The 60,948-nt window shown below is 45.0% G+C and overlaps 1 protein-coding gene across 1 annotated transcript; it reads left to right on the top strand.

The window, feature by feature from the left end:
- Positions 1 to 1,064: 1,064 nt before the first annotated feature.
- Positions 1,065 to 24,215, top strand: LOC146179267 (uncharacterized). The gene is made up of 5 exons (XM_084578937.1): positions 1,065 to 1,291; positions 10,501 to 10,661; positions 19,820 to 19,905; positions 21,864 to 21,944; positions 23,994 to 24,215. The coding sequence occupies exons 1-5, from the start codon at positions 1,151 to 1,153 to the stop codon at positions 24,167 to 24,169; spliced, it is 645 nt and encodes a 214-aa protein (XP_084435063.1). The 5' UTR covers positions 1,065 to 1,150; the 3' UTR covers positions 24,170 to 24,215.
- The last annotated feature ends 36,733 nt before the right edge of the window (positions 24,216 to 60,948 follow it).

The raw sequence follows: 60,948 nt of genomic DNA, 5'->3' as shown, positions 1-60,948 counted from the left end.
TTTACCTCAACAAAACAAGGTCGCATATCGCGAACAACAATGACAAATGCAAGGCTAGGCTAACACTGTTGAAGACAGCGCGGAATACTGTTTGAGTATAGAGCATATGTGCGTTATCCACTTGCATACATGTCCCCATATATAAACATGCATCGTCAAGACAATGTACGGTCGTCTGTTCTTGACCCCAGCAGTTGACCGCCTACAAGAGCTGCACGTGCTTAAAGTAGGGCGAGAGGTTTTCTCCGGGATCGAGGCTTATTTCAAATCTTTGGCGCACCCTGTATCCAGTAGCATTCATAGCCAGCAGTACGCGGTATTCGACGCAAATCTCGCAATGAGTAGACAATCACCCTCTGCCTATATATTCTTGGAGGTAAATAAAAGGCGTATTTTTCTTCCTCCGGAGCGGTACTATGCATGCCCCCGTATGCTTAGGATCTAACGAGATAGTCGCATAACATCTTACTGTTATGAACTGGTTACTGACATTTCGTTTTAGAATGCGAGCTCTACTACTCGAGAGGCAACTTTGAGTTTAGATTTCGCCTTGTTGTGTCCGAATAACCTTGAGTGAAGACAGATACTGCGCCTTCCTTTACCAACCAGGCCAACAAACAAACAAACAAACAAACAAACAAACAAACAAACAAACAAACAAACAAACAAACAAACAAACAAACAAACAAACAAACATAAACGAAAAATGTAAGAAATCGCGGAATGAAAAGGCTGTATTAAAGGTGCTACCGTGTCTTAAGGCGAAGCTTTGGTGTCCCCCTGTTTCAAACCGTCAAACTGCGTACAACCTTACTAAGCCATACAAAACCATGCCTAATAGGGCTTTCGATCGTACGATGCGGTTCAGGCAATGCTAAAACACCTATAATTATTAAAGGGGCTACTGCATACCTTCTACAGCCGACATTTTATAACAACAGGTGTGTGCATTCGACGATTATTAGCGTCAGGTCTAGAAAGAGATTTCCTCGGTCGTTTGCAACACATGGATCGCATTTCGGAGAAAAAATGTCACTGCAAGGCCTTTATAGAGCCTGCATGCACGGCAAAGCGTATGTGCGGTTTCTGAGAGAAGATAGGTCGCGCATGCCCTTGTTTGGAGAGCTGGATACAGAAGTCAGTTCGCGACATGACTACTACGACGTGTGCGTTCGGCTTCGCTGTGGTCATATTCTTCCGAGCTGTTCCCGTCATCAGTACGGATACCTGCGATGCAGGAGGAGGAGCAAGTATCGTGAGCCATTTTCTACACGGACCGGATGCTGGGAAGGTACAATGACCTAATCCCTTTCCAGCATTTCCCGTCTCTTTCTAGCTTCAGTGCAGTCCAGCATAATCTGCTTTACCAGTCGATATGTGTCGTTCGATACTGTGGCGCATGTCCACTATCATGATCGGCATTTCATATACGAATTTCATTTGCGGTGGGTATTATTAGTCCCACAGGAGTTTAAGCTCCAACTGTGTTGATTAATATTTATAGTTTTCGCAGGCTTATATGTTTTCGTAAAAGTTCAAATCTTGTGCCCTGCACTTGCTTTGAGCAAACTGTAGTATTGCTCTCTTGGATTTTTGATTGTTAAGTATTGTCATTTAAAAGTGCCAATTGTTGATTGTTGTGTACTGTTGATTAACAGTCTCGCCAATAACTCGCCAATGACCAAGTGTCTTACGGACTGAGTACTGAACGGGAAGCAATTGCTTTTTTTTTAAAGATTTAAAACACGCTGTCAGCCTTACGTGGTACCATGAATGCGTTGAATTTGGCCGCGGGCGTTGTCACAATAACAGTTGAGAAGCTCTCAGTAACCATATATCTATATCCAGAACTCCGATTGATTCAAAATTGGTAAGCGATTGTCACGCCACTTGCGGCGTTTTTGTAAGCTGACAAAGACACTTTAAACATGGGGCGCATATTTCCAGGACGCCGCCGGCAGATGTCTTCTCTGTTCACGGAAGGCGTCTCTTTCATTTGATCCCCCCCATACTTACGCCGACCAAGTGGCGGCCGCACTTCCATGAATATCTTCTCCACATCGCTATATCTAGCCTTTGTGACAGCCATTGTGGTAAAGTTTCCTGATAACCTGCCGCTCTAGTGCGAAAGGAGGTCACAGCGTTCTTATCTCACAATTTCAGTTTCTTCTGGTCGCTTGATATTCTTCTAATCGACGTCTCGCTGGCGCTATTTTCATAGAAGTGAACACGACAGACTGAAGTTTACATTGTCATGTATATCAGGTATTTATAAGCAATATTGTCAGGCATGCGAACAGAAGAGAACAAGGAAGTGCAAAAAGAGGCTCTCCGGAATAGAAGTGGAAGAAGAGGAAGCTCACTATATCTTGGTTACTACATCAGGCTAAGGGGCAGAACCACTTTGTAAATAAACCTTAACAGTGTGGTGGAGGTGCTGGAAAGATCACCACGGATTCCTCTCTACCTCGTTCGAGCCGACGACTCGCTGGGCTCCCCCCTTTGACACCCACAATGATCCAAGACGGCGATGCACGGCAGCCAGGTCCAGCGGCACCCGCATGGCAGCATTACCGTGAGCCGCGGAGCTTTTCTGGCAAGGCTGGCGAAGACGTGGACGACTGGCTCACCAATTACCAGCGGGTGAGCAAGCACAATCGCTGGGATGCCACTGTAATGCTGGCAAATGTAATGTTGTAATGTTGGCAAATGTTGTAAATAAACCTTAACAATATATTCGAATGCTTTCGAAAGCAGTGAGTCGTTTTCTGCAAGGTTTCTTGACGGCAGCAATGCTGAATCGCGGAAGAACAGCACACCTATCTGAATAAAAACCACGGGTGTTTATTCAACGCCAGCGCTTCGAATAAACACCTTTACTAGCAATTTTTTCTGTATAGAGAACTGGGGACCATGCATTGTATTAGACTAGCCGGGCGGCATGTGTTGGCGGGCGTTTTCATCATGCTTTTCCGTCATGAATATTTCAAAGTCTATCAGGTACCCAGAGGGCCAGCATCCCAAACAACGGTTGCATATATCCTTAAAACCAAATAAATCTAACAAAAGATGCAATCTTTCACCAGGGGAGCTCCAGAATGGTTCATTCTTAGGGCAAGTTTTTTCTTGAGGCCGCTTCCACAGTGGCCTTTTTTTTTCCTGGGTCACTGTTCACAGGAAGTTTTAACCCGTAACTCTCTTATTAATATACTGCCTTAACATACTCCGACATGTAGTGTGTTTAAGGGAAGCATGCTTGTAGTTTAAAAAAAATATTGGAGGCTTATCAAGGTTAAGCCCAGTGGATGCGAAGCATGTTAAGCAGCTGCCTCAGTGTGGATGGGGCTAAGTAACGGAGACGTGGTTTTAGGTTAATCGTCGTAGGAATCTTGACCGCATACACGCCCGGCGCAAAGACGCTGGCGCGGGCACAGAGACTGACGCGACGGCGGGCGCGCGCCGCTCATGGCTCTCGGAATCTCCAATACCGTGAGCGAACTGATCGAGGCAACCCTCACCGCCCAGTATGAGCGGCTCTCACTCACACACGCTGGCCGAGCAGTACTGCAGCAAGTTGGGATCTCCCCGCCGAGATCGGCCCCAAGTTACGCTGAACTTTCACCGGAATATCGCCTAAATCTCCGCATTCCTCCCATTCCCAAACGGATGCCCCCGGAACACCACGCCGAGAGACGGGCCGATCGGGCTCGTCAATTCGAGAAACGCTTCAGTGGACGTCCGGACGTCACGTATACGGATGCCTCTTACCATCCATCGAGGCCAGCGATGGTGGCGGTAGCTCTCGCCCCTCACCGCAGCTGGTACACAGCCTGCAGCATTCGCAATGCAGAAACAGTCACCGCAGCTGAGGAGGTTGCCATTGCGCTAGCGCTAGCCGACCCTAATACCAAAGCCGTCATCAGTGACTCTCAACAGGCTATTCGCAATTACGATGCTGGCCGTATCTCTTGCCAGGCGTTACACATTCTACGTTCTACAGCACCCTCTTCCACATCTCGCTTACTTCTTTGGGCTACAGCCCACGAGTCGCTCAGCGGAAACGCCCAGGCAAACACTCTCGCTCGAGATCTCAGCTGCCGAGCCGAGAGTATGATCAGCCACCCTGCTTCCGCTGACACTTATATATCAAGCGCTTCTCTACTCTCCACTTACACGGACATACTCCAGCACTACCGACTCCAAAGGTGCACATATCCTCCCGCACACCGCGATCTAACAAGACGCGAGGCCGTCCAATGGCGCAAATTACAAACTGGCAGCTTTCCACACCCCCTCTTATACAGCAGACTCTTTCCGGATCAGATAGCCCCCATGTGTAAACACTGCTCAACTCCGGCCACACTCATACACATGGTGTGGACTTGTACACATTACAACACAGACAACACAAACACCCCAGAGACGTGGGAGTCTCTCCTGTGTACTTCCGAGCCAGCAGACCAACGCTGGCTTATCCAACGTGCGGTGGAGGCCGCGGCATCCCAAAGGATCCCCGCCGACCTCCTCTAAGTCAGCGCAACCGGCCCTTTGACTGGTCCCCTGTTTTTGGGCGCAATAAAAGAGTTCACCACCACCGCTTCATACCTGGCGTGACGTCACATATCACGTGATGCAGCGATGGTGGCGCCGCCGCCGCGTCGCGCGCGACGGCGCGAACCGAAGCGTGGAGGCCTCCACCGGGCGACGTCCGACGGCGCGATATGAGGCCCCATCTGCAGCCGATGTGATGTCATCACGTGACGTCACATCATGGGATCTCACTTCAAGGTCAATGGTGGCCACCGCCGGGAGGCGACCGACGGCGTGATATGAGGCCCCATCTGCAGCCGGTGTGACGTCATCACGTGACGTCATGTCGCGTGACCCCACTTCAGGGTCAATGGTGGCCACCGCCGGGTGTCGCGCGAAGGCCCGAAACCTACATTAATATGCTTCGCATAATACCACACAATGCGTTCGAAAGAAGACCACGTTACACGCGCATCACCAAGTGATGCTTACTGGCGGGTGTGATTTTTTAATTGTAAGATAAGAAACAACATGGTCTTTCATGTTTCAATGCAGAGCTGTTGATGTAAAAGTGTAGCATTATGTCCAAGAAAAACAGCATGCCGAATATTCGGCTCGCAGTACCCTGCGAATTTCTACTCCAGCTAAAGATCAAGGCGTCGGCTGGTACATTGCGTCTCGGTACCATCGCCGCCTCCGCCAATCTCTCACATATGTAATTGTAATTGTGTCTCCGGTGGTTTGATAACGGTTCTTTAGCGCATGCAATGGTAAATTAAGAGCTAGCATGACGTGCAGAACCACCGAAATCACGTAACACCCGTCGGTAGTGAAGGCGCCGGTACCAGAGGTGTAGGAAGTAAAGTCACGTGGTGCATCAGGAAGATCTGCACATGCGAAGAAGCAGCCTCTATCTGTGAAGTCGGCTGAGCCGTATCAAAGTGGGAAGTTTGACGAGCGGTACGGGGAAACGAGTCGCGAACACCACAGGAAGTTTGAGGGACTTTAGACGAAGTGCGGGAATGGGGGCCGCTGCGCGAACAAGCTTACAAGTTCATACGTGTAGGGGGTCCAAACTCTCGAACTTTATGGCATCTTTTTCGATACACCCACATAAAACCAGATTGTTGTGGGTCCTTAAACGGGCAGAGACCATCAAATCGCATGCTATGCGAAGCCTGTTGTACGCTTCCTCTGTACATAAGGATAAATACAAGCAAGTATTGAACTCAGCGGAGGTATAAAACATATAATAAACCTAAAGTTTACGAAAATGCTATCTTTAAAAAAAGGAGTAGTCGATACCGCATATGACCCTGATGTCGGGAGCTGGCAATAATATTAAGTAATTGTGACGTCATTGCGTAGCTTACTGACGTAGAAAGCGAACATAGCACTATATATATGCAGCTTTTTTCTAACCACTCAACTTGAGCGCTATACCGGCCTTGCCTTCTTGAATTAGGTGCGCTCAGCATGGCTGGAAGCCTAAAAGGCCTTCACTAGTAGCCCGACATAATGGAAATTGCTACTAGCGTAGCGCTGTCTTATTGCACGGTTTTTGTAAGTTAAGACCCGTCCACTACCGAAGGTGCAGAGTTAGCAGTCATATACATTAGATGTTTCAAATTTAGATGATAAATATGTCAGCTCTCAAGGGGTGGACGACTGCGCCCCGGCGGTTGTCTAAAATTTCGAGGTGTTTATACGCCCTATTTTACAAGTCTGGCGACTGGAACAAATGACATTTAGTCATATTCGTTCTGGTTTATAATCTGAAAAGCAGCAATGAGTTTGAAAATATTTTACCTAAGAGCAGATGCATACATTTTTGCAGTAACTGTCACAAGGGGGGGGGGGGAAGGGCTGATTTATGTTTGTATTGTTGGCGCGCTAGTTCCAAAAGCCAGCTCGGAGGTCAGCGACTGTTCATTCCCCTTAGAGTTGCTTTAAATATGTGACGCATTCTTTTCTTTCCGTGGCAAAGTTGTTCTTTTTCTCGTCTCATTGGGCATTAATCCCTTACAATTGTATCAGAGCGGTAACTACACTCCCTAGAGTTAGGTCTTTAGCAATGAAATATCTCCCTTTTCTTTTTCGGCTACATATACATCAGTTCAGTTCAGTCGTTCAGTCGTGTCCGACTCTTCGTAATGGACCATATTACGCCACGCTTTCCGGTCTCTCACTATCCTCCTAACATCACATAACTTCATCTGCAGCGCCTCGAGGATGCCATCTAACCATCGCGTTCGCTGTTTCCCCCTTCTCCGGTAACCCTCAACCTTTCCCAACATCGAAGCTTTCTCCAGCGACTCCTCTCTTCTCATCAGATGACCAAAGTAGCTGAGCTTTAACTTTAGAATTTGACCCTTCAATGAGCAGTCAGGGTTTATGGTCGACAATATCGACTGATTTGATCTTCTGGCAGTCCAAGGAACTCTCAAGAGTTCGCCAGCACCACAATTCAAACGCGTCAATTCTTCGGCGGTCAGCCTTTTTCACAGTCCAACTCTCGCATCCATACATCACAACTGGAAAGACCATAGCACGAGGGATCTTGGTTGGCAGTCTGATCTCTCTGCTCTTTACTAGGCGGACCCTTCACTAGGCGGACTACATATACATACGATGGGCCTTTTCCTTGCGTGACCATTGCCTCACTAATAGGCCACCGCTGCACATCAGCGAATGTCAGTCATGCGTGTGTCCTTTACTGGATCGACTTGTGTTACAATGTAGACGTTATTTCTCTTTCTTTCTCTTTATTGCGCCTGGAATTAAAGAAGTGTTACCGCCGTATAAGATTACATGTCACGGTATTAAAGAAGTGTTACCGCCGTCTAAGATTGCATTGCATGGTGTCATATATGTTCAGTTCAGGCGTTCAGTCGTGTCCGACTCTTCGTGACCCTATGGACCATGTCACGCCACGCTTTCCGGTCTCTCACTATCTTCTTAACATCACACAGCTTCATCTGCAATGCCTCGAGAATGCCATCTAACCATCGCGTTCGCTGCCTACCCCTTCTCCGGCGACCCTCAACCTTTCCCAACATCAAATCTTTCTCCAGCGACTCCTCTCTTCTCATCAGATGACCAAAGTAGCTGAGCTTTATCTTTAGAATTTGACCCTCCAATGAGCAGTCAGGGTTTATGGTCGACAATATCGACTGATTTGATCTTCTGGCAGTCCAAGGAACTCTTAAGAGTCTTCGCCAGCACCACAATTCAAACGCGTCAATTCTTCGGCGGTCAGCCTTTTTCACAGTCCAACTCTCGCATCCATACATCACAACTGGAAAGACCATAGCACGGGTTATACGGATCTTGGTTGGCAGACTAATGTCTCTGCTCTTTACTAGGCGGTCAAGGCTAACCATTGCTCTCTTTCCCAGAAGCAGGCGTCTCCTAATTTCATGGCTGCAGTCTCCTTCCGAGGTAATCTTGGCGCCCAAGAACAGAAAATCTGTCACAGCTTCCACTTCTTGTCCATTGATGCTCCAGGACTTGATAGGGCAAGACGCCATGATCTTCGTCTTTTTAATGTTCAGTTTAAGCCCAAACTTCTCACTCTCTTCTTGTACGCGCATCAGAAGTCTCTTGAGTTCCACTTCACTTTCTGCCATTAGAGTGGTATCATCCGCATATCTAAGGTTGTTGATACGTTTTCCAGCAATCTTCACTCCAGCTGAAGACTCGTCCAGACCGGCCTTTCTCATGATGCACTCTGCATATAGGTTAAATAGGCAGGGCGACAGTATGCAGCCTTGCCTCACCCCTTTCTCAATCGGAAACCAATCAGTAAGACCATGCCCAGTTCTGACTGTGGCCTCTTGCCCTTCATAAAGGTTCCTGAGGAGACAGATGAGGTGAATTGGAACTCCCATCTCTTGGAGAGCTTGCCACAATCTGCTGTGATCTACGCAGTCAAACGCTTTCGCATAATCAATAAAGCAGAAGTAAATGGGTTTCTGGAACTCTCTTGCTTTTTCCATGATCCAGCGAAGGTTGGCAATTTGGTCTCTAGTTCCTCTGCCCTTGCGAAACCCAGCTTGCACGTCCGGAAGCTCCCGATCCACATACTGCTGCAGCCTACCTTGCAGGATTTTTAACATCACCTTGCTAGCATGCGAAATAAGCGCGATCGTGCGGTAGTTGGAACAATCTTTGGCACTGCCTTTCTTTGGAATGGGGATGTAAACTGACCTCCTCCAATCCTGTGGCCACTGCAGGGTTGTCCAAATCTTTTGACATAATGTATGCAGTGTGTTAACAGCATCGTGGTTGAGGTTTTGAAGCAACTCAGCTGGAATACCATCAATTCCGCTAGCTTTGTTCTTAGCAAGGCTGGCTAAGGCCCATTCAACTTCACTCTTCAGGATGCCCGGCTCGAGATCAGTAATCACAACCGTCCTATGTTGGGTTTGCACATCCGGGTCCCTCTTGTACAGTTCTTCTGTGTATTCCTGCCACCTCTTCTTTATCTCTGAGGCTTCAGTGAGGTCCTTGCCTTGTTTGTCCTTTATCACGCCCAGCTTAGCACAGAAGCTTCCTTTGATATCTTTGATTGTCTTATACAGAGCTCTTGTGTTCCTTAATTGGCTGTTGTCCTCAACTGCTTGACACTGTATGTTCAGGAAGGCATTCTTATCTCTCCTTGCTATTTTCTGAAAATCCGCATTGAGAACCTTGTATCTTTCTCTTTCCCCCATACCTTTTGCCATCCTCCTTTCCTGAGCTATTTGTAAAGCCTCTTCAGATAACCAGTTTGCTTTTTTGCATTTCTTTTGCTTTGGAACTACCTTAGTAGCAACTTCTTGTATTATATCACGAACATCAGTCCACATCTCTTCGGGCTCTTTGTCTTCTAGATCTAATTCTTGAAATCGATTCCTCACTTCCACAGCATATTCTAATGGAATCTGATCCAGATCATACCTGAGAGGCCTTCTAGTTTTCTGCGTTTTCCTCAATCGAAGCTTAATTTTGGCAACAAGAAGCTGATGATCGGTGCCACAATCGGCCCCAGGCCTTGTTTTTACTGCTTGTATAGCGCTTCTCCATCTCTGCCGGCAAATAATATAATCGATCTGATTCCTGTACAGACCGTCCGGTGAAATCCATGTGTACAGGCGCCTCTTGTGCTGTTGAAAATGAGTATTCGCTATGGTCAGGTTGTTTTCTTGACAGAACTCTACTAGCCTCTGCCCAGCTTCATTTGGCTCACCAAGACCGAACTTGCCTGTAATTCCGGATATTTCTTCACTCCCGACCTTAGCATTCCAGTCTCCTATGAGAAAAACGACGTCTGATGATGGGGTGCGGTCTAAAAGGCATTGTAGGTCCGCATAAAATCTCTCAACGTCACCTTCTTCAGCAGCAGTGGTCGGTGCATAGACTTGGATAACTGTTATGTTGAAAGGGTGACCTTGGATCCGAAGTGAAATCATTCGGTCGTTTTTGGGGTTGTACCCTAGCACTGCTTTGTCCATTCTTCTGTTTACTATGAGAGCGACCCCATTCTTTCTCTTGGATTCGTGCCCACAATAAAAGACATAATGGTCGCCGGAGTTAAATTCTCCCATTCCGGTCCACTTGAGCTCGCTGATACCCAAGATATCAATGCTCAATCTGTCCATTTCTCGCTTGACGATATCCAGTTTACCTTGCGTCATAGATCTTACATTCCATGTTGCTATGTGATATATCTCCTTGCAACATCGGACTTTCCGGTCGCTTCCCGACACATCCACAACTGAGCGTCCTTTTGGCTTTAGCCCAGCCGCTTCATTCGTCCTGGAGCTACTAGGAATCGCCCTTTGTTCATCCCCAGTAACATGTGGGACGCCTTCCAACCTGGGGGGCTCATCTTCCGGCGCCATATCGATAATGGTATTGTGACTGGCCGTCATATATGTATGTGACGCAAAATAAGGTATGCCTTGTTGTCGCATTTCTTGTTTGCAGCTGATGAACCATACAAGGGGCTTCTATTGCTTGGTGTACCACTCGAAGCCCGCGACATTCATTACCAGAATGCCGTGTCTTTGCGCACGAGTGTCGCTCATTGAGATCCCTGGAGAGCACGCTAAATACCTATACCAATTCTCTCCCAATAAAACGCACCTGTGAGTATTTCCGGCTACCCTACTTCAGCCAAAATAAAAACAAATCAATTAACTAAGATTGCTACAGGTAACTGTTCCTTTACTTGCAAAGTTCTGTGAGCGACGCAGAATGAGGATTTGAACTTTGTCATAATCAAAGCATGAGTTGTGAAACTACACAGCTGGACCTAGGAATATAATGTTTGTGACTGAATTATTGTTAAATAACTAGTGTGATATTTTGCGGACCGGATCCGGGAATATGTTTACCAGTCTGATATCTTGGGGACGTCTATTTGTGTTGTAAGAATGGCACATAGCTCTGCTCATAGATGTACGCAAACACAATCAACCTATAAGCAACGAATGACTTTGATGGCAGCAGTCGCATATCAAAACGCCGCACTCCTAAATAAAGATCGTTATTAGCATGAAATTCCAACCTGTCGGATAGAAAAGAGTCGCTTGCTTACAGTGAAAACGTTTAGTAGTCCTCTTTACAATTCATGTACCTGCAAATTTCGTTAACTTTGACGTACGGAGCCACACGATTACCAACATGGGGCGACATCAGCCTCCCGTGTTCTCGGCTTTGCCCGAAAAAAAAAATTAGGACAGCATCGGCTGTACAACATTGCTCTTCCATTTATACGAGAGTAACTCCTGCTTTAGGAGCGAACAGAGGAGAAAATCCTCGGCCACAGAAGGCGTCTAACGGCAAAGCCTTCAAAGCACTTATGTGTTCTATGAGAGACACAAACTTGATTGAGAAACTGTGACTGTGCTCCTCGCCGCCTTACCTTTCCTATCATTCTCTTCTTTCTCCTTTAAACTCCTCATTCCCCTTCCCCAGTCCAGGGTAGCAAACCGGAAGCTTTCCTGGTTAACCTCTCTGCCTTCTCTCTCTCTCTCTCTCCGGAGCGTCTTCTGTGCCTCCGTGACCACCAAACAATTTCGTCCACACTCCGGCTGACATTATCTGGGAGCCGGACATACCGGAGCCATGTGACCCCTCTGACTTGCTGACGTATATTGAATTTCCATCAGCCAACATGGCAGTTTAAGTGATAGCATCAAAGGCCCCGTTCTGCAGAACATCCGGCGTTGTTGGCGTCGAGTTTGTGAGCCGAAAACTATGGGCATGGCTCCGGCAGGTGGTAGTTGGCAGCTGATGTGGCTGAAAACCCATTGGTCGGCGGGTTATGTGACGTCACGAGGCCGCATGCTGTCAGAAACTTGGGAGGAGCTGTTAACTTTGTTTTCTCATATGAGGCAGGAGGATGAGATGGAATCGACGTTCCAAGGCTCTTGTTGCCGAGACAGGCACGTTTGCTCCTAGGCCACGCAGACACACTGGTATACGGTTTGGTTACAGCAGGGCTTTAAATTTTGTCGGGTGGTCGTTTACGGCTCGTAGCTGGATACCGTGATAGCTTTGGACTGTATGGTAATAAAAACTGGTGAGATATGATTTACACAAATTAAGGGATGGGGTCATTAAGCTAGCAGATATTACATGTACGCAAACGAGGAACTGCAAGGGAAGCCGCAGGTGGGACACATTTGAAGTTTGAAGTTGAAAGTTTATTTTCAAATCAGAAAACAACAAACAGGAATATACAGCGAGAGGTCCCATGGTGCAAGATCGCAGGTGGGACCTTCCATGGTAATACATTTCGAAGACAGCTTAAAGAATAATATTATTGTAAGGAAAATTATGTTATGAAGCAACAATGAAAATAAATAACGAAATACATAGTAAAAAGTGCATTGCCGACTGATTTATATACAAAAATAGAATACAGAAAAAGGTACAAAAACACTTCCGAATCCCGGGACACAAAAGATAACACAGAAATCACAAATTAAGAAGAAAATTTTTTAATTTTGAACTAGAACAAAGAAAGTGTATTAGTTTGCTTAATGTCGAAATGCAAAGAATTCCAAAAGATATGGAAGAAAGATATGGACGAAAATTGAAGGCATTGTTTCCGGTAGTTAATGCTGACCTTAGGTAGTAGAAAGTTATTACGTAGAGCGAATCGTGTAACGCTGTTTTTGATCGTGCTGGGTGAAAAAATGCTTAGTAGGAGCTGATGGTGAAGAATCTTATGGAATAGAATACCTATATTATAAAGATAAAGAGCCGGGAGGGGTACAACATTTAAATTCATGAATAAAATGTTCGACGATGACATTCGAGGGAAGGAAATATGATGCGTATGGCTTGTTTTTGCAGTTTTCTTAATGGCCAAAGAAGAACATATTAGGCGTTACCCCAGGATGAAATGCCGTAGTTTAAGTGACAGTGGACGAAAGCGTAGTAAAGTGATAGTAACGTGTGGATTGGGAAATAGGATCGGACTCTGATTAGTGCGCGTAACCCATATGAAATTTTCTTGCAAGTTTCCGCTAATGATAATGGAATTTTAGGCGAGGGTCAATAACAACACCTATAAACGAAATTCGGTCTTGCGATGCGATGGCAGTGGAATTGAAGTATAGTAGTCTTGAGACGGGCAATGGCTTCTGAGGGGGATGGAAAATTTGAAAGCATCTCGTAGTAACATTCACAGCCGGGCGGTTAATGTGGCACCAATGCTCAAGAGAATTAATGCCATTTTGAAGGTTAGATATGAGCTGGTAAATTTCATGGTGCGATGTTATCATGGTAAAGTCATCTGCGTATAAAATATTATTACAATGCCTAGAATAGGATGGCAAATCGTTAAAATAGAGTAGAAACAATACAGGGCCTAGAATAGGACCCTGTGGAAACCCTTTGTTATTGAGAGCTTTGTTAGATGCATGGTTATTAATACAACTATGTGCTCTGGGTCACGAAGAAAGCTCTTCAAAAGCATTAGTGGAGGTCCTCATATGCCGTGCGACTCAAGTTCCTGAAACAAGATGGAGTGATCGATGCAATCAAATGCGTCTCTAAAATAAATGAAAACTGCGCCTGAGAACTTTCCTTTGTCGATGTAATCTGCTGATGTAATCTATGAGAGAAGCTATAACAATATCTGTAGATAGACCGCGCCGAAAACCGTGCTGAGCATCTGTCAATATGTTGTATTTTTCAATATATCCGGACAGCCTTATTTCAATTAATTTTTCTAAAATTTTGTAAAAGAAAAAGGAAGAATGGCAATCGGTCGACAATTATTTGGCAGAGCGGGATCGCCTTTTTTGAACACTGTTATTATTTTCGCTATATTGAGCTGCTCAGGATAACTCCCACATATAAAAACAAGATTGAAGATGTGGCTTAGAACTGGTGCGATCATTGATCGGATAATGTTCACGGGCTTTCCATGAATGATATCAACGCCGGGACCGGTAATCTTTAAGTTATTAATTACGGGTATAATTTCTTCTGGGCAAGTGGGGTAAGAAAGAAGGAATGCGGGCAGCGCTCAAGAGAAGGTGTGCACGACAAAGAGAAAGGATAATTAGATGAGTTGAAAAAATAATTGCAAAATGTGTTCGCTATTATTTCAGGATTAGTTAAAAGAACACAATCGTGGTAAATAGATTTAACTACATTGGGTGACTTGCCAATGTTCAAAGATTCATTATGGAGCTGCCATTTTCGTTTAGAATTATTAGATTGCTTAGATAATAGGTTTTCATAATAGCTTCGTTTAGCTTTTTTTTTAGAAGAGATGATAATATACTAGAATACCTGATGTATCGCGATTTAAGACGAAGATTTACTCCTTTTATGCCCTTAAAGCCAGAACTTAAGAAAATCACAATTTTCTTTTGTCGCGAAACGAAGCTGTTTATCCTAAAGGAAGGGCTTCATATGGTTACGCTGTGGAAACTACCATAAGTTTTACCTTCTCTTCGGATTAAGAACTCAGAAGGATATGCTTTAGAGGTCAGCACATTTTTACCTTTCGAAGTTTATTCGTTACCTATAGTTCTCTTTAAGGTGCACTGCAGATAATTGAGCTAAAAAAAAGGGCTCGAAATTGAAAGAGAGGTTTCGCAGCTAGCGACCATTTCCACAAGCAAGAAAGCGGTTACGTCAATGCTATGTTACTTCAATGCAAGTCTCTGCAGGCTAGGCTGCAGGGTAGTTCACATCTAGTAAGTAATCACGAACTTCGTACACTCTGGACGCCATCGTTCATGTCATGACTTTGAATTCAACGACGGAAAATTAATCGGCAATGAATGCTTCTCTTGCTGTTGAACAAAAGTTAATAGCAGTAAAAGGTTCAATTTAATCGGCTTTGACAAGAATAAAAACTCGATAGAGTTTTCGTCAATGTTATAAGCTCCGTTTACTCTGGGCTAAATAACACGTGTATTGGCGAGCAGAACAACCGACAAAGGGCTTCAATTACGGTTTTCATGGCTTGACTCCGACAGCAGTCCCAGCACAGATAGCACTGCCCGGAATCTCGTTCGGTCACTGTCACGAAGCATACTATTACGCCAGATGTTCTAGTTCTAGGAAAATCGGCAATAACAACTTTAATAGTTACCGCATAAAAGTAGGACGCATTCAATGACAAATGCAAGTCTTAAATAGCCAACCCAGCAGCTTGGGCATGTTGGTTATTTGTTTGTGACAGAACAGCTTAGAGCTGTGGGCTAGAACAAGAGACAAGTGCTGACTTACAACTCAGTTTATTTGGAAGAAACGCGGCTTATACCATCTGCGCACCTACACTCCCACCCATATCGCTATATAACCAGCAACACAAGTGCTCATCCATATCACTCATGCAAAATAGAACGACAGAAGGTTTGTAATCAATAGATGTGAATCAATGCTTACCATGCCACATTATCTACTTGTTAACTGTGGTGAGAATGTCCGAGTAGTCTCTCTATTGAAGCTCTCGATTATTTGGCGTGCTATCTTCTCTTGGTGTTCAACAAGCGCTTTGCATCTTCTGAGTTCAGGCGCATATGGTTTTGAAGGGCAATATCTCTAATGAATCCCTAGATTTCTGCATGCTTGCCCAAAATTAATTCTATTTTCTTAATAGGCTTTCGTTCATGCGTCTGCTAGTCTGCCCTATGTTATGTACTGTTTTTCACATGTCGCTTGCAACGAATATACAGGCTTTCGGCACATTTCACAAAAGCTTTATCTTGGTTCCCTGTCTCTTTCTCGTTGGGTTAATATTCACGTGTCTCCAAAGACTTTTCAGTTTTTTTAGAGGCAGTGAACATCGCATTCACGTCACTTTTCCAAAACATCCTTTTTTGCCCTAGTGAAAAAACCGTATGCGTCAGAATAACCTCATACAGATTTCTCATACTGAACTCATACAGATGTCATACAATCTCATTTTTCTCATACATTGAAGGATATTTGTATGAGATGATAAGAGATTTGTACGAGTTTAGTATGAGCTTAGTGTGAGAGATCTGTATGAGGTTATTGTGACTCATAGGGTTCTTTCACTGGGGTGGTGATGGCAAACGTTACGAATATAAGGGATTTCCACTGGCTCCCTCCAGTCTTTCCTTTTCCCTGACTCGTTTCGCTGCTCAGACCTAGCCTCAGGTGCCTAGCCTCAGACCTCAGGGGCTCAATCGCTGTGCGATATCAGTGCACGTTAAAGATCCCCAGGTGGTCGAAATCATGCAGCACCCTTCCACTATTGCACGCGCACATTGAAGAGTGGCAAGAGATAAAATAGTAAAAGGCTGACTAGTTAGTCAAACCGCGTACTGCCGTTCCCCGAAACCTCCAGCAACGGAAGTGCCAGGTATGTCACTAAAATAAAAAAAATCAAAAAGCAAGTCAATAAAGCCTGACACTTTGTTCGAGCATACAGCGCAATACACAAATTGAAATGCACTATTAGTAAAATGGACTTTCTGGATTCAAATCAATTGCACTAGAGAGCTTTATACATCGGTTGCGTTCATCGCGCCATCTCTGCTAGGTTGAATAAGTTAACTTAGATATCGGCGCGGCGTAATTCCATTTTCTCAATGGTAGGGTCCCGCAAATTCTTTCACTGGTTTATCAGAGAGTTAAACGGCGATTGTGGCTGAAAAGCGTCTCTAAGCGCAACCTAAAGGTAACATACACTCACTGAAGGCAGGAATTTATTACGGTGCGGGTAATTGCATAGAGCAATCGTTGCCGTATAGCGTCACTTCCTGGCTCTTTTCACAACTGGTTTTTCGGCTATTAAGAATAAAAAACAACATATAAGGGGAGCACATACATCCCCTAGAGTGGAAAACATCACAGGAAAGATGTTAGTAATTTATTTGAAAGTTGTGACTCAAATTCCGCTCAGAGGATTCGAATTGATGTTTTTGAGGGCTTAAATAAGCTGTATTAATCCATTGCACAACAGAAGTGACTGGAATGGCGGGCTTTAAATGCTCTCTTATTCGTTGCGACAATATTTCCGCTATTTGTCGCCAGGTAATACTGCTCAGAGAACCGTTGAGAGAACGGAATCGCGCCTCTGAGCACTATGCGTAGCACTATATGCATTTATGTTAAAGCAGACAATAAATAGAAAAAAAACCGCTGATAGCACCCACCGATAAAAATGGGTACAAGCGTCCCCCGGCCTGGCGCCCGGCTCTCACAGGGGTGTGCGCTTGGAAGAGGCTCCGCAAACCCCGCTGCGCTCCTTCTGGGGCAAAATAGTTTCGAACATTCAGCCTGCAAAGGTGGTTCGAGTTACCGTGTTTCACGGGGTTCAAAACTGAAAACGAGTCGTGTCCTGCACACGCGAAAACTCAGAAAAACCTTGAAGTGTCAAGTGCGAAACGCTCTAAGCCAGCGTGTCAAAAGACGTAAAGGTTCACTGTCACTGTTGAAGTTCACTTCTCAGAGATCACTGCAGTCCCCATGGCAAGTCCCGATTTTCCGGCTGTCTGACTTTGCGAGAAAGCTGATCCATGGAAGCTGATCTGTTCGTTCCGGAGCGGACTCGAAATCTAGCCGCGCCAATGTTTTTTCACTATCGCCTTACAACCAAGTTGACGTGGTACGCCATGCTGCCATGCGATGGATTCGCGCCGTTGCCATGGTGACCGCCATTGCTCACGCAATGTGGAAAAACGCGACCTTGAATAACTTGAACAGTAGAGCTAATGCTCTAAAATGCCCATAATATAACAAGTCTCTATACATAACACTCACTGATTACGAGAGAGCATTCGACTCAATCGTAACCTCAGCAGCAATGTAGACATTTGTGAAATCAGAGTGTAAGTGAGCTAAATGTGAAAGCATCGGAAGATATCTGCAGTGGTTGCACAGCAACCATAGTTCGCCATAAAGAAAGTAGTGAAATTTCCTTAAAGGAATGGGTTAGGCAAGGAGACACGATCTCCCCAGTACTATTCACAGCTTGCTTAAGTGAAATGTTCAGGGACCAGAAATCGGAGCAGTAAGGGTAAGGGTTGGTGAAAAATACTTCACTAATCTGCGATTCGTTGCTAATATTTTGCTTGGTATAATTTAACTCAGGGGACGCATTGCAAACATTGATAGATGACCTATACAGGAAAAGCAGGAAGATAGACCTAAAATTACTATGCAAAAGACTAAGGCAACATTCAGCAGTCTCCGAAAAGAACAGGAGTTTGCAATAGGTAGCGAAGCATTGGAAGTGGAAAGCGAGTATGTTTACTTAGGACAGATAGTATCACAGTTCCAGACCGTGAAAGGGAAGTACCTAGAACGATAAGATTGGGGTGGGAAAATTCTGGCAAGTACTCGCAGATTATCACTAACAGCTTAGCGGCATCGCCCAAGAGGAAAGTATACAAAAGTTGCATCTTATCGGTACTCATCTATGGGGCTGAAACGTGGAGGCTAACGAACATGGTCCTACTCATGCTGAGAAGGACGCGGAGAGCTATGGAACGGAAAATGGTAGGTGTAACGTCAAGAGGTAGGAAGCTGCAGAATTTAGGCCAGAGAAATAACTCGAGTTAATGACATTCTAGTGGAAATCAAAAAGAAATGGGCGTGTAGTGCGGAGAGAAGACAACCGATGGTCGCTATGAGTAACAAATTGAATTCTAAGGGACGGAAATTGTACCAGTAGGCGGCGCAAGGTTAGGTGGGCGGATGAGGTTAAGAAGTTTGCCAGTGGTTGCAGCGAGCACAGGGCAGGGTTAAGTGGAAAAGCATGGAAGAGGCCTTCACTCTGCAGTGGATATATAGTCCGACTGCTGCTGACGTTGATTATACAGCCTGAAGGGTTGCTTTAAAAAAAAGCAGCAAGAAAGGCGGGCTATAGCTAATGTAGAAGCTTGAGCGAGTTAATGCCGGATCCGTCATGATAGAGCGCAACAGACACAGACGTGAGAAAAGACATGCGTATAGGGGCAGTGTATTTGTGTGTCCCAGTGCGCGCGCGTGCGCGTGTTTCACTTTGTCTGTATTTTGCAGTTTTCAGAAATGCGTATTTATAAAGCTGCATGACGAGTATTAGATAGTTTTACAAGCTGTTATATTGGTGTTAAACTATCTTAATTAGATTTGTGGCACACTTAGATTCCCTTTGCCGCTGGATGCCCTACGGAGATACAATACGCACAACTTTTTCTCCGACATTGTGCTCTGTTCTTCTTAGGTGAAGTGCTTTGAAAAATGTACTGTGAGATTTGCAGCACACAACACATTTCAGTCTCTCGCGGAGAGACTTTCAGTAGAGGGAAGGGTGATTGAGCCGGCGCCCCATTACAAGCACCATGGCTGGGCCCGGGGAAATCTTGTACCCATTGCAAAACTGGTGAGCCCCTTCGGCAGTGGGAGTACAACTCGATATTTCCCGAATATGAGACAGATGGTTTACTAATACAAAGCCATAGATTCGTTTTTCTTAATTGCAGTTATTTCCCAAGAGACAATACAGACTGACCAAATTGGAAGCGAAGGTCCTAAGGTCACCACTTGCTGTTTTTAGTCGATGCCGCCTTCCGCGCACCTGATCAATTTGGCCGCCGTTTTCCTGTAATATCCACGAGGGGTTTCTAGGCATCCGTATAAAATATATAATTGAGGCCTTTGTTTCTTGCTTGTATCTGGCATCTTGATATCCTGCGATTCTGTAATAACAAATGGTAGTCAAAACCATGCTTATATAACTGGTTTTAGTCCGGCAGTCTACAATGCAAGAATAACGATCGAGTTGGCCACTGTCATAAAAAAAACTCTTTCCTTTCAGGCTCACAGGAACAATGCCCGTGTATACAAATAAAACAGACCAAGCGTTTAGGCACAAGAATGAAATTGTTGTTAAATACGTTCGCAGTACGTACTTTTTCTTGCATGCAAAATCGCTATGTCCGGCCGTAGGAGATTTAATTTTGAATTTGAGTTAAATTTTACTCTCGAAATACGCAGGGAAGGCATATAAATACAGATGCGCTGGTCAATTTTCGATGAGGTTAACGGGCTTGTGGGATTTCTTTTATAATGTTGTTATACATATTTTGGGCTTATATTACAAGCGCCTTTCGATCTTAAGACTCTCCGTGTATAATTTGCGTGATGAGAGCCTTTGAAATCTCAGAAGAAAAAGGTGCTGCACAGAGAATATAATAATAATAATAATAATAATAATAATAATAATAATAATAATAATAATAATAATAATAATAATAATAATAATAATAATAATAATAATAATAATAATAATAATAATAATAATAATAATAATAATAATAATAATAATAATAATGGGTTTACTGGAAAGGAAAGGCGCAGTATCTGTCCCACATTTTCGGCGGTCGAAATTACTCCGGACCCCTAACTACGGCACCCCTTTCTCTTCGCTTTCACTTGAAAAGTTTAAGCTCGCCTCGTGCGTTTTAGCCAACGTTCTTAGGTCTATATCCAAGAACGTTGGTTTTAGCTGAGGAGAAGGCAGGGAGCCCACAGATGAGCCAGCGAGTGAGCGGGGCATGTCACAGTTGGGAAAGCCACGTCCATCATTGGACATTGTTGTAAGTCAGAGCGATTTGAAGGTTATCGCGCGATCGTCGGACATGGACAGCGCCGTGGTCCAGAATCATCTGCTTGTGGTAAAAGAGGTATCAAGCTAGCTTCCCTCACTTTCTTTGCTGTTCCTTTGGCAGCCGCCACTTCTTTCTGGACGAGTAGCTTTTTAATTTCTCTTTTTGCTTTAGCGAACAGACAGTGATCGTATTGCCCGTTACGTATTTCCACCAGTTCTTGTTATCGTCTTCGAAGACAAGAGATAACCAACGCCACTATTTATTGCAACGAATGGAAAGCTTAAAATAGAAGAAGAGGGGGTTTACGGCTGGAGCACGGTGTTAGAATAATATAGTGGGCTTGAGTGATGGTTTTAGCATGGAACAGCGAACGAGGGAAAGCAGAATGCGAAATTTGTTCCCAAACTATCTACTAGGCGCCGAAACGCTAAGCTGGTCGACGTTTGTGCGATAACCTTCAAATCGAGCTAGACTGTTCATGCGCGTGACGCATCACTGCTAAGCCTCCAGCTTCTCTAAGTTCACGCAGAGAGAGAGAGAGAGAGAGAGAGAGAGAGAGAGAGAGATTGAGCGGCTTCTGACAGACGTTGGCGAAATACGTATTCGGGGCTAGTATTGCTATGCATTAAAAGAAAGATGACGTAGAGTCGGAAGAGGAGATGTACGTAAATACTACCTGCTGGAGTGGGCTTTCTGCGGAGTGGACGCGGAAGTGCGCGGAGAATATTGGTGATGAAAATCCGGCCACTACCTTGTATTTCATAACTAAAGATAAGGCTTAATTTAGTTACTCAGACGGAGAAGCAACAAATGGAAGTAGAGTGCCAATTTCAGTGTCCGTTTGATGAGTGTGCCTTCGCGGAGAAGCACATCTTAATCACTGCTCACATAGTTATAACCTAAATATGTCATTAGTGAATCCACATTAGATTTCTCAGGCGGTGATCATGTGAACGATTCTGAGTACTCATTTGCGAGTAGAAATCTATTTTACCTCAAAATTGTCTATAAGTAGAACGGAAAATTCCACAATAAACTGTGTTTAAGTGGCTCCACCGAACTCGCAAGTATATTTTGCTCACTTGTGTTTGGCGCTCTTTGGCCCTTGCGCCATCTAAACTCATCATAATCATCATCGTATTTTGCTCACTATGGCGTTTTATTCTTTGCACGCGCTGTCTGCAGAAAATGTTTATGAGAGTACAGGTACAATTGCCTGACAAGTGTGCCGTGTTTCCTTTCAACTTCCAGGCGAGAACTTAATAAAAGAAAGCTATAGAATCTTATATGCGGATTATAGATCCTGTGTCGTTCTAAGCTCGGTCACTCTGGGTGAGTTATTTTGTTATCTTTCAAAAAGAGAATATCGTCGTGGTATGTGGAATCATGACATTTAATTTATTTTAATTCAGCTACCATAGATCAGCTTATGATATGGTGCATTGGCAAGGGATCGGAAGGAACCATTTCACGCTTTCGTATCGATATCTTGTGCGACGGATATTAAATGTGTGCCCAGTATCTTTCCGTGTTGAGGCCCGCGGAGCTGTTCACACACAAAAAAAATGTAAAATGCTCGTGTGCATGGCCTGAAACGGAAAATGTCGAAAACCGCTTGTTACCTCATTGGTCATTCGCTCACGATAAATTCAGAGAGAGGCTGGATAAAACGATAATTTCATAAAGAAATGCACTGCACCCACATCTTGCTGCTTGAGTGCAGTTGACAATCAAACCTGACATATTAGAAGGCAACAAAGAAAGGGAGCAAACCAGCGCCTTTTGCAAAGGGACAGGCTCAGCTTGCTACACATTTTTTCAAAATTCATAATGTAATGTGGAACAAGTAGGGCTCGCATATATTCTTGATTTATTATATCAACCAAACAAATACAATGATAAAGCATACGACAAACCAAGCACTGATATGCACATATGTGACCAATGCGCATACGTAAAGCAGACTCCACATGCAGACGGGAAGTCATGTGAGAAAGTCCCGCGGGAAACAATGTAGTGTGACACTGACGGTAGAATCCTCAATGTTGCACGGTGCGTCAGTCTTTTGCATGCCGCGAGCTGAGTTTTAGGGCCGCCAAGCGCTTTGAAAGAAACGAAAGTGTCTGACATCGAACAAGTCTGTTTTGTTTTTGGTAAATGCGATGTGTCAAAACCAGGCTATAAGGACAAAAAAAAGAAAAAGACAGCGCTGTCCGCAAGTAGAACGAGAAGACGATGGACTTACCGAACTGGGAAGAATACTACAAAACAGCAATTATTGAGGAGTAATTTGCATGCAAGGCAAAAACATCGCAACGGGCGCATTTTGAGACGAGCGAGATAGCTTCGTACATTAATCCCAGGAACACCAGCGCAGACTGTGAGACGGCAGCGATATGAAACTGCTTCGTTACCTGCTTCGCAAGCACCGCACCAATGCGTGCAAAGTCTCACCTGTGCCGGTGCAACACGCAGTCATCGAGAGGGGGCGCAACAAGAGTGTTGAAGAATAAAAAAAAAATATGTATATATATACCAGTGGTTTAGTAAAACGGCCTCTTTCACAAAACTAGGTACCAATATGAAGAATATATATATGAAGAATGAAGAATATATATATATATAGTTGTGTCGGCACGGTGTAACAGGAAAAACAAGGTAAAAATGGTGCTCAGGCACAGAATCATTGCCGGAATGGTAAGGAATTTATTGACACCCAGTTGCAGAATTCGCAATCTGCATTTGTCTGTACACAGCAGCCGCTTCACTGCGATTTGGCGACACCCTGCATTGAGTGCGCCTCACCGTGTTACTTTGGAGCGTAAAGGTCAAAGTTCAAAGGTCAATCGATCAATTAATTAATTAATTAATCTGGGAAACGAGAGCTACTGTTTACTTGCAGACAAAGGTGAAAAGATCACTTTATCACTATCACCAATCATGTGTCACTATTTCGGAGCAAAGTTCTCATAAAAAGCCATCTTAAAATACCAATCAATCAATCAGTCAATCAATCAATCAATCAACCAACCAACCAACCAATCAATCAATCAATCAATCAATCAATCAATCAATCAATCAATCAATCAATCAATCAATCAATCAATCAATCAATCAATCAATCAATCAATCAATCAATCAAACGACAGCTACTGCGCACTTGCAAAGAAAGTTGAGATGGTCGCTTTATCACTTTCACAAATCATGTGGGACAATTTCGGCGCAGAGTTTTTTTAGATAGCGCTCTTAAAATACTAAGAGGGAGGAATTACCTTTTCACGTGGCTAAAAGTTGACAATCAGCAACAAACGAAGGTTTCTTATTGTTTTATTAAATGTTTATTCTTCGTCCGATCATATAATTTTTTTTGTGTTGTTATAGGTGTACAGCTATGGGTGAAGCTCAAATACTTGCTAGAGGAAAAAGAGATGCCGTACTTGTGCTCCCTTACTTATGAACTCGCAACAAAAGAGTCTGGATTGCGCCACATGGTCTACGACTGGAAGGAGTGTCCACAGCGGAGGAGCTACAAGGAGAACCTGGGTCTTAGCTCTTAATGTCTCTTGCTCAATAAAATTCGTGACAGCCTTGTCTGGAGCACAACTCGAGATCTACACTGAAGTTACCCTAAAGTAGAGTCTAGTAATTTGGCTGTTGTGAATCTCATCATGTTCGGGAGCCACATAGATTCCTCGATATCTAAGGCTGTACAGTGACTGCTGTGGAAGTATCTGTGGCTAAAATGGTTGACAGGATTATAACCACCGTCAGAGAGGGCATATCCAAAGTTCTGGCAGCACAGATTACGCAGGCAGGGCAAACAGCAACGGCCTCTTCTGGGGCATCTATTGATCATTTCTGTCAGTTTCAATAGATTTACTTTAGCTTTCTCCAAAACATAATCCAGGCATAATTATTTTGCAAGAAACTCGGCTTATAACTGAAAAACATTTCAGTTTGCAAAATTATCGGTCATTTCGACAACATCGCCAGTCAGGATGTGGAAGTTTGCTAATACTCGTTTCTTCAAAATTTTGTCACAGAGCTAAGATTGTTTTTTCAGTTGTCTGCTTTAGATTCTGGGGTATTAGCTTTAGACTTTGGAATTCCAGGGTTCTGTCCGTTTTCATTAGCAAATGTTTATTTCCCTGGTGGAGTTCAGAATACCACACCGCTTGATCTCTTACTAGTTAATTGTCAGAACTCGGTTCGTTTGGCTGGAGACTTCAATACTCACCATGTGTCGTGGGGTTATAGGACAGATCTCTGCGGCAAGCGTCTTTGGGATTGAGTTGGAGCTAATCACATTTCGTGTATGAAGTCTAATTCACCTCATTACGTCCGCACCCACAGTCGACACCTGTGATAGTTTTAATTTTCTCCGGCCCTGGTGTTCCTGTACTCAATTGCTCGACAGCTGAATATGTTGCCTCTAGTGACCACATGCCTATTGTTTGTATGTTAATTGTCATTTAACTTCGACGACTGGTCTGTTGAAGTCATATGGTAATTATAACCAACTTCAGTCATCTTTGAGCTCCACTCTTGTGTCAGTGGATAGCACTACTGAAGGACTAAAATCAAAACGCATATGCCTGACCATTGAAGGCTGCCGTGAGAAGCCTGAACTTATGTTGCGTACATCAAAATCGAATACATCTACTGGATGGTGGAATGCAGACTGTTCGCGTGATTACAGAATAAAAATGGCTGCATGAAAGAATCTCCTCCACAACCAGTGCCCAAAAAATTTGCTTGGTTATAAATTTTTTGCAGCTAGTTTTAAACCCACAGTCGCACAAGCAAAAGATGATTATTGTTGTGAGCATTTTGATTACCTCTCAAAATCGAATAACTGACGCGCACTTTTCAGCTTTTTAAGATAGCGAAAGAATATACTGGGCGCATAAAATTTACCCTCATGCGTTTTGACTCCGCAAGAGCCTATCAAACAATAGAAAGAATTGCTGAATGATTGGAGAAGCGATTTCTGCCTGCACTTTCTTTGACCTCTATGTTTGTAGCGCCAGCAATTCGGTTAATTATGACCCCCAAATTAAATCTTCGGAGATATCTCCAATAGTGATGAGGTCGTCACCTGCTGCTGGCCCTGATGGAGTAACATCGAAAACGATAAAGATCCTCTTTGAGATGTCTCTAATTCTTTATTAGAGCTGCTAAATTACTCAATTAAGCTTTTTAGTATACCTCCTGAATGCACGCTAGCCAAAGTAATCCCTTACTGGAACATAACAGTGACGGCTACGCTTTGGGGAATATTAGACCAATATTATTAACATCTAACTTGGTAAATTTAACGGAAGGGTCATACTCCTATGTGTTCTAAAGTTTGTGGACTGAGAAAATATCCTTAGTCCCTGTGAAATCGGTTTCCGCCCAAAATGTTCCATACGGAATGCTCATACCGACATTGGGAGTCGATTCCTCCTTGCGCGGCGCCAAAAATGCATGCTGCTTTGGTGACAGTAGATATAGCCAAGACTTATGATAGTGTAGAGCCCAGCACCGTATTGAGAATATGATAGACTCTATGCGGTTTCCACATTATTATTTAGTCACGTAGATATCTACATTCTTTAAAAACAGACAATTTTATTGTGCATTATATGGAGTCCATTCATGCAGATATCAACAAATCAGAGATGTCCCTGAAGTGGCAGTGATCTCTACCGTGCTCTTTAACATTCTTCTCAGCTCAATTGCCTGGCATCAACAAAGTCGCATATATGTATATGCGGGCGACAGAGCGTTTTTACGACTTCACATGGTATTCAATCCCTAAATGTGGCCTGCAATCGTACCTAAGCTCCATTAATAATTGGTTGTGTGACTTGCGATTTAAGTTAAATGTAAAAAAGTGCGCTGTCACTATTTTCCAAATTAAGGATGCTGTAAATCTTTATATTTCAGCAAGAAATGGTTCAAGTCAAGTCTTTAAATTACCTGGGTGTCATTTACGAAGATAATCTTTAATGCCAGGCTCACATTGACCGTACTGCACTGGAAGGACTCGTGCCATGGGCATGTTGCGCTGGTTAAGCCATTCCCGGTCTGTAACGCAGAGAGATGCGCTTTTAATGATTTATGATATGTATATTCGACCAATTTTAGAATTTGAATCTGTGGTTTTTTGGTTACCTGCTAATGAAATTAGCCCGCTCGTTATTTTGGAGTGGAGGCGATTAGGTTGTGTTTTCGGCTCCCCAAATTTGTGGCTAACAATGCACATTACTTTGAAGCCCGAATTTCACTTTATTTGTCTAGATTACAATTTTAAATGTTGGGATGTATTTAAATATTTACTAATCACATTTCTACCGCTCCCTGTCAGTTGTTTGCTGCCAGCCGACCACCTTTTTAGAGTATACTGGCCTATGTTTCCATACACCATAGGTAATACTAGTGCAAAATTTGCATGAACCTTTAAATTTACTCCTTTCTAACATCCTTCCCTAACAAAACAGCGGGTCGTAGGTAGATGTTGTCTAAAATGACATTTTCCCCAATAATGCATAACATTTATCACCCCGATTTTAAATGGATTATTAGAAGACGATTTACAAAGCCTTCCAATTAGCATACTGATAGCAACTGACGCCTCTCTATGTTATGAAAAGGCAGGCGTGGGAATATACCGTCCGTTTCTAGACTAGACTTTTTTCCGTTCGACTTCCGGATTTCACCCTAATTTTTAGGGCAGAATTTCTGGCGGTCGTGCTTGTTCTGCGCTTACTAGACCCAGCTTGCTCAGCAGTGGCTGTCATTACAGACTCTTATTTCTTGTGCTCGTCGCTTGCTTCCCATATAGATTCACCAATCTTAAAACATTTCTATCATTGGTCCCTTCAAATTCGAGCCTTGCACATATGGTGTAGGTACCAGGTCATAGCAATATGACCGTCAGTGAGGTTGCGGATAGCTTGGATAAGGAGTCTCTCAATGGCACCGTGTTACTTATCCTCCTGGCTACCGCGTTACAGCGTACATAACAGTAACGCGGTAATGCAGACGCACCTTATTAAGCACGCAAAGTGAACCTCATTGGACATCTGACGACTACCTGCATGTCAGGTATTCGTGGAGCAGGACATCATGCCAGTCACGGCAGATTGTGGTCTCCTTATCAAGGGTGCGCAGCTGTATATCGTCCCTCAATTTTTAAATGCACAGGTCTGGTTTGGCGCTTGCCACGTCTGCGCATTCTGCGGAGAATTGGAATAAATAAAACAATTCTTGCAGTTTTGCCGCTTCACCATGATGAGAAGACGGTTTTTGGAGAAGCCGTTGCAACAGCTTGGACTTAATTTGTCCAACCGTATCTTGTTCTCGTTTGGAGCAACCGTATACTTAGGTAAAGCCACTGGTCTGCTTTTACCGCCATTCAAAACTTCTTAATGGAATCTAAACGTGTGCCTTGCTAATATACATCTTTTTAATCATTGGCTATAAATCTCACAGTGTTCATTCACCACCTGCGTACGTTATGATTTCTCCTTTTTATCTCAGCGTTTAATCATTTTGTTTCCTTATCTCTTCCCTAGTATCATTTTATTTTTGGAAATGTAAAATACGTATCTAAAAACTTCTCTGCACAATTCTTGCTCCATCCTCCTGTGTCAGGACAATAACAATAACGTTCGGCTAGTTGCTTCTTCCGTCTCTTCACACCTTTCACCTACGAATAAACACATTTCGCCCGGAGAAAATATTTGCCGGGGTTCAGCTGGATCATCGTCCTGAATAGGGTGGCCCTTCAGTAGCTTTGCCACAACTCCCAGCGTAAGCCAGCGTTATGCTAACTTAGGCGGCTCAGACACAATCTTCTGAGCAACCTATCTCTTGGTCACCCCGACGAGATCCGCGGCTGCGCGCTCCTTTCAAGAGCATCGGATGCCGGCGTTTAAGCCTAGCTGACACGTACACTACCAACGAGTCAGCAAAACGTATAATCGTTGGTATACGGCTTTCTCGCTGGGGCCGCTTCCAGGGGTTTGATGATCACGAGGACACATCACTTGCACCCTGTTCGCGGGCGAAATAAGCAACTGCTTCGGCGACCATTTTGTCAAGAGGAGAGTAGAGCACCCTTGTACAACGCGCTCATGTCCCAGGTAGGATGTGCACAAAGTACATCAAGAAAATGATCGGGGGCATTGCTGGCTTGCCATCAGAAATATGCTTGAGGAGCACAAGGCGGTCCACCACTTGAAAAAAAAAAACAAAAAAAAAAGACAGCCGAAGATGTTTAGAACTTTTTCATCACGAAAGGCAGCCTGCAGCTGACATAATGCGGCAGTGTCATGCGCTTGAGGCGCTCAAGTGTCGCCAGCGTCGACGTTTTTGCATCAGAAGATATCACCTGAATGGTTTGGCGGATCGTGGGTGAGAGGTATCCTCTCAGCTACAAGGTGTCACCTATGAACGCGCCACCACTCGTGTAAGTTTCAGCCACGTATGAAACAGCCTAATCCCTGGGCTCTAACATCAACAAAGAGCGGCGTATCGGCCTGGACGGACATGATCGGGCCTTGCCTTCCAAATGTTTGTACCGAGAGAGAGACAGAGACAAATATTTATTCAGAGCAGGCGTGAAATATTCGCCCTAGGTGGGCAGTCTCCTCAGTCCAGGAAGCCGTGGACCCGGGCCATCTCTCGAGTCCGGTCGACCAGACTACGCTGATCGTCCAGGCTGGGGCTTGACAGCTGAGTCTCCTACTGCTCTTCGGTTATGTCCTTGGTGGTTATGGTACCATGTGGTCCCTTTTATCAAAATGTGTATTTTTTACAAAATGTGCATTCATATTCGTAGGTGGTGGGCAAGATCCTGTGTAGTAAGGTGCCGTGGACGTGGCTGTTGGATTGAATTTTTCGGAGGGTGACTGCTTCTCCTCTGGTTTGTTTCGTGTGGGGTGGGGAATATTTTCTTCTGTCCGGTCTTTAATGCAGGAGGATGTCAGTATATTTCTTGGGTACATCCTGTGTTCTCCGAAATCTCTCTGGAAGTGGTGCCCGGTTAGCATATCCTCGGGCTGAGGCGTTGGCGGACTCGTTTCCTTCTAAGTGGGTGTGTCCCGGACTCCACATGATATGTGTCTGGAAGGTGGTGAGCTTTGGTATGACGGAGTATTTGAAGTTATATGCTAGAAATTTTCCCTTTTGATAGTTTCTGCATGCAGACCGTGAATCAGTGAGAATGATGACATGTTCTTTGCTCGTCGAGATCGCTAAGGCAATTGCGGCCTCTTCGGCAGCATCAGAGTCATTTGTTGGAATAGTTGCAGAGGTATTTTCTGTAAATGTGGAATCCATGACGCTCATGGAGGTTCATGGATGGTTTCGCGATCCACAGAAGCTTGCAGCGGTCCGAGATATTGAAAACCTATGCACGCGTAAAAGCCTTTGGAGGTTTCTTGGATGTTGGTCACATTTCCGCAGCTTTTTCCTGGTATTGAGCACCTTGCACACCCCCTCAATTCTTGTCACACAAGGACTCATTGCTTTTGCGGACACTGGAGTGGGCGCACAAGCTTTGAACGAGGTAACATTTGCCATGCCCTCGGCGCCCCTCTTGCGCCACTTTCATCCTACTGCTGCCACAGAGATCAACGCTGATGCTAGTGGCATGGGTCATGGGGCGGTGCGTGTATGAATTCAAAGTGGTATCGGGAACGTAACTGCGTATGTCAGTTAAATTAATTAATTAAATTGGTTCACAGGAAGGGAAAGGCGCAGTAACTGTCACACTTGCTCTGTGGACACCCGAACCGCGCCGTAAGGGAAGGGAGGAAGGTGGGAATGAAAGTGGAAAGAGAGAAAGAGGAGCCGTAGTGGAGGGCTACGGAGTAATTTCGACCACCTGGGGATCTTTAACGTGCGCTGACATCGCACACATTAACGATTTCAGAGAGCAGCTACAGTGTAACGAAACTAGAAAGTGTAGCTGTTCCCTTTCCTGTCCACGAATTTCGCTCGAACCTGTATGGACTTTCGTTTACCATCTTGACCGATCAATTTACTGGCTCATAAGAATTCACGTTCAATCTCGTCGGCTAGCGTGTTGAGCCTTGCTACTTCACGAATATCACTTTTCTGTTACAAAAATGGTTGCCGCCACAGTGATGGCGATTGCTTGTCGCTTCATCCATTTGAACCTATACAACTACCGAGGAGGAGGACATCGAGGACTGTTTGGCGTCGTTTTCCACGCCATTCCCAAACACAGAGACCTTCCGTCCGGAGCAACAAAATGACCTCCCATTGCAAAATTTTCTTGCTGCGGCCACAGAGAAGCATGCTCTACACCCATTTTCGTTCAAGACAGACTCCGGTACAAGAACAACTACTCTGATGAACCCGTGCTTTTGGTCGTCTATAAAAGTATCCGCAATGATGTGATGCACGCCATACATGACGACATCACATCACATCAGATCACATCACATCACATCACATCACATCACATCACATCACATCACATCACATCACGTCACTTTGGATTCTCCCGTGCATTCCATACTCTTAGCCATCGCCTCTAATGACCAAACTTTAGAAGACAACTAAATAATACGTCGCCATCCGTGGCCAATGTGAGCACCTCAAGTCTCGCACCACTCCTCCTACAGGCCTTCTGAAACCGGCTAAGCCACCATCGGCGTCTCTTCAAAAAATTCCCCCCCCCCCTTCCTGCCCCCTTTTTCTCATGTCTTCAGAAGAACGCCGCGAATTTTAGTGAGTGTAGATCATTTGACAATCTTTGTGGAGACTGTCATGCCGGTATCTGCAAAAACAGGCAAAGCGTCCTCTTTTATGCTACATATTCGATATATTATCCGCCACCACACGTCCTTGTGTTATTACCAGCGAACGCGGACAATATTTGCTTCAGGCGTGGGCCTTCAACTACCGCCACTTCGTGCCTTATCACCCACAAACCAACCGCGTTACTGAGCGTACCAACCGCACCCTCACCAACAGGCTGTCTATGTATGTCTCATCAGACCACAGGAACTGGAACGCCGTGCTGCCATTTGTGACCTACGCGTGCAACACCACAAAGGATGAGGTCACCGGGTATTGCCCATTCTCCCTGCCCTCCCTTCTACACTACCCCCCCTGGACAGTATACCTTCTACTTCCCCTGTAATGCCGATCTTTCACCTTACCAGCTGGTATATCGTGCTAAGAAACTTTCGTCGCCGGGCCCGCCTGCGTACTTTGTCCTCTCAGCTCCACTCCGAAGAAAACTATGACGAGCGTCACGTTGCGACCACATACACCCTTGGGTGTTTCGTGTGGCTTTGGACATCATCGCCTAAGCGCGCATTGCACCCGAAGTTTTTGTACAACGTCTCTTCGGGGTCGTGAGTCAGTTAACCGATATAAGTTATGCTCACTCATTCGCTCGCGCACCACCCAAGTAGCCCATGTGGCTCGCCTCAAACGCTGAGTCCGTCGTTGAACCTGACTTGCTCGAGGACGGGCTTTGTCTGCAACGGGAGAAATTAACAGTCACGTGCACACCGACTCGACTGAAAAAAAGGTGAACTGACTGGGTTGGAGGAAGAAGAAGCTGCTGAAACGCGAAGGCCGTTCGGCTGGTTGCCGCCTCCGTATTTTCATACCATTCCCTTGTGTATAATTCCAGTTCACATGTTACAAAATAATCATGAAATGAAAAGCATCGATTCTCACTACTGATTGGCAGCTGACATTCTTCACGCCTGCATCTATGGTTTGAGAAACTAAACAATTGCTTTAACATCAATGGCGCTTATAGGTCAAGCGAGGTATAAAGAAACGAAAAAAACTTCTCATATACTTATTGTCATTTCGTCTTTGGAAGGAGGGTGGTTTAGGCAATGCACTGACTAAAAAACATCATCAAATATAGTCGAGTTCGTTCTAAGACTCGTGTGACCTAAAGCCGTCTATAATGTCACAACCGTCATCTGTTATTTTTAGCTGAAACAACATCACAGAAGAAATATAATGTGAAATTATTCACCGGTCACATGAAAATACGAGATAATCACTTATACTCTAGTAGCATACAACATAAAAAAAAACAGTTGCTAACTATTTTTAATAACATGTGCCGTTTGTATTCACGGAAGATAAAAAAATAATTTTTTTACATGTTGATATTTTGGACACCTTCTTCAGCTGTTACATGGGAATACAGCAATGTCGTTCACGTATGTAATGCCCAAAGGCACTCCAAAACTAATATACATGAGCAAAAATTTATACCTACACTATTTTCAATTTGTATACAAAATAAAGATTGCACTAAGATGCTCCTCTTATAGTCGCTTGACCTAAGGCAAGGACAATAGAACTGAGAAGAAAGGAAATACGCTGGGCTGCATTTCGCTTTTGGGACGTGTTTTCGGAGGGATTTCTTGAATGTTTCTCCTCTTCTTTAATTCCCATTTCAACAACGGGATCCCGATTTTCCGGACAGTGGACAATCTGTCCTTTTTTTTTTTTTTTTTTTGCACCGGTGAATGAAGTGAATCGATACACTCATATGTAGAAACCAATCCTGATATGCATAAAAAAATAAGTGTGCACATGTAGGAAAAACCACTCAAATGCGATGTAGAAAGAAAAAATAAATTCAAATGATTCAACTGGCTGTAACAACAAAGTGTTGGACAGATGGCTGAGATAAGGAATGAAATCGGACAAGTGTTTACTGGACGATGTCTGCGGCTAGAGGTGCAGCATCTGTATGAATAAGCGATAATATTAGGGCTGATGATAAATGGGCGTTTGTAGTAAGAGTATGCTGTGTTACGTAATTTTCAATTGTATTTCCACCAATAAACGTTACGTCACTTGCTTTGCATTTCATGCTCCTGCATTGGAAACCAAATCGAAGGAACCAAACAGCAGTGATCTATTGTTTGCAGCTGTTAGTGGAAAGTTAGGTCGTCCTATAACTACATGCACATTTCCTCTTTCCTGTACCTCTGTACCATGACAGAACTTGTCTGAACAGTTGTTGTAATAAGAGGTCCAGTGTTTCTAGGAATAGGCAACGAAATTAAAATTTGCTGCCGAGGATCTCAGGTACAAAGACAAGCAAATTTCACAGCAATAATAGGATTGCCAGCCGTTGTCTCAACAGCTGTAAAATACTTGTCACTGCTGGTCAGTTCCTTAGATGGGATACCCAGTGCCACGTCTTCAAACTCGGAGCACTAGGGTAACCTTTATTGCAGCGAGAGCCATGAAAGAAATCGGAGACTAGCTACTCAAGCACCAATTTATTGCAACAGTAGATAAAAGGAACATGCACAACTGATTTCAGTTGGCAGTTTCGGCTCTTAAATGATGTAAAGGCACTATAATTCATGGGTCATCACTTGGTATTGTCTTAAGACCGCTAAATGGTTTATAATTGAATTTCATTTCTTCTTTGACGCTCTTTCGGTTTAAACACTTGAACAATGGCTCTGATGTGTAATTGATGTATAGGGCGGACGGGGGCAAAAACCTCTAATATAATATCTGCTGCGTGACTTGTATTCACTACAATACATAAACCAGACCGTGTAAATGGCTTGAATGCAACTGAACGCCATGCAGCCCCCAACGTCATGGAATGCCACCAAGCGACCTAAGCACCGACTACACATTGCAGGTGTTCGGTTGATGAAGCGGAAACCAAAATAGCATCAAAAAATTCAAATATAAATTGTATATTTGTCGTAGGCGATTGCCACGGGATGACGTTTGTTTATTTTGAAGGATTTTAAAGAAAAGATGTGAGCTAAAATTGGAGCCGTTACCTCAAGAAAAACGATCAATTATTGTGCCGAGTAAACATTCATTCTCTGTCTCTTTTTTGACTACCTTGGTGTCTTTTTGGCCGCGAAAGACACTCATCGGAGGGAAAATTGGGATTAAAGCCCTTCTTACAACTTGATTAGGACTAATTACACACTCACTAAAAACGTGGTCACGAAAATTGGTTTCGCGCAGAGAAGCCGTTAGGATCCGTGCCCAAAACGTGATGTTAGTGCAAGGATTTTACTTGCGAAATCAGCCGATGTTAGCGTCAGTTGTATTTTGCTTTACGCTCTTTTCCAGATTATAAAATGCCCAATTTAGATCAGAGTGGTCATTATGAGACTACGTAGATTATGGTAGCTTATCAATAGAGGCTAACTTCGTTTTGTCCTTATACCGCCTTTAAAGAAAATGATGTAATAACGAAAGCGTCGACACCAAGTATATGTATCTGAGGGGCAAAAAAAAAAAAACCCCTCAGGTGTTCAGAACTACGAGAACGATGTGTCTGTACCCTATGCAGGCGAGTTTTACAGCAAGGCGTTAAGGATATACGCGAAAAATAATGATAGTTTTGACGTGCTACGCATTGACTGATGACCTTGACAGATGCGCAGTATCTGCCACGACCACTTGTTGGTGAAAGCCGGTGCTACGCTGAAAGCTCGAACTGCATTCCGTAGGGAAGTTTTCGCTTCAATCTACTGTGCCTTCCTTCTCCAAAACATCCGACCGCGTGGTGCGTGGACCACCTTGTGGACCACCTTGGAGTGTACCATGACCTTTACCCTTTGACGTTTCAAACTTGGAGCTGAGGAGAGAGTGGAAGGGAGTTGAGCGCGTGATTAATCACGTGGGTGACGTAACTAATTGCGTGATAGAAACAACCATAACATCAATCTATGGTTATGATAACGAGGACTCGACTCAGTAGTCATGGACGCCAGTGACGATGACGCTGCGCTTAGCGCTTCGTACCAATGCCAGTTTAATCAGACTACTAAAGAGTTCTACCAAGCGTAACCATGCTGTGAAGCTTTTCCTGTATACCATGTTTAACTATATGCTAAACCTCTTAATTTTTTCTGTTCCTGCTTCAGCAAGCCGTCAGCAACAGATACCTGCATATGAATCAGGTAGCCTGCGGCTATGAGTCTAGATGATTTTTTGGCGCAACTGTAATAGAGTAGGTATTCATAGGATTTGTTGAGGGCATTCTTAAACGTGACATGACCATAGCTCTCTTGACGAGTTTGGAATGCCCCGAACGAACCTGCAGTAGTGGTTCTTTAGAACGCGGCTAATAAGCCCAACGCACGTGGTTGTCAGAGAAAAGAGCCTTAAAAAAAATAAAGGAATTGCTCCATCTTCCGGAAGTTCTTGGTCAAAATTGATGAATGCGCAAAATGCGCAAAATGACGAGTGTTTTAAAAATATTCTCGTAAATCCTGAGCTGATGTCTAAAATTAGTAAAAGACCGTTTACAAATCTGAAAACTTAAAAATAAATATATTTAATCAGTCAGGACGGTCTCCAGTATCTAGTCGTATTTAGTTAAAAATAAATCACTAAGATTAGCAGCAGTAATGCCTTCTTTTTTGAATATAAAAGCAATCTTTAGATTTCGTGAAAATTGAGATAAAAAGTTCAAACGTCTAAAATTCAACAGGTAATGTCGAATGGCCACAACTCCAGGTTAATCTATGCATTACTCGACACACTACAAGGCAGAAAGGCAGAGAGTAATATAGATCTTTGATATCAATTGGCATTCAACTGAGGCGATTCTTATGGCAGGAGTTCAAATTTCAAGGACGCCTTTGAATTTTTTCACTAAAAAAAGATCGTATAGACGCAAAAGGGCCAGGTTTTCTTGCAAAGACGGGAGTATAAATTTCTACTAGCATAACAGATGGCATTGTGGCTTGTGAGCTCTAGCAGAAAGGAAAAAAATCTATGTGGCTTTTGTCACAATTTTAAATTAACTTTACTAGTACTAGATATTACAGGTTCAACTCATCACACATTTTATTTGCTTGAACTTTGAACATGGACAAGTTATTATCGTCTCGGAGCTGAAAAACTTTTGAAATGGAATCTCCAGCTCTGGAATTAAACAATCCGAACGACAAAACAGTGAACTCTCGTCATTTGTCTGAAGGCATAGCACATAGAGAATGCTCGTTGAGGAATTTTACGGGACGTTGAATAGAAGGTGGTGACATACCAGGCTTGAATTTGGCACAAAAGTCGATGCCTTGAGATATGCACCGCTGCTTTTCATCCAGAACTTGGTTTGAAACATGTATCACAAGCGATATGAGCTCTGGCGCTGTATTCTTCGGGTGAACAGCGAATTTTGCACCAAGGGCCAGTACTGCGCCCAAGGCAGCTGCAGGTTTTCTGAGTACGTGTCTGCCACGGTTGGCGTGTCCTCAAGTGCGTCAAGGTTTGTGCGACAGGAATTCCGTTGCACTGTCCGTGGTGAGCATGAAATCTCGTAGTCAATGCTTGGAAGTTGCGGGCTCCTGGAAGCTCTCAGCAGAAAGCAACGTTCTGTGCGGTGAGGTAGTCTCTGCCATCTAGACCTCAAGACTCGCATATCCGAGCATCGTGATTCACTGATGTTTGGAAAACGCCGAACAAGGCGATGACATCTTCAAGGAGGGTCTTGGTTCTGATGCAGAACGACAGCGAGCGTGCTTGATAAAAGGCAACGGCAATGAGCGCAACAGAGAAGTAGGGATCTTTGAAACGGACCAGTGAAACGAGAAATGATGCTTACAGGCGTTGAGGTGTGGACTAGATGGTTAACGATGGGCGAATGACTGCGGGCGATAGTAACTCTAGCGGATGTTTTTGGAGTTAGAAACGGCAAAGTAAGGAGGCTTTACTTGCACCAAACAAAACGTACAGAAAGGTTCTTGAAAAGATACAAGCACCCAAATGTGTTAGATATCGTAAGGTCTAGCACATTAAAATTGACCCATATTCTGCAGTGCCGTACATAGTACGTTACACAATACAATTTTTTATGGTTGCACAGTATCATTTATAATACAACACAATACAGTTCAAACGATAACAAGCAACACGCAAAGAGAGTTTATTGTGTACATACGTACATACAAAAAACTCACATTACCCACAGGCCAATAGCACTATACAAAACACCATAAGGTACATATACAAAATAAGCTCAAATACATGATTCCTCAGAGAGGGGCAAACAATAGAGGGACGGGGGAGGTTCCAATAAAGCACGACAGGCATCTCAAGTATGTTCCCCCGCACAACATAGCGCGTGTGCCAGTACCGCAGAAACCGCGCTTAGCCATCCGTTTCTAACTGGCCAGACAGATACTTCTAGATGACCAGGCGCAGGCTCTGCTAGGCTGGGTACATTGCGCAGACGGGAGTGCGGCGCGCCTCAGCGAGGCACCTGAGACTGCACAACACAAACAGAACCACGGTGAACATAAGATGTTCGAAAAGGTTGCGCCGGCGCCTGACGCCGGGGTTCATACGGACGTTCAACATCCTAGAGCACTCGCTGCTGGAGTTTGAACTGGACCTGGTGATAGCAAGTTTGCATTATCCAATGTGCAATATCTAAATGGCGTTCCATTTTGTCACTACCCGAACTGTTGTAAGTGGAACTGTACGGCCGAGAACTCGAACATTGGCAGTGTCGTCTTATAGCTGCGCAAACGTGCTGTGGAAAAGAAAAACGAAGACTAACGCAGTAACCCGATGTGAATTCAAAAATTTGAGCAGGATTGTTGTAGTCAGAAGCTTCATATATCAGTCTTCGTAATAATGTATTGAGAATGCCTCATAAGCACATTTAAGAATGTTCTGTACAGCGTTGGTAAAAGGTATTTTAACCAGTATGGAGATTACCATCGTCTCTTCCTGTATACCAGCACGCGACTTTGAGGCCGTTGGTTTTGCATGTACCTTCGCTGCAGTGGCCGATGGGACAGTCATATCCAAGACGCATTTGCATTTGTCGGGCGTCTTGTTGAGTAATATGGTGAAAAAAAAAAAGCATTTTGAACTTCGCAAAAAGAAAATTCCACCTTTCGAATATTTACCCTTAAAGCTTTATGTTGCATTGTTATTAAGAGTAATACTTTAAGGGAATCCGAATTACTCTGCATATGTCATATGATTTGTGAGAATACCTGGTCATTTCAAGGCGAAAGAAAGCCTTTATTGGCTCATGCCCTGCGGAAACGTTCGCAGGAGGTGTTTCCACACACACACACACACACACACACACACGCACACACGCACGCACACACACACACACACACACACACACACACACACACACACACACACACACACACACACACACACACACACACACACACACACACACACACACACACACACACACACACACACACACACACACACACACACACACACACACACACACACACACACACACACACACACACACACACACACACACACGCACGCACGCACGCACGCACGCACGCACGCACGCACGCACGCACGCACGCACGCACGCACGCACGCACGCACGCACGCACGCACGCACGCACGCACGCACGCACGCACACACACACACACACACACACACACACACACACACACACACACACACACACACACACACACACACACACACACACACACACACACACACACACACACACACACACACACACACACACACACACACACACACACACACACACACACACACACACACACACACACACACACACACACACACATCTGGAGATAGCCAAAACTTTGAAAACATGATCACGTTTTTGATGTTCTGATCAACTGTTTAGAAAATTTATTACCAGAAATTATTTAACCCGCTTGCTATTTCATATTATTAACCTCTCTGCTTATGCGCATAAACGCGGTAATTGTGCCCTGGAAGCATGTTCACAACTCACAAAGTTTACTATTACAATGATTGCCGGGTTTCCTTGAAACAATTGCTTGCTTTGTAAAGTGGACTGACACATCTTGAAACATGACAAGTCTTTTCTGTCATTTTTACGTTTTTCATCAGAGTGACACATAAAGGTTCAGAACCCGCATTTGCAGCGGTTAAAAAAGGTTTGCTACAAGGCATGTAAGCTGGATTCATTGAAACAAGCGAAAAGGGAAAAAAGTGTAAAACCTGTCAGGGATATTTTGTATTTATCAAACCAAAGGTTCTCCTAAATATAATTTTAGGTCATACGGTTCGTTATGGTAGAAGTTTTATGGCTTCCTTCTGTGCCATCGAGCACGCTAGTCATGTTGACAGTTCCACGAATAAGGAGACAAAGCGGGTAGTGTCAGTGCAGAGCTCTTGCACCAAGGTCGTTGGACACTAAAACATATCTCTTCATTATTTTACCTTGACGTCTTGTTTCCGTCATCGTTTCTTCACTTCGGTTCACTTCGCACCACGTAATAGTTTGGTAGAGGTGCTGCCATTCATCTCCATTCTATCCCTGGAGCGACGCCTATCACTTGCGTAGGCCGCCGGCCGCGGCCACTTGCACTTCGCCGCCTGCCTCCATTCAGCTCGACTTGCCCAGGTTCAACTTCTGTAATAAAGGGACCATAAAAGCTATTTATGAAAGCTAGAACCGCGCATCAACAAGAGGTATCCCATCAGTCGTCACCGCATGCAAAAATAAAATTACGAGGGACTTCATGCGACTAAAGTAGTGAAAGGCGAAAGCCTGAGGGCCGCATTCTGCTACGAAACTGGCACTAATTAGTAATTATTTATTAATTTGTCATTAGGTAACTATTCAATTTATTATTAAGTAAGTAGGTAGTCAAATAATACTATACTTACTAATCCAATTGGTAATTAATTGATTATTATTTATTAATTAGTTGTTCATCACTGATTAACATGTGGATTAACATACTGTGGGGGTGCTCTGTGATTGGTCGAGACCTCAATGACGTCATTCCGCCTCGACCAATAAGAGCCGCTGCAAAAGCGGGACACATTTTGTCCATGACAGCATAAGCCATTAAAGGCTTTCGCCTTAATATTTGAGCAACCTCGATAAGTACTGAAGATATGGGCGACTGAACATGATGCTCCTTCTCTCCCCCTCAACTCAGCCCACGCAGGTGGGCAAGAAAAAAAAGAAGTAAACAAGTCGCGACTGGGGCCCATACGACCCGTCCCGCCCGCGTGATTTGGGAGCGTCCAATCAGCGGGCGCGCCCAGCAAGCCCATTGACGTCACATGGGATGTTTGTGCGCTTCGCGCGGAGTTGTGTCGCCTCAGTCGGTCCCCAGGAGCACTTTTTAAAGATTATTTGTAAAATATAGCCTCCAAGTAAAGCTTTCAAATTTGACTTGAGTATTCATGAGGGCCACCCCAACGATCTCTTGCATTATAATATTACTGCAAGTACCATTGCAGGGGCACTTTAACGACAGATGCTCACAAAGAGACAGCAGCTTTGAGGAACAAAAAATGTTTAGGGTCAAGCGTGACCTTAGAACGATCGATACATCTCATAGACTTACCGCTCAAAAGCATGACGAGCTTCAAGGAACAATACGCGGTCATAATGCTTGGTCACTTGAAGAGCTGCTTTTCTAAAGCAACTGGTTCTGACGAAGGCAGGCGCGGACACATTTTATGTTTGATTACACAGTTCTGATACAAGCGTCATGCAGATGGAATCTTTCGGTCATAAGCCGTAAGCAGAAATGCCGAAACTTACCCAAGCTGGTGCTGTCAGCTTTATAGAGATGAGGTCTTTTCAGCATCAATTCGCATTGTTTGTGTACAACGTTTTAAGTTTGCGTTATTGCTAGCCAGTTTGATAGACAGTGAAATATGTTATTTTTAGAGTGTTCCGCGAAAAGCATTTCGAATTTAGCTGCTCAAGTAAATACCCTACGAAATGTCTTGAAATGTCACACTAGTCATCGTTGACAGCAAAAGTATATCTCGTTTTCCGAATTTTTAAATGTCTGCATGTTTTCATGCGCTCTTTGGTCACGTTACCTCTTTATCAGTAGTGTTGATATTTTTAGACATAGTTAAGAACATGAGACATAACATACTAACTGTCGCGATAATTTGCTTACAATCTCGAATCCGAGCTCAGGTCAAGCCAGAGAACTTCCAAAGTGTACACGGTGCGTATTGTTCTTGCAGCTCTGTGTGCTATTTCATTTGAAGGTACCCGCATTTCAAAACATTCTGGAGCAGGCAATTCAACAATGGCTCCGCTGCTTGTTTAGATAAGTCACTAGAAGAGCTCTTTGAACCCGTATAATTGACATCGCTTTTGTTGCTCGTTCGCCTTAGCATGAGAGGGATAAAATATAGGAAGTGTTTGGGTACATTTATTTTTGGGTTGCAAGTTTCGACAAAAGAACGAGGAGCACCAATGTTTCCACAGTTCATTTTTGATCCATGCACTGGTGGTTATCGAAGCACTGATGTCTCGTGCTTCACGGTTGTTGGGGTTACTAACACCTGCTCTTTCAATCGGACGGAACATCCAAGAGGTGTTACGTTCATTTTGCTCGCTGTACTGCGTCCTGAGTACTCCGGCTAGTGGTATCGAAGGACTTTGAAAAAAAAAAAGATGAGGATATGGCCGGAGAGGAGGGGTCGAGGGGGAAGTTGAAGCTCCGCTTATGCGAGTATGACACGACAGCATTCACGGCTTCTCTAAGGGATTCCCCCTCGTATGCAGGCAATTTGCCAATAGCTTATTGATTAAATCCTAAAATGCAGACCTCTAGTATCCCCCATGAACCCTTTTAGCATAGTCTTATAAGGTACAACACCATATGAAAGACAACGCGACCCGATATTGATGTGAAAGCTCGCTTTAACCAATTTATACCAATGCGCCTGCCGAGACTATGCACCTGTAACATGCCTGTGTCAGAGTGCATAGTTTCTGAAGCGTTCGATTTTTCTCACTCGTCGGAATTGAGAAGCCCGGGTCGAAAGCTCGCATAACCCTACCACCAGTCAGTACCTAGCAGCGCCAGCCACCATTTACCACCTGCCAAACCCACGCCCGTGATTATTCGCTCACAATACCCCGATGTCGACCATGCTGTCGAGTAAAAGAAGGAAGGGATACGGTATACATTGAAACAGTATTCGTAGCCTTAAATTTAATCAGGCAAGTATACTTTAAATTACATCGGTTTAAACCCTTTTAGTAGTATGAAGTAGATGAAGACCTTAAACTGATATGAAAATGTTTCCTAGATGGGAACTATCTAACGATATATTTTGAATGCCTTTCCCACCCTGTAGGCAGAAAAAAGAAGAATAAAACAAATCATTGTTTGCAACGAGAACAATCTAAAATATGAATAATCAGTGAAAATTATGTTTTGTTTTATAGTAAAACAAGCGTGCGAGAAGTTAAGTTTCGGGTAATAAATGTCTTCTTGAATTAAATGCATACTTTAGACTTAGTTGTGTTCCCAAAATGTGTGCCTCAGCGCTCATTTCTATTGTCGAACATTAAGTTAAGCGAACATTTCATTCCGTTTTTTAAAGTTCAGTTGAGGAGTTTAGCACCGTAAGGTTGTCTCTTAAGGTACGAAACGAATATTCGTCGTACATATTTGGCCCAGATCAGCGTAATACACAACTTCGAGATGCGGATGCAAGAGATGCAGTTAACTAACAGGCTTTGCGGAATACAAAAGTAGCACAAGCATAATAACCAATGCCGTCGCTGGCACTGATGTTTGTGAATTGTGCTATGTTGCCTTGCAAGAGCGCGAGTTTCATTTGCTATGGAAAACAAGAATCCTAAAACGTCCGCTCGCCTCCGAGATGTTGTCAATGAGAATGTCAAGAGACAACCTATGCCTTAACATTTCTGTGGTTAATCTGCAGCAAATGTTTTTGTGGCATTTAACACTCGAATAAATATTTTTTGAGAACCATACCACATTTCTTCAGATGTTTACACGAGACGAGCGGCGGCATCGACATTTTCGGACGCATCCACGCTAAGCTATATAGTCGTTCTCTATAGCTTAGCGTGGATAGCTCTCATATCCGAAACGTGTCTAGTTTTCGTGGACGTTGATTTTATTTGTGACGCAACTCTGGTATATTTGAGCTACTGTTATTGAAATATTGAAGAGAATGCGCAAATCTTCCTATACACAGGAAAATGTTTTTCTTGGAATTTATGCTTTTCTCGCACTCATTAGTTCAAAACGAGGAAGAGAACAAGAAAGAAAGAAAGGCGGGAAGGTGAAGTGGCAAGATAATCTGGTGAGCACTGATGCAAACGGGGCGAGTTGATATAAAGGTGAAGGAATGAGACTGAAAAAGATAACAGTAGGCGGAAAGCACATGCTGCAAAATCACGACCTGTCGCTTGGGGTCGACCTCTTAGGAAACTGAGGAGTAGCTGGCAAGCCTTCAATGCAGAATATCATCGCAGCCAGTTCTGCGAGAACCTATCTCCTTCAGCGAGGATGGGTGGAGATTTGGGAGTGCATGGCATATAGATAATCTTCCAGCGGTGTATTTGGGTCATTCACTAAGAATACGTGAAATCACATCCTCACTGCTGCAGGTGCCGCACGCTGGTTTGTCAGCCATGCGGATAACGAAGCAGTAGGGGTTTTTGCAGCAAGCACCAAGTTTCAGGTGACACAGCAAGATGCCATCACGTCGTTGTGGGCATGGTGGAAGTCGCATATTTAAGTCAGGGTGCTGGGATTGTGGACGGCGGTTAACAAAGCGGCCTGAATTTCACGAGGCAATCAGTATCTTCCGCACGAGTGTTCGAAGTCCACTTGGTGCCTCTGCTCTTGAAAAAGAGATGGGGACACGAACACCCCCAGGCTGGGCGCTTTGCACGGGCTCGTCCGCGCTGTGATTGCTTTTGACGCCGCTGTGTCCTGGTGGCCACTGGAAAATACTGTCGTGCCCTTTATGTAGGGTTAGATAATGCGCCTGACGAATTACCGCGACCAAGTGGTCGTGGGAACTATTGCGAAAAGAATTTGTGAGCATTGGAGCGCTGTTTTTTACTCTGTGGAAAAAAAAGTAGTAGTTCAGATGGCCGTAGAAAACCAGCGTAGGAGTTTTGTAGGATAGCAAAAACGTTCGTAAAAAAATACTACGAGCTGCCCGAAGGATGACCTACTGATATATTGATTTTTGCAGTCCAATATTGAGATGTGCGAAAAACATTTGTTCAATAACAACTGCCCATTAAAAAAATAATCAGTAGTTCAACTTGGTCAAAAGGCAGGATAAAGCGCAGCACTAATATTATTTTTAAGTGAGAATGAGGTCTAACTGGGCTGTAAGGCCGCGGTGGTCCATTTTATGTTTCAGCGCGCACACCGGAGAAAGGGGCGCAGATGGAAAGACCGAGCGGCTTCCCGACTGAAGCGCGGCCGATTGTGCAATCCTATAGCTACTGCGCTGCTCCTCCTCGCCACCGTTGACATGGACGAAAACCCACGCTGGCCCATGTACAGTGTGCCAGTGAGTGCGTTGTGAACAGTTGCCTGGACGCACAGCTATTGCGGAGGCCCGCCCGATGTGCCGAGTGCTCAGTTATCTAACACATTTGCGGGTGAGCCTCAAGCAAACTACTGTATACTGTACCATAGTGTATATATTTCTTTTATTTTTACCTGCCCTGTCCTTTCTCCTTATCGCTCACCTCTGATTTCCTCTACCCCTTCTTCGCTATCCCTTTATTTCCGCCGCCTCAGTTCAGGTGCTTCAGATATCAGAGAGCAGATACCGGGGCTGGCAAACATCTTTTCTTTCCTTTTGTATATACAATAAATAACCACTACCACCATCACCACTCATGCATACATCCCACCGCGCGGACCTGGTCTCCTCACTCCATCTCCTTGAGGAGGCTAAGCGTGCAGCCCATGCCTTCGAGAAATGTCTGGGCTTCTCTAGCGAACCGGAGGGGGGAGAGAGCATAGCTTTGGCATCACTACACTGTTTCCGCTCCTCCTCCGCTTTCCGAGTATTCGGCGGCGGTTATTTGAGCGCGGGCCGCGCGGCGATCGCCGGTTCTGGACCTCGACGAAGCTAGCGGTAGCAGGCAGGCCCCGACTTAGAAGTCGTAAAAAGAGCAATGTGCTCATGTTGCTGTTGGCGTGCCAGCTTGTGGATCTGCGCGCTAAGTCCTCGTTCAGTCTTTTGCGAATTGTAGGCGCCTCGCTGTCTTTTGTAAATAACTTTTCTGTACCTTGTGTCTTTGTTAAATAAAGTTAAGTTTTGTCTTGTTACTTCGAGTGTGTCGTCCTTCGTCTCAATGTGTGTGCGAACAACACGTCGCCCGCCAAATCGACGAGCACCTTGAAGAGGTGCAGAAGAAAACGGACCTGACGTTTACTGGGGCTTCAGCATCTGCGCGACAGATACGGCACCTTACCTTTCCCTTAAACCAACTACTAATGAAAGTATTAGTTGGGCATGTAAATATGATAGTGGTGATCGTAATTAATACAACTACTGATAAAATAACGATCCATGAAAATTATTAGGATAAAAGAATAAAAACTTAAAATATCGAGAAGATAAATAAAAAATAGGTTTAACGACAGGAATATAACGGGAGATAAGAATAAAAACGCTAAAATCTTAAACGTTAGACCTCGGCATGATGACGAATAAGCCGGGTCCTCTTAATGTCTTGAATGAAGAAGGAGGAGCTGGAATCAACATTTATTGGCCCGAAATAATTGGTGGATCATGCTTGCACCAGACGGGGTGGTTCCCTAGTAGCGGGATCCATATGTTCCCAGCAGCTCCTGGCCCCTGTCCGTCAGTGCGAGCTGGATGAATAGGGCGGGGCTGGATAACAAGGTCTCCCATCGCTCAAGGGGCTGGGGATTGGGGGTATTGGAGGCAAGGGGAGGAGGGGGGGGGTCTTGAGTGTTGTGCATTCTGCGAAAACGTGCTGCAGGGTGCATTTTTCTTTTTTGCATAAAGGACAGAGCATATCGTGTTCTTGTCCGGCGGGCTGAGTTGTAACGGGCAAGACTGTAAAAGAAAATACCTTGCCTATGTGTCTATAACCTAGAGCGCAACCAAATCGAAACTTAAGGGAAAAATCATAATGTCCACCAACAGCTAAAGTGAATTAAACCTGTGTTTTCGCTCTTCTAACTCGGTTTAAGCTGAACTGAAAACCTGCTGATATTTTTTATAATCTTACAAAGCCTACCTGGCACTCCTTCGTGCGTCAGCAGGAACTGCCCAACATTATCCAGCAAGGTGTCTATTCGGTTTCGATATTTATATTGCTTCTCATTTTCATGGTTGCCGGCAGACGCAAACCTTACAGATAGCTTCTTTAAAGGGTTGGACGTTTACTTTCTGGATGACTGCCACGTAATAACAGTGGGTGATTTTAATTGTGTAATAGACTCACACGTAGATGTGCTGGGCCCTGGTCGAGGGCGACCGACTAGGAACGCACGTGAACTGCAATGTCTGGTTCAGAACTTTGCGCTTCTTTATGCGCACGAACTCATACATGGGCAACGTTTAGGCTGGACATGGCGTCGTGGTTCATCCGCTATCATCTCGCTATAATCCTCACGGTAGACAAGCGGAATGGCTAAGATCGTTTCACGATCCGAGGCGTAGCAAAGTGCTCGGCTGGGGATCCAAGGGATGGAGGCTCAATTCCCGGTGGAGACTTTTTTTCTAATCAGGAGGAGTCGCATACCTCTTAAGCGCTGCTAGGCAACGCTTGAAGAGCTTGGCGAGGGGGCTGCACAGCTGGCCTTGGCTGTGACGTCACGCGCATGCACAGGACTATAGGCTATATGGAGCCACGCGAAGCTGCGTCTAACACAGGTATTGAAGCTTTCGCTTCAAAAAATAAACCTTCCACAGGGAATCCGACCTCCGTCCCTTGGATCCCCAGCCAAGCGCTTTAATCCACTGCGCCAGGCCACGGATTTTTGTTTCTTTATTGCCTGGCTTTGGCACACGATGTAATATGAAAGAAACTCCAGTCAAAATATGGAGAAAGACGCACAAGGCAATGTACATCATAATTTCCTTTGTATACCGTAAGGATGATAGTGGGATTCCGCGAGTGACAGGTACTGCGTCTTTCCTTTCTTGTAAACGAAATATACAATGCCGTGAACTTTGACGCGTTCAATGGATTAGACGTTTAGGAGGTATTAGTACAGCAGGCATCAGCGGCGTTTGAAATTCATTTTCAAGATAAAAAAGGCGCAGTATCTGTCACAGTTCTCCGCTGCCTGATTTATTTATAGGAAGGGAAAGCGGACACATGTACCATGCCGTAAAAGAAGGGAGGAAGGTGGGAGTGAAAGATTTGAGGGAGATAGAGACGCCGTAGTGGAGGGCTACGATCCACCGCGCTATAATGGCTTTCGTCTCATCGCACTTTAGTGGTCCAAAGTGCCCTATAGAATTTTTTTTTTTTTACCGCGCTTGGATCCTAATGAGATGTGTGAAAACTAGAGCGTACTGCAGAGTCTGCACAGGAGCAGTGATGCAAAATACAGCATTGCTGCTGCTTTTGCAACCCTGGACACGTCATTTTTAGTGTTTTTTTTAAAACTTATCTTTTTAATAGTTGTTTTTATTATTATAATTATATTTTTATTTTTCTTAACGTCATCCACTGTCGCCACTGGCCTTCACGGAACGATATTATTTCTGTTCTAATAATATAGGCGCTGACAGATCTATGCTCGGTAAATAGACAAGAATGTGTTCTTATTATTCTGCATTCCACGGACTGTGCAACAACCTCGAGGGTGACGTGTATTGTATATTTTGTTTCACTGAAAAGCAGTTTTGAGAAATCATAGTTATCTCTAAGACGTCGATAGCCCGGCTGTCTAGAAGCCAGTCTGATAGCCGCTTTTAATTCTTTTCTCAGCATTGCTTCCGTTCTAGCGGGTTATGATGTGATGTTTGGCTTTCAAATGAGGTAGTGTCACCTCTCTGGGTTCCTCCGTAAAAGGCTGTTGCACATCGATCGTTTCGCTGTCCCTCACTCCGTGAGGCGAAGGAAGCAAAAATTGTAAATTTCATCAATTTAATTTATATACGCGTAGGAAAAGAGACATAATTTTCTCTTTTAATCAATTTAGACTGGACAAACAGTTTTGGAAATTTATTTCACCTTATTACTTGTGGTTTTTCGTTTGCATTTCTTCTCTCCTGTTTCTTTTTTGTTTTTGTTCTTCAATTTGAATATTTCTTCACATTTCTTTCCTTTATTCAGTTTTCTTGCTTTCCATCTACCGTAGTATTACTTTCCTGATCAATTTGTTACTAAAGCATTTTATCCCGAATCGTATTTGTCCCTGATGACCTTTACAGATAAACATATTTTCAACTAAAACTGTGATCACAAATTAATTTTTTTGCTGAGGTAAGTAGTGTCAATCCATTGCGCCACTGAAGCAACTTTCGTCCGCCGCCCCACCATGGGAGTTGATTGACTTAGTAGATGGTATACCATTACCAAAGAATATGAGTTCGGCTAATCCTCAAAGGCGCAAAGCTGCCGGCAAACGTCATAGGAAGATGTCACATAAGCTAGCCCAGGAAGGAGCTATCCAACTATGCACAGACGCCGCTCAGTTTCAACACTGCGCAGCTATAGCTTGTCACGACTCTGTGTCAGATACCTCGGTAGTTCAACGGCTTTCCGAGGAACACACTGTTACCAATCTCGAACTCATTGCCATGCGACTTGCCATTACTCGAATAGTAGCAAGACAGGATCGGGCTCCGTGCACCTACCATGTTTACACAGATTCACAAGCAGCGTACACTGCATGCCGCGCAGGGGGAGCAGACTATGCCATTCTGAACACTATTCGAACACAAGCCCGTCACCTGAGAGAGGAGGGCTACACCTTAATTATCAAATGGATTCCTGCACACGAAGGCATCACTGGAAACGGAAAGGCACACCAGGCAGCGCGCGCAGCAGCTCTTTCCGCACCTTTGCCTGGATCCACATTCGTTTCCGCTTCGTGGTCCCCTGAGGACGTTACGCATCCGTCGTCGCCTCATATGGATAGGGCGGAGACATGGCATCGAGCACAACGCTATCGTCGAAGCATACTCCAGCACTTGGCCAACCCTGTGCAACTATATCGCCGCCCAGATAGCTCATTCCGGAGACTGGAGGCAGTACTCCTTCGCCGAGCCCAGACTGGTCAGCTTCTGTCACCCGCGAAGCTGCATCTCATAAACCCGCAGGTATACCCTTCTCAGTGCCCGACATGCCCGGCCAGAGGCACGGCCGAACATCTCCTGTGGAGCTGCCCTGCTTTTGACGCAGTACGGGAGAGAGCACTCAAGTCCCTGGGCGGGCTTCGACCTGCAACCCTGCAGGCATGGGTCGATCCCCCATCGCACATCGGGCCATCAGACGCAACCCGGCTCTGGCAAACTTTTCTTTCTTACTTCAAGGAAGAAGAAGGGTTGGGTTGGGTTTGTGGGGTTTAACGTCCCAAAGCAACTCAGGCTATGAGAGACGCCGTAGTGGAGGACTCCTGAAATTTCGACCACCTGGGGTTCTTTAACGTGCACTGACATCGACCAGGCCATTACTTCGCGGAGACGACCTCGGGACTACCCTACCTCGAGGAAGAAGTGGACACCGGTCCCTCATATCTATCCCAACCTTCACCCCCACCCTTAACTGCTCCCCCACCCCTACACCCATGAAGCAACTTAGTTCTGCCGCAAGGTAAACGCCTACCGTAAGCAGAAATAAAGACGTAATAAAAAAAAAACAATTTTTTTTTGTTAAGCGTTTGACCATGTAGCCTCTATCTTTCGAAAACATAGTCTCAGCGCAAACGGCACGGATGAGGAACGAGAAAATACTACAAACACTATTCTTGTGTCTTTTTTCTTTGCTATTCCTTCTCTTGCGTGCTAGTACAAAGTTACCTAAATTACAAAACAGCAAACCAAGTTTTCAGCGTTAAATAACCTGTATCATTCACACTCCCGTTCTCTCATTTTTGCTGGCAACTGTTGCCGCTAGTGTTCCCCTATTCGCAGTGCAGCGCAGACGTTCACCTTGGCAAAACGCTGGCACTAGATTTATCAGATTGCTGCGCAGTCGTCCCGCCTCCCTTCCCCGTTTCTTCAAATCCGTGCAATACCAAAAATACCAAACTTCTTTTTATCTTTGCACTGGTGTCTAAAACATACTACGACCAGGACAAGGGCTAACTTTGTACATAACACTGCTGCGTTCACAATTTACTGGGGAGGTGGTGAAGGGCGGCTGTTCCTGGCCCTACAGGGCTGGGACTGGTAGTTCAAGGCCGTGCGGCGGGGGCTAGCCAGCCACTACTGCCACCGAATTTTTATCTGTTGTCGGCCGTCATTGTACCCGCCACTGCTTCGGTGGTGGACGACGGCTGTTGCGGCGCGCCTCTTTCTCTCCTTCTTCTTTTTCTTTCTTCTCTACTTTCTCTCTTCTGCCCGCACGAGGCAGCGGAGGTGGCTCAGCTACAGAGCCAGTACAGGCCCGGCCATTTTTTTCCCTTCTTCCTACAACAACAACAACAACAACAACAACAACAACAACAACAACAACAACAACAACAACAACAACAACAACAACAACAACAACAACAACAACAACAACAACAACAACAACAACAACAACAATAACAACAACAACAACAACAACAACAATTTACTGTGTGCTTCGCTTTACACCGAAGCCACAAGCCACCGCTTTTGCTCGCGTGGACAAAAATAAGAAAATAAAGTGGTGATAGGCGCATCCTTGCTAGAAGCTTCAAACAACCAGAGGGATAAATTGATCGGATAAAAATTTTTATTGAAAAGAAACATGATTGAAGAGACCTTTCGGTCGACGTCCGATTTAGGCTGTCCATTCGCTGCGGCCGCCACGCTGGCCCTCGCTGCCGGTCAACGTACGGGGAGCTTTCGCTAACATGGGCCTTCAAATGCTTTCTTCATATTATAATACCCAGTTGGTCTTGTGGATGGCATGTCCAGTTTCCAGCCCAGAGATTGTGAATTTGAAAAAAGAAAAACTGTGTTCGTGAGTGTCTGCTTCTCTTGATATCATGGGATGCAAGACATGTGAAACAAGGAATATCGCCCGAAACAAATAAATAAGTCAGTCTTTAGAATGTCTTCTTTATACGACTTCTTCTGCGGACTAACTATTGTACATTTTGTAAATGCTCAGCGCATACGGACAAGGACCAAAACGAAGGCGCTATCCTTCACAATAGGGTGATATACTTCATAATAAAGATTAGTGGCGAGACAGCGCTTGTGTGTCCGCTCGTCTTCGTCCTCGTCCATATGCACATTTCCAAAATGATCTATATTCAGCTCACCCCACTCTCAGTTCTTTTGAAACTGTTGTACCACTATATATTGATTGGCTATCAGATAAACAGACTATCTAACTACCAATTTGTCCACTTAGCCGACCCACATCTAAGATCAAGACTCCCTCCCAGATTTTCTCGCCATCTGGAAACTGTACATCATCGACTTCGCTTGATCTCTGCTTTTACAAATGGCTTGCGAAACTGTTCACGTCAAACGAACGTCTGCAATGTGGGAACTGCGGCGTGATCGAGACTATTGAACATGTCCTGCTAGAGTGCCTTGCATTTACTGACGAGCGTGCTTACCATGAGAACTGCATTGAGAAGCTCTCTCAAGTGCCTTTAACACTGCGCAGTATTTTAGGTCCCTTAGTGTTCCGTAAGCACCATAGACATGCTATAAACTTTCTTTTTGCGTGTTTCAAAGACATTGGAAATCTTGGTATGCTACTATTTCACGTTGCATGTAACTTTCATGCATTTTTAACGCTTTGAACTTTGTACATTTGCATGTCGCCCTCACACAATTTTTACACTGAATTTTATAAGCCCTTTTGTAGGACCCTACCTCATCACTTCATGGCTTAACATTACTCGACAATGCATATTAGTTCGCGTTTAATGGCCTCATTTTATCTATTTCCCTACTTTTAGTTAGTTTATTTTCCACACTCCTCTCATTAATACTTTTTCCCTGCAATTACCTTTCCTACGCAGAATAGCACGTCAACGAATACTAAATACAGGTAAAATTCACTGTTCTTCATTAAAGTGCTCCCTCTCCCCCTTTTCCCTCATTTAGGAAGATAGGGTTTATTTCACAAGGCCGAAGGTACGGTCAGCAGACCAATCACTGTCTCTCTCTCTTTCACTCTTTCCTCTCTTTCACTCTTTCCTCTCTTTCACTCTTTCCACAGTTTGGAAATTTCGCAATGAATTTGATAATTTTCTGACTGTGTTGAAAGTTTAGGAGGGTTCGTTGACAGCCACGAGGCAATCACTTTGACGTTTATGACGATTTGGAGTTGATTCTTCGCAAATGGCTCAGATGGGAAGCCACCGATTGTGATCATGGCTATTGTTCTTGAGACAGCGCTGCGGATAGCTACGTTAAACGTCCGAGGGCTTTGTGCAAGAAGGCGACAGCGCCAGCTAAGGCGTCTTCTGATAGACCGAGACTGTCACCCAGTAGCAACCTACAGGAGAAAGTGCCGATTGTACATCCAGAGCCGTGACCGAAAAACGGCAGTTTGGAACAGGCAGCGTTCAACCGTGCGAACCACAAGGGGCAGCGGGAATGCCGACGTCTGTGTACGGTCGACATCATCAGAGCAGATCGGCTGAATGAGAGCGATCGATGTTCAGATGTGTCAGAGACACACAGCCCGTTATACTTAGTGGCACGGGAAGAGCTCTTTATTTTTCTTTACTTTTGCATGCCTCAGCATAGAATATGTCACCTAGTAGCAATCCAAGAGACGAAATTAGGAAGCGAAGAGGTGACCGACCGAATGGTGTCTAACTTTCGTGCCCATTTTGATGTGTGTATTTGTCATGCGGTTGGTACTTGGACCGGTTTGGTGTATACGTTCAGTTGTTTCTTGTAAAAGTGTGAACCTCCTGGTTGTTGATATCACTGTTTCCGGTTTATGTTGTCGCGTGAGTTGTGCGTATGCTCCAAACTAGAATTGGAGCTTAAGTACTTTTTTGACCGATTCGAGGTATATTTAAACTGTGACAAAGTGGTATTATTCTTAGATGATTTCAACTGTGTGCGTGTTGCCCGCGATCGCTCTAAGTACACACGAGTACGGGACAGAAACGCCGAGTTGCTTTCAGAAATTGTTCCTGAAAAATGTTTAGAAGATGTAGGTTACAATTGTACCGATAGTACGCGGCCACAGTACAGCCATTACGAGTGTGATAATCATGACAGACTGGATTGAATATAAGTATCAGCTGAACTAGCGCCTTTATGCGTACGTGGTGGAACTCATTGAGTTCAGTGATCATTGCATAGTGACTGCAACATTCTGGAAAAGTCGATTAAAGTGGAACCTGTGGAAGTTTAATGTGAAAGTTATACAGAATGAAGACTTTAATAATATACTGAAAGTTAAAATACATAAGATTTGCAGCACGTTCAGCTAGTTGGACAGTCGAATGGAAAGAGCTAAAACAGAGTGTTTAAGTATTAGCGATTGAAAGAAGCACCATTCTTAAGTAAGCCAGAGCCAAACAAGAACAAATTTACGCGAGCAACTAGGGTTCTCGATAAATACGAAAATTTCAGGGTTCGGGTGTGTGTATCCCAAAATTAGAGAAGTGAAATGTGAAATGTGAAGAAGAAGTATCTTCCTGCTAAGGTGGCTTCATCGCTCCTCTGAAAATTCTTGCCGTTCCTGTAAGCACCTGTCCTGTCTCCAGAGAAGTGGATCTTCTATTTCCGAGGAAGCTCCAGACGTCCTCTCCGCGTCAGGTTGCGAGACCTCCGGCGCATGCTACTCATGCATGATTGCAGCTCAGGTCGGCACGGAGGCTAGGCCTAGTGCTGCCGCTGCCACGCTGGCAGAGGCAGCTTCGCCGGAGTTGCTCGCTGCAACTCCTGCCCTGCCGTCGACACCTCTACCTGACCATCGGCCTCAGGTCCAGCTTGGTGCTCCCGGTTCTTCAGCACCAGCGCCCATTCAGCCTTCCCAAAATGGACAACAGCCCGTAAGTGAACTGTTCTCTGGGCGGAGCACGGCTATGGCCACTCAGCTAACACGACGAGATGCACATCCAACAGTGCGTCCTGAGGAGACAAGCTCTTCAATGGACCTATCGGCTCCACCATCCGTATCAACGAGCACCCGTGCGCCTCACAAGCGTCCTTCGGAAGATAATCAACCGAATTCGTCCTCGGCAAGTGGTGGCTATCAAGGAAAGCGCTCCTGTTTAACTATCGAAAACCAGGTTGCACCTACACCGGGATCGTCATCTTATAAAGTGGCGATTAAATCTCTAGCCAACAAAAGCCTCACCGATATACCAAACAGGATCATTCAGGCCAACTTGGACGCGTGTCTCGGAACCAGAGGTTTTCGGGGCTTCACGGCAAGGAAGAAGTCAAACACTATAGCTGTGTGGCTCCCGACACTTACTGCGGTGGAACGTGTCCAAACGCTTAGTTATATTTCAGTCACAAGTGAGATCTCAGTGCCTGTGCAAGTGTATCTAGTTGAAGGCTCCGACTTGCAGCGTTGCGTTGTTTACAACGTCGACATAAACGATGATCAAACCACCCTTCAACGTGAGCTATACTGCCCAACGCACCGAGTCATACAGGCCCGACACATAGGAAAGGGGCGTTCCTGCATGATCACCTTGCAAGGCCCTCCGACACTCCCAGCTTGTCTGTACTACTACGGCTGCATATTAAGGCCACGGCCGTATAAACCGAGTGTGGTTTACTGTTATAACTGTTTTCGGGCAGGGCACATGCGCAAATCTTGCCCCTTTGCTACTGCTGATGAAGGTGCGTCTGAAGGAAAAGTTACGTACCGATGCGGCCTCTGCGAATCGGATGACCACGAGATAACATCTCCAAGTTGTCCGACAAAGCAAAAGGCAACGCAGAAGGCTCGTCTTCGGAACACTAAGCGTTGGCCAATAGAGGACATGACACCGGTGCAGACATCCAATCGCTTTGCAGCTCTTCAGTGGGATGATGACGAGTGGCCAGAGCTTCCTGAGCCCGCTTCGAATGCACCTCCAGCTAAGACAAAGTCTAATGATACGGTGCTCAAGAAACGCCGTCGACAACAGCCAATACAGCAGTGTACTGATCTACCAGACGACGATATGGCTGTAGTGGATGAGCAAATCAATCGTCTCTTAGCAGAGGTCTCAAAGCTCCGACAACACCGCGAAATGCTTGCTCGACGTCGGCGAGTTACAGAAGTAACCGCCAAATCTAGTAATTGCCCAACACAACCGCCTTCATTCCGCACAACAAGGCCATTTGCTGCCTCTTCCCAGTGTACCACAACGCCCAATGATAACTCTGCAACATCGCTGCTCCGCTATATGGTCAACCAGTTATCCAACCTGACATCTGTGATACTACAGCGCTTGGACTAGCACACAAAAATGGCGAAATCCGGTCGTCCTGGTGTACTACAGTGGAACTGTAGAGGCATTTCCACGAAGGTTGCCGAGCTCAGGACCCGACTGCGATTTAACAAGCTTCGGGTGTGGGCTATGTTACTTCAGGAAACGAACGCCTTACCATCTATTCCTGGCTTCAGCGGCTACGTGTCTCCTTCAATGACCGACCGTCGCGTGCAGACTGCTTCTCCCCCGGGAAAGGCGGCAATATATGTTGAAACGAGTATTCCTCATGTACGCCTTTCTCTCGAAAACTGGTGCACATCATACCAAGAGGTAGTAGCAGTTGCTGCGAAATTTCTGAAAGGAACCGTTGTTCTTGTTTCTTATTACGTTAGACCAGCTGGAGGCGCTTCTTCCCGTATTAATCTTGGCTGGTTATTAAGTGTTCGTCGGCAATACCCCGGGTGTCCAATTTTAGTCGGAGGCGACTTTAACGCCCCTCACCCAGATTGGGGGTATCCGACTGCAAGCCCTCGTGGTAGGCGTGTGCGGGACGCCTTCACTGATGCCCTGTTTGTTCTGCTTAATCACCCTGGGACAGCAACACGGCCTGTGCATCACATACATAGTGCTGCCTATGCTCCAGACTTGACGTGGTGGTTGGGCGCAGGAACTCCCTCATGGCACATGGAGCCGGACTGCTGGGGAAGTGATCACCACCCTATCCTCATCGGTCTCCATCCCTCCCGCCTCCGCCCTTTACGCCGCAAATGTTCTGTGATAAACTGGGACAGCTTTCGCTCATGTCTCGACAGTATGTCTTCAGATTCGCCGTCACTCCTTGTTGACCGTATACAGAGAGCACTAAACAGCGCTACGACTACTACCTGGATTGATGTAGGTCGACCGGCACCAGATCTCGGCCTGCTTAACTTGTGGGCAGCCCGCCGTCAAGCTGAGCTGGCTGCTACGCGAGACCCTACCTCGGGGCAGGCACGTACACGACTGAATTATCTTACCGCGAAGGCTCGGAGATATGAACGCGATCTATCGCGACGCCAGTGGCATGCATGGTGTGAACAATTTTCTGATAAATCATCGAATGCCTCACTATGGCGAACGTTTCGTGCAATGGAACATGGTCGTCGTTCTACTGACGCAGCAGCAACAGCATGCTTTGCGGCTAATCTGTCGCCGGGTGATTTCGCCAAAGAAGCTGCTCGAAAATTTTTCCCAAAATACGATATACTGCCTCCTTCAGCTGTAAACCTTAATTTGGCAGGTATCCCTGCAGACGCATGGAAATTACCAGCTGCTGCCGACACAGATGGAATTGCGAGCCCCTTTTCGATGTGCGAGCTGCTGGCTGCAATTGACGATGCGAAACGGAAAACAGCGCCCGGCCTGGACAAAATTCAGTATGAGGTTTACAAAAACCTCAGTACTGCTGCACTTCCTCAACTACTAGACACCATAAACAAAGTGTGGCTTGATGGTGTCGTACCCGAGAGCTGGAAAACCGCTGTCGTGATCCCTATTCCCAAACCTGGGAAGCCTCCAACGGACCTCGCCAACTTGCGACCAATCTCCTTAACATCAACGCTTTGCAAGCTCGCAGAGAAAATGCTAGCCACACGACTTTCTTGGTGGCTTGAACAGCACGGTTTTTATCACCCTGCTCAAATTGGATTTCGTCCATACATAGGTACAGAGGACGGGTTGGCTGTCTTGGCCTCAGCAGTTCTGTCATCTACCCGCAGCCGCGATGTACGTACCATATTAGCAATGGATGTTGAAAAGGCATATGACAACATCAGTCATGCTGCAATCCTGAATGCCATTGACATGCTCCATCTCCCTCCGAGAGTACGCACTTTTGTCGCATCATTTTTGGACGGACGAAAATTTGCAATACGCCTCAGCGGTGACACTGTTGGTTCATTCGTTTTACTACGTGGCGTGCCCCAGGGATCAGTATTGTCTCCGACGTTATTCAATATTACTTTCATCCCATTGGCGTGGCGCTTACATGATATCCCTGAAATCAAGTTTTTGCAGTACGCAGATGATATCACGGTATGGAGCACTCACCATGATCTTCTCACTCAAGAGGCCGCCCTTCAGTCAGCATTAGACGTAACCTCTGATTACGCATCCTCCATTGGCCTTCAACTTTCTGTGTGTAAAACTTCATACACGTCAGTCGCCAACCGCTGGGGACGCCGTAAACTTGCCTCAAATCCAATTCGTCTCTCTCTATCAGGCACCCCAATACAAGAAAGTTCGAGCCTGAAAATTCTGGGCTTAACAATTCACCAATCAGGATCAGCGACTGCTTGGCTCTCTCAGGCAAAAAAGCAAGCACTTCAAACTATAAGTTTAATAAGAAGAATTGCACCTAAAACGGGTGGCGCTGGCTCGTCTGTTGCACGCCAGTTAGTGAGGGTGGTTCTGCAGCCCCGTATTGTTTATCAGGCCCAGTTCCAGCATCTTACAAGGGCAAAATGGGATCGCCTTGAAGCCGTAAATCGAGAAGCTATGAGGACCATAACATGCCTTCCACGAATCACACCGGTCGTAGCTTTACAGGAGAATGCGCAGCTCAACACCATCGATGAACTGGTGCAGCAGCGCCGAGATGCTCGCAGACTCAAGGCCACTTTGTCACATTCAACGCAAGCACTGAAGGCGTATGCAACGTCACACATTATTCTTCAGCCACCTGCGCCAGTTCTCCCTCCCTGGAAATTTATACAGTTAGGAGACAACAAGCCAACTGACATCCGCAGACCGACGTCTGCCAACTCTGCATCGTTGCTACGCCAGAGATTTGAAGAGCAAGATACTAACCTGCCTCAAGATTCCATAGTAGTGTACGTAGATGGAAGCCTGCAAGGCTGTGAAGCCAAAACGGCAATCCACTGTCCACGGAGACCTATCCTGAATCAGACAACTACGTTTCAGCTTTCAGAACCACTTACATCTTTCTGCGTTGAGCTTGTGGCAGTTCAAGAGGCACTCTGCTCCTTGACTTCTATAACCATGCTCCCTACAGCCCACATTGTCATCCGCACTGACGCACTACATGCAGTACGTCAGCTCCGACGTGTCAGCCGCTGCCCTAAAATTTGCCAGGACATCCACCAGCTTGCGGCGCGCATCCCACAGTCAATACGCATTGAGTGGGTCCCACGGGATCTGCTGCCTTCCCAAAGTCAAGCTGATTTTGCAACCCGCCTCGTGAACCAAGACGCATCAATCCCACGGCGTCTCGAAGTCGACGACGCTACCCTCCTTTTGTCAAGAAAGGAGCACCTCCGGCGCCGCACACGTGCACTTATCCCTCCGTGTGCGATATCCCTTCCCCGCGGTCTCACCCGTGCAGAGGAGGTTGCGCTTAGGAGGATCCGGGTCGGTGTTGCCCTTACACCAGCTGTAACTAGGACGTGGTCATACTTCCAACACTTATATCCACGCCCAGGATGCCCGATCTGTAACAACGAAGATGTCGAGGCCGACATCCACCACTTGCTGTGGGACTGCCCAGCACTCAAGCCAACACGAATCCGGCACCTGAGAATAGCTGGCCTTTCAGCAACCAATCCTGCCTCATACGTCACTTGGACGCAGGGACCTCATCATCGCTCACTTCTGGACTTCATAAAATCAGCCAACCTATTTCCATTCATTTAATTATTTATTCATCCTTCATCTCATAACCTACTGATGCCCTGAGGCAATAAATATCGACTTAAAAAAAAAAAAAAAAAATGTGAAATGGAGCAAATTGATAGAAAAAAAAAATACAAAGCTGCGATTATACGATCAAGAACCGAAAAGGTGGGGCCCGGCGAAATGCCAACGAAGCGAGCAGTATCGGATGAAAAGCGATACACGTATTAAAAAGAAATCCACCTTATAGCTAACGGCAATGATATTGTGACCGATAACACTGTTATTGAGCGCATGATTGTCGAGAATTTCAGTGACTTGCTGAGCCAAGCGAGAAACGCTAAAGATGCTTTTGGAGGACGCCTGCCTTTCACTTATGCCCAGATTGAACAAAGAAGTAAAAACACGTCTTGAAGAGCCGATCACCATGCAGGAAATAAAAAAGGCTATTGATGACTTGGCTGTAGGTAAAGCACTTGGACCTGACGGATAGGTGCCGCCTTCTACAAAGCTTTAAAAACTGTGATAGCCCCGACGCTCATTGGAGTGTTCCTTGAAGGGTGTGATCAATACCGGATGCCCCAGCCGTTCACAAAGTCATGTTGTGCTTATACCCAAAACTGATGATCCGGAGAAACGCCTCTTGGCGAGTGTTTATGGCCCATAAACCCTAGCCAACGTAGATTATAAAATATATATGAAAGTGTTAGCGAACTGACTTCAGGGAGTTATCACGACATTGGTAGGCCCGCCCCAGACTTGTAGCATCAAAAGCCGGGTTATTGCAACTAACGTGCTCTTAGCACGAAGTGTGCTGGAATGCTGTGATGCATTTGGTGACCACGTGGCTATCATGCAGCTCGATCTAGCAAAAAAAAAAAGCTTTCGATCGGGTCTCGCATGAGGTTCCCTTTTGCATTTTAGAGCATTCCAACCTTGGCCGAGTGATATTAGAAGAGGATAGAATGGTGTACACCAATTGCACAACACGTATTATTTTCAATGGTGAGTTTAGTACTACACCGTACTACATAGTGTGTAAAAATCGCCATTAATAAAAAATTTATGCAACCACACAACCTATGCCTCTTCTTCCATTGCTAATTAAATGACACGTATAACGCTCTATATTGAGATTCGGGAGCGTCCAACCACTATTTTTTTGCTTACGTCCTTTTAGGCATGCACATAATTCGATGATGTAACTGTGCTTTTATTATTTAATCTCTCTCCCTTTGCTTTTTCCTTTCCTCTAATGACTCTTCCTTTGCGAAGCCCTATGTTTACCTTCTCCTCTCAAAGTTTGTGTTCACACGCTGGTTTTATTTGATTCTTAAGTCCACAACCACGA

This window comes from Amblyomma maculatum, chromosome 9 (genome assembly GCF_055883805.1).
Source record: "Amblyomma maculatum isolate TAMU_Amacu chromosome 9, ASM5588380v1, whole genome shotgun sequence".
NCBI lineage: Eukaryota > Metazoa > Arthropoda > Arachnida > Ixodida > Ixodidae > Amblyomma > Amblyomma maculatum.
The sequence above is the reverse complement of the archived record's forward strand: the minus strand, read 5'-3'. Positions and strand labels throughout refer to the sequence as shown.

Bases quoted from the DNA above. Each gene is read 5' to 3' on its own strand.
- LOC146179267 (XM_084578937.1), top strand. From the start codon at position 1,151: ATGACTACTACGACGTGTGCGTTCGGCTTCGCTGTGGTCATATTCTTC. The intron at 10,662-19,819 runs GTGAGTATTTCC...CTTTCCTTTCAG, and splicing joins TCTCCCAATAAAACGCACCT to GCTCACAGGAACAATGCCCG. The intron at 19,906-21,863 runs GTACGTACTTTT...TTCAACTTCCAG, and splicing joins TGTTGTTAAATACGTTCGCA to GCGAGAACTTAATAAAAGAA.